At 43.4% G+C, this 72,089-nt stretch overlaps 3 protein-coding genes and 1 long non-coding RNA gene across 8 annotated transcripts in view; 3 read left to right on the top strand and 1 right to left on the bottom strand.

The window, feature by feature from the left end:
• The window catches only part of yjefn3 (YjeF N-terminal domain containing 3), a 21,045-nt gene extending 836 nt beyond the window's left edge, over positions 1-20,209 (top strand). The window contains exons 2-7 of one of the 5 annotated variants that reach the window (XM_061825221.1): positions 768-895; positions 4,938-5,046; positions 12,285-12,395; positions 17,099-17,212; positions 18,490-18,640; positions 19,687-20,209. In XM_061825221.1, the coding sequence (XP_061681205.1) occupies positions 4,972-5,046; positions 12,285-12,395; positions 17,099-17,212; positions 18,490-18,640; positions 19,687-19,883 (648 nt within the window). In that variant the 5' untranslated portion in view covers positions 768-895; positions 4,938-4,971 and the 3' untranslated portion in view covers positions 19,884-20,209. Of the gene's footprint in view, positions 1-767; positions 937-2,442; positions 2,542-4,700; positions 4,866-4,937; positions 5,047-12,284; positions 12,396-17,098; positions 17,213-18,489; positions 18,641-19,686 lie in introns of those variants that run through there. The other 4 variants (XM_061825220.1, XM_061825222.1, XM_061825217.1 and 1 more) reach the window with 4 other exon arrangements.
• An 8,163-nt stretch (positions 20,210-28,372) lies between these two features.
• Positions 28,373-49,315, top strand: cilp2 (cartilage intermediate layer protein 2). Its single transcript, XM_061825369.1, has 10 exons — positions 28,373-28,436; positions 36,618-36,692; positions 39,098-39,367; positions 39,976-40,158; positions 40,549-40,704; positions 40,781-41,098; positions 42,581-42,689; positions 44,399-44,556; positions 46,493-48,921; positions 48,998-49,315. Exons 1-9 carry the CDS (start codon positions 28,373-28,375, stop codon positions 48,907-48,909), a joined length of 3,750 nt encoding a protein of 1,249 aa, XP_061681353.1. The 3' UTR covers positions 48,910-48,921; positions 48,998-49,315.
• A 3,658-nt stretch (positions 49,316-52,973) lies between these two features.
• Positions 52,974-59,809, bottom strand: si:ch211-212d10.2 (uncharacterized protein LOC557710 homolog). Its single transcript, XM_061826253.1, has 3 exons — positions 57,893-59,809; positions 56,552-56,667; positions 52,974-54,332 (listed from the first exon to the last, which is right to left on the bottom strand). Exons 1-3 carry the CDS (start codon positions 58,080-58,082, stop codon positions 54,234-54,236), a joined length of 405 nt encoding a protein of 134 aa, XP_061682237.1. The 5' UTR covers positions 58,083-59,809; the 3' UTR covers positions 52,974-54,233.
• Positions 59,810-65,230: 5,421 nt separating this feature from the next.
• On the top strand, positions 65,231-65,775 carry LOC133503335 (uncharacterized). The gene is made up of 3 exons (XR_009795719.1): positions 65,231-65,370; positions 65,449-65,529; positions 65,639-65,775. It is a non-coding gene; the product is annotated as an uncharacterized LOC133503335 (long non-coding RNA).
• Positions 65,776-72,089: the final 6,314 nt, after the last annotated feature.

The following is a 72,089-nucleotide window of genomic DNA, read 5'->3' as shown; positions in this document are numbered from 1 at the left end:
TACATTCACAAAATATTAATGGTAGGTTGATTAAAGGGCCACATAAAATAACGTGGTGGGCCGGATCTGGCCCCTGCACTTCAAGTTTGAAAACTATGACATAGTGACTGAAATCTGATCCATCCATTTTCTTTGCCGCTTATCCTCACAAGGGTTATGGGAGTGCTGGAGGCTATGCCAGCTGTCAACGGGCAGGAGGCGGGGTACACCCTGAACTGGTCGCCAGCCAATCGCAGGGCACATGGAGACAGACAACAATCGCAATCACAATCACCCCCCAGGGGCAATTTTTAGTGTCCAATTAATGTTGCATGTTTTTGGGATGTGGGAGGAAACCGGAGCGCCCGGAGGAAACCCACGCAGGCACGGGAAGAACATGCAAACTCCACACAGGTGGGGTCGGGATTGAACCCAGATCCTCAGAATTGTGAGGCCAATACTTTACCAGCTGCCTGAAATCTGATATGGCAAAAAAATAATCATAATAAATTCAGCCTCCACATACTGTACAAGTAGTGGAAGCAGTACAAGCATGAGAAACAAATATTTGGAATGAGTTCTTACACTTCATGGAACAAATATTTGCGCTGTAAATGTAGTTCAGCGCTTCTGACCGTGTTTTGGCCCACCGGATCTCATTCGGTATCCCCAGTGATCCGATTTTGCCAGTAAAAGGCACCTTTAAATGTTCTCCGACCTTTTCCGTATTTTTATTTTATTTTATCTTTTTTTTTTTCCCCCTCCCCAAACGTTCCGACCCCCTCGAGGGGGGCCAAAGACAACAAGCGCCGGTGGCCTCGACGGTCCACGTGGTTTTGGTCTCCCTGGAGCCGGTGGGTTGAGGTGATCTTTGCAAAGATCAACTTGTCTCAGTCGCTCAGGAAACATCCCTGAGGTGAGCTGTGGGTGACAGCTGCCGCCGTTGCACTGGCACAGGTAAATGCCACGGGCCCCACTTGGATACACTAGCTTGCTTACACACAAACGCACACACTTGTGCCTTAAAGGAAACTAAAAGCAACACAAACAGGATTAGCACCGGCGGCACAGTCGCCAGGGAGTCACGAGTTACGCACGGCAACACACAAAATGAACCACCGCTCGACTCGTAACAACAACAACATTAGCAGACCGTCTTCAAGGTTAAAAGCGTGCAGCGTTATTACGCGAGGACATTTCAACAAAAGGGGAAAAGAAAGATTCAGATTGCCCCCGGGCGCCGACGTGGTAATTAGGTACGCTGAGCGATATCCAATTTTGAAAGCGTGTCAAAAATTCTGCCTATGGCGGAGAAAATTGTTATGCGTTGTGATTGACAAAGCTCAAAGGGGAATTCATTTAAAAATAAAGTGAAACATCTAACATGATGGAATACAAGTCATAAGGTCCCAAAGAAATTACAAAAACCAAAAAAAATCCCGTGGATTTTTTGCGATGCTATATTACACAGGTGTCAAACTCAAGGCCCGGGGGCCAGACCTGGCCCGCCACATGATTTTATCTGGCCCGCGAAGCCAAACCTACTGTCAATTTCCATGATTCTTGCAAAAAATCTGTATCAAAATTTCCAATTGTCATGTATCATAAATGAGAAAGTTGAGCTATTACAAGCATGTTTGTGTTACCAAATGTTGAAAAACACATTACCCTTGATTTCTGATTCCAAAACTAGTTTATAAATTCATGAAGTAAATATGATGAGATGATTAAATATTTTTGTTCCACAGTCACCGGAACAACAATGTGGCCCTTGAGAAAAATGAGATTGACAGCCCAGCCGTTTATGAATCTTTTATTCATCGTACTCCATGATAGTACCTGATGTTATTGTATTTATTTGTGCTTTTGTTTTGTTCAACCCTGGTCTTTACTGCTTGGTCAAAATTGCAAATGTTCTCAATTGATGTACCTGGATAAAGAAAGGTTAAAATAAATACATGTAAATACATAAATTGCGCAGTCTGTTTCCCCCCCCCCACGACGCGTTTTACTCTATACTACAAAAGCATACATTTTAAGCAAAACATAGATTTCTTTCTTAAATTATTTTATGATATAAAGTATTTAAGACAAGACAAGAAATAGGGTGTGTAACTGTAATTCTTAATACGTGGGGTACTTTATTCATCACCTGAAAAACCTATTTTATAAAATGTATACGATGTCTCCTTGAGTAGTTTATAGTGGTGAGAAAAATGAACATTAATAGCGCCGTGAAGGCAGAATATTTCATACGATTCTCATGATAATGCACAATATCATAACATCTTAATGAAGTGTCCAACCAGTGTAGAATGGAAAAGAAAAGCAATCTCAATGAGCTGCTGCGTTATTCCTTCTGTTTCCTCCCAACGGTCAGAAGGGATCAATTAAGGCCTCCAGCTGAGCGCGCGCGACTTATTTCATCAGCGACGAGATCAAGTGCGAACATCAACCACTAGATGGGTGTCGAAGGAAGGGAACGGCGTCCGCGGTGGGACTTCGGAGTCTGATGTCGAGGCCTGTGCCTCACCGACACAAAGAAAGAAAAGAGCATTGATGGTAAAAGCAGCGGCGTTAGTCATGCCGCCGCCACGCAGAGAGCAGCGCGGGGGCCCGTGTGAAGCGGATTACGCGTTCAGTCACCCGTACGGTGTAAAAAATGTTTTCTTTGTTCACTTCATTACTCACTCACATGGTCTTTTTTTTTTTTTTTTTTTTTTAAATCCACGACGACACTTGACTGAAGCTGCTGACCGGCAACAGACAGTCAAGAATGAACGCGCACTTTTTGGTTTTTGCCAATGACACTGCCATGCAATATTCATTTAATATTAGGGCCGAAGTAAGTGATGATACTGCGCCGTCTCACGTGTATATTTTTTGATTTCTTACCCTTTAATATGCTAAGGCATTTACAACAAAAATGACGGAGAAGCGGCAGTAAAACAGGTCAAAATTCATCTCAGGTGAAGACAACCGCCGTTTTTTTTTTGCTAGGCAACGGGATGACAACATTTCAATGAACCGTTTTAAAAAAAGATGGAAAGATTGCTACATTTACTCAGGAACAAATAATTTCTCATTACCTTGCTGAATCACGTGAGGGGGCTTTGAATTAGATCGAAACATCCCTCCATGCATTTTTGCGTCGCTTATCCTCATTTGTATTTTTGATTTCTTACCCTTTAACACGCGAAAGCGCATATTTTACAACAAAAATGTCCGGGAAGCGGCAGCAAAACGGGCCAAAATTCATCTCAGGTGAAGACAATTGCCATTTTTTTCACTAGGCAGGTGAGTGACGACAGTCATTATTTCCATGGAGCTTTTCAAAAAAAGATGGCAGCCTTGCTACTTTCACTATGTAATACATCATTTTTCATTACCCTCCTGAATCACGCAAGAGGGGTTTGAATTGGATTGAAACATCCCTCCATCCGACAGGTGGAGTGCAACCTGGACTGGACGCCACCTATTTGCAAGGCGCAAATAGTCAAACATTGACAAACAAGCATTTAGGCTCTATTAATTACCAAGCCGCCATCTTATAACAATAGAAAGAAATTCCATTTGTTTTTCGCAGGGTGTAAATTACTTGCGGATTTACATAATTAAAAATCCCATGACATCAACATGATGAATCTCTGGAATTACATGTCTGTACAGTGGTGCCTCGGTTCTCAAACACAATCTGTTCCAGAATGCCGGTTGAAAACCGAAGCGCGTTTTCCCATTACAGTGAATGGAAAATGAAATAATGCGTTCCAAGCCTAAAAAATTGTTTTCTTTAAAGTGTTTTTTAAAGCTTTTCCTGATTATAAACTGCATTGTAGAAATACATGTATAGTTTAAATATTTTATATAATCAAATAATTTCAGAAATATATTTATTTTTTTGCTTAAAATGTACACTTTTGAATTAGCATACACTAGGCTGGGAGTGGATTGCTGTATCTGTAGTGACTTTTATTAACAACAGTGCAGAATAAATTCAAACAAACAGGAATGAGGGGGGGAAAAAGGATTTATACAATTAATTAATTTAAGAAATATATTTCTTTAATTCTGTTACCAAGGCCAGTTTACTGGTACAGCGATGCCTCGGTTCTCGACCACAATCCGTTCCAGAAAACAGTTCTAAAAGTGAATTGTTCGAAAACCAAATTGATGTTTCCCATTGCAATGAATGGAAAAAGAAAAATGCATCCCAAACTTAAAAAATTAGGCAATTAAAGCATTTTTTTTACTTTTCCTGATAATAAACTGCACAGTAGAAATACATGTATAATTTAAATATCAAAATAATTTGGGAAATACATTTATTTTTTTGCTTAAAATGTATGCTTTAGCAGTAGAGCATACGAGGCTGGGAGTGCATTGCGCCTCTTCCTGCCTTCAGCCTCGTAGGACGACATCGCCTCCCTTCCTCGCCAACACTATCCCCAGCTAACTGCCGCTCGTTTGCGAAAATAAGAAGCAACTTTTCGACTTCCTCTAAGATCTGTGGCCTCTCCTTGGTCAACACGGTTGCTCCTTTAGCAACATCACTTGAGTTGAGGGCATCCTTGCGTTTCAGGATCATGCCGATCGTCAACTTCGCCATGCCATACTTCTTTGATAGCTCAGAAACACGCACACCAGATTTGTGCTGGACAATCAAAACCGTCTGGAAGTCGACAGTTTTACGCGCCACTTTCCTTTTTTCAGCACCAACAGTTCCACTGGACTTCTTTGGAGCCATGATCGGCGGTTAATATTGCTCAATTGGAGGAATTCGACGTCGTTTGCAGGTTTTTCGGGGGTGTGTTCGAAAACACAATGACAAATCGTCGTGGGTCCGCTGGTCGGGGTGTTCGAATACCGATTTTCGTTCGAAAACCGAGGTACCACTGTATTTCATTTCATTCAAAATGGCGTCTCGGGTGACAAACTGTGCCCTGTTCTGTGTTTTTTAGGAAAGGCGAGGCAAGCACCATCGAGACAGAACTCATGCGGGACTACAAGTTTGGACAACAGCAGCTCATCGAGATCTGGGGACACGCCTCCGCGCTCGCCGTCTCGAAGGTTTGCACTTTATCGTGTTTCAGCCGAGCACCAAAACGTCTCATCCATCCACTCCCACATATTTATGGAATAATATCTTGTTGAATTGTACCCAGAGTAACAAGATGAATGGAATATGTTTTTTTCATTTTTGAAATGATGACGGTATAGGTTATCATCCCTATATTCAACATGGCACAGAGATTTTCATTTTTTTTTAAATCATAAAATTGAAACCCTTGACAACTATAATGGTGCCTTGAGATACAACTGACTTAAGATGAGCAAATATTTGAAGTACAAGCACTTCAATGTGTTTATTGCCACTCCTTGTTGAAGTGTACTGTCAAACTAGAAGAACAAAAACAGTGATGCCTCGGTGAAAAAATAATGAAAATCATTTAAAACAGTGGTGCCTCTGTTCTCGACCACAATCCATTCCAGAAAACGGTTCGAAATGTGAATTGTTCGAAAACCGAATCAAAGTTTCCCATTACAATGCATGGAAAAAGAAATAATGCGTTCCGCCTAAAAAAATTAGTTTTTTTAAAAGCATTTTTTAAAAAGCTTTTCCTGTTAATAAACTGCATAGTAGAAATACATGTATAGTTTAAATATTTTATATAATAAAATCATTTCAGAAATGTTTTTTTGCTTAAAATGTACACTTTTGTATTAGCGTACGCTAGGCTGGGAGTGGATTGCCGTATCTGTAGTGACTTTTATTAACAAAAGCGCAGAATAAATTGAAACAGGAATGAGGGGGAAAAGGGGCTTTTATTTTTACAAAAAGTAACACACAAAAACATTCGTAAGTCGAGGTAAAACAAAAATGCAGAAATGCTTCAATAACTGTACGTATCAAATGTTTTCGGGGGGTGACTCGCCCCCTTTTAACAAAAAAAAAAACCCAAATCTAATGTCACTTGTTTCTGCCATCTCTTAAAAACATTTCTGAAGTGGCTCATCACGACGTCATTAAAATTTTGGAGTGCTCTGATACATTCCGATTTATTGGGGTGATGAAGTTCGACGAAATTCTGCATTTCGTTCCACTCGGCACTGATGGCTTTGATGTCAGCACTTGGGACAAACAACAGTCACTAGGGGACGTTCGAAAACCGAGGCTTTACTGTATATAGCTTTCCGCTAGCTTAAAGCTAACACAAAATGTGAAACACCATAGATGGGCTAATGGGCATCTATGTGGAGGTGTTATAACACGTCAAGCAACGGCTGTTTGAACACATATGTTGCATCGACACGTGTAGACAGAAAATGTAACAATTCTCAATGGTACATATTCTTTATCCTCTGCAAAAAATGAAAATGGATAATGTAGATTATTGAGTCAATTACAGCATCTGATGGAAACTCCTCTTCATCTGTCTGGATTAATTTATTATAGCGTTGCCAGGTGGCCAAGTAGCACACAATACATGAATTATGTTATTACAATATGTTTTCATGACATCATCGAGTCCAATTTAAAAATAGATAACAGAAATAATGTAGTTGCATAAGTGCGCACACCACCTTGAAACTAGGATGTGTTCAAAATGAATTCATATTCAAACTCATGTTGAATGAGCGTCACCATTTAAAGTGCTTCTGGTTGAGTGAAAAAAATACATTTGAAATGATTTTATTGGGTTTCTCCGGTCCTGACCGAACAAAATCTCCCAAACTCATGTGTGAAAATGTGACGTCATCCAATTTCTAGCCATAATTCCAAAACTCATCACCGTAAGAACAGCAAAGAATATGGTGGCGATCTGTTATCTATAAGACAGGCAGAGCGGCATCATCAGTCGCGAGGAGACAGGAAGCGTGCGAGTCAAACCGCCACATCCACTTCCCCTCTCAGTCCCGCTCCAGCGGCCAAGACGGCCATTTTCGCCCGAATGAACAAACACGGCGGCCGGACCGCAGCGCGCCACCGCTCGCATGACATCACCGCTGTTTGAAGACAATTACGGTCGCGGGAGACGCTCGACCGTCCGATTTGGCCCGTGTCGCCGTCGACCTCCTGCCGCTACTGTGTCCAGAAATACCGCGGCAATAACCCCCGCGCGCGTACACCTTCGCTTGCCAGACAGATTATAGGTTCTCCGTAAATCAATCCCTCCACCGCCGCCCGCGCTCAGCAGAACCAGACTGTGGGCTTCTGTACGGGTCCGAAGCCGCTCGTCACCCGAGTGGAGACGGCAGACGTTTTTGTTGCGCCGCAACAGTAAATCCTCACTTTACACAAGCTCACATGCTCCACTTTCTCATATAAAAACCCCTCCGGGACGGTCTTGAAGGATGACGGTACTTGTTGTCTTAAGGACCTGATAGTGTTTTCTCCAGACTCGATCGGAGGTGTAAACGCCTGCGTGCTATCCCCACGCCGGTCGTACAAACCTCGCTGGCGTTCCCTCTCTCGCTTTCGTGTTCTCATCGAGGGCTCGTTAACGTTGCGGTCGGACGCGCACTTTGACGGAACTAAATCTTTTTTGGGGTTTGAAGCGTGAATATGCGATCGCTAGGGTTCGGTTTTAAAAACTTTATCTGTTTGTCAGATGGCTGTGCTCGCTTCTACCTGGAATCTGTTTGGACATACGCTGAATAGGTGCCACAAGATGGCTTTGCTATTATAAAACCCTTGTAAATCTCTTCGCTTATGAACAACAGTCGAGTCACTGATCCACTTCTGATGTGTTCATATTTACATTAGAATCAAGTTTCCATATAAAAAAAATTATTTACAGTGAACCCCCATTTATCCTCCAGGATATATACCAGGCCCACTCGCAATATTTGAAAATCCTCAATTAAATGGGACCAAATGAATTGTTTCATAGTTTGTCCCGGCGCCACGGTGGATCAGCTGGTAAAGGGTCGCCATCGCAGTTCTGAGGCCCCGGGTTCGATCCCGGCCCAGTCTGTGCGGAGTTTGCATGTTCTCCCCGTGCCAGCGTGGGTTTTCTCCAGGCACTCCGGTTTCCTTCCACATCCCAAAAACATGCAACATTAATTGGACATTCTGAATTGCCCCTAGGTGTGATAGTGAGTGTGACTGTTTGGCGATTGGCTGGCAAGCAGTTCAGGGTGTACCCCGCCTCCTGCCCGTTGACAGCTGCGATAGGCTCCGGCACTCCCCCCGACCCTCGTGAGGATAAGCGGCAAAGAAAATGGATGGATGGATTTACAGTGACCCCCCCGTTTATCCTCCAGGATATGTACCAGGCCCACTCCCAATATTTGAAAATCCTCAATATAAAGGAACCAAATAAACTTACACATTACAATGAGAACATTTCTCATTTCAATGAGAAACCAGTTAGTTTTTTTAAATCCCCCCCCCCCCACTGTCCCTTTCGGGCCTCCGTATGTCCTCACTCTCTCTCTGTTAAGAAATGGGAGACCAATATATCACAGTTGTTCAATCTGTTGAAAAATTGGATTTCTGTGAAGCTGCGATTGATAAGAAAATGCCTGATTTTTACCATTCACGTAACATCTGCAAAACATCTACACATTTTCCACGATTGTTCTCAAGTGTTTAATAAAATGTGAAGCTTCATGTTGGAATTAATCACCAGTTCTGTTTATTAGTTTATGCCGAGCGTATTTTGTAATCGCGGTACGGCGCACGCATTAAATGCCAGCTACGCACTCGGCTCCCTTTATAGTGCTACACTCCTGACAATATTCAACCGATAATAGTTTCTCCAGTTCGTACGATACTTTTCAAACATCCTCCCGCTCGGATGAGCGGCTGACTTGAATAAGTGCCTGCGATAAAAGGAGGCGGTCGTCAAAAAGGGAAGACACAGACGTTCAAAAAGGAGCAAAGTGAGCGCCCAAACAAATGTAGTTGGATCATCCAAACACGCAACATTTGAAGCCGATATATTTTTTATGGCGGGGGGGGGGGAGACGAACTGTGCAAGCATGCGGCTTCACCAGCTGAACACACGACACGCGATACTTGTTTTTGTAAGTTTATTCAGCGCTACTGGGCTATTGACACATTCAAACACGGGCCTTGCATAAAAATAATAATATAATCTCTCTCTCTCTCTCTCTCTCTCTCTCTCTCCCCCCCCTTAACGTTACTTAATTTTGGTGTCTGCGCTCATCCCTCTCCAAATCTCCTGCTGGTTCCCCATAGCTGTGGAAAATTATTTGCCCTCCTCCTGATTTCAAATTATCAAAACAATTTTAATGTCACCCAGAGACAATCCAAGAGAAGTGATTGATTTCAGTTATTGGACCTGTTATTAGGTTTGGGGGTGGGGTGCAATTACCTTTTCACAGAGGGTCAGAAAGGTTTAGATTTTTTTTTGTGTGCCTTAATAAATTAAATTGTCATTTGAAAACTGCACTTTGGATTTCCTTGGGTTATCTCTGAATTATATTAAAATTGATTTGATGATTTGAAATCTTTGTGTGTGATGGATACGGATATGCAAAAAGAAATAATCAGGAAGGAGGTGAATACTTTTTCATGACACTGTATGTAAGGGCGAAGACAAAAGGCTTTAATCCAATAGCGTATTAATCATTGTAATAATTATTTATTATTTAGATTAATTTAAATAATTTTAGACTAATATTGCTTGAAAAATAAATATCATGGCTAAGATGTTGTAATAGTGTAAACGGTTTAGCACAATGCCAAAGGAATTAGTGGGTGGAAAGTACAAATAATGGAGACAACGGAAGTGTTATGAAAAGCCTGCCAATTCACAGGCAAACAACAACAAACGCCAATTTTCTCTGCTGAAAATTTTCACAACTAAAACGCTGTAAGTAACGCAAAACCATTTAGCATAGTGCATGATTTTGGCCGCTGGAACGGATTAATAGCGTTTAAATTTATTTCAGTGGGGGAAACTTACTTGAAATACAGTAAAGCCTCGGTTTGCGAATGTCCTCATTTTCGAACGAAAATGTCAAGATTTTTTTTTTTCTTCTGTTTTTGAACGGCAATCAGTGCTAACTACAACATAATGCGCAAACAGCTGACCCACCCACGACAGGCTTTGTTATTGTCTATTCGAACGCCCCCCCCCCCCGAAAAAAAACAGGAAATGACATAACACCCAGCGCAATCAGCGCACTTTAGTTATTTTGTACAACGCAGCCTCTGTACACAGACGTGTACCGGTGGTGACTGTTGTTCTTCTTCTTATCGAGGACTACCATATTAACCTCCCAATTGTGGCTCCAAATAAAGCAAGTTGCTTGTTTAAAGTCATTCTGCACTTTTGCGAATAAAAAAAAAAAGTTTACAAGGTTGGGTGCCAAGTCGCTACAGATACAGCAATGCACTCCCAGCCTAGTGTACTCTACTACCAAAGCATTCATTCTATATTTCTTTAATTGTTTCATTATATAAAGTATTTAAACTATACATGTATTTCTACTATGCAGTTTATTATCAGGAAAAGCAACAAAAAAAAAAAAACCCTTTAAAAAGTCACATTTTTTTTAGGCTTGGAACGCATTATTTCTTTTTCCATTCATTGCAATGGGAAACATCGATTCAGTTTTCGAACAAATCACTTCTCGAACTGTTTTCTGGAACGAATTGTGGTTGAGAAACGATCCACTTACGAGGGGGGGGTGTTAATGTACTTGTAACCCACATAAAGTATACAATGCAGCGTATCAATTCCTTCCTCCATGAGTTAAAAATGCTGTCAACGAAATTCACAAGTGGAGGTAGTAAGGCTGCCGGTACTGAAAAACAGAAAGCTCTGCGTAAAACTGTCGACTTCAAGAAAGAATTGATAGTCGAATACGAATCTGTTGTGCGTGGTTCTGAGTCGCTACAGATACGGCAATGCACTCCCAGCCTAGCATACTCTACTACTAAAGCATACATTTTAAGCAAAAAATAAATATATTTCTTAAATTATAACGGAGGCCCCGTAGCTCAGTGGTTAGAGCACTGGTTTGGTAAACCAGGGGTTGTGGGTTTGTATCCTACTGGGGCCTCCACTCCCTGAGAAGGGTTGCGTCAGGAAGGGCATCCAGCGTAAATATTGTGCCAATGCGTTCATCTGAGATGATACGCTGTGGTGACCCCGAAAGTGACAAGCCGAAAGGAAAATAACTGAAATTATTTTATTATATAAAGGATTTAAACTATACATGTATTTCTACTATGCAGTTTATTATCAGGAAAAGCGAAAAAAAAAAATGCTTTAAAAAGTCAACTTTTGTTTTAGGCTTGGAGCGCATTATTTCTTTTTCCATTCATTGCAATGGGAAACATCGATTCGGTTTTCAAACAATTTGCACCGGATCCTCAAACGGATTGCGTTCGCGAACCGAGTCATCGCTGTATCAGTAAATCAGGGTACCGCTATATTCTCACTTTACTGTCGGCCATTTGAGTATGTAAAACGATTGACCAGTAACTGATATACGTGAAAATAAACTGTGCCATTAGAGTTACGAGTATACTTGTCACTTGTAGTGTTATTTAGGTATGGGCTGACGAGTTATTGGAAATGAAGTGCATTTATTGGAGTTTTGCGGCGTAACACCATCTGCCCCCGCGGCTCCCGAGGGCCACGGGGGCCTGCTCTGTTTTTCCGTCGAGACCGTGCCATGATGGAGATAGCGGCTGCCGTCTCTTCTGCTCGGATTCTCCGCTCGTGTTAAATGGGATCCAGAGGGAGATGACCCATTTTTACCAAATGACCTTCTTATTATTAATAGGTGGAGAAGTAAAATTCTTTATTTGTAGCCCATTTACCGGTAGTGGTCAAAGCCAAAATGTGAAGCCAGACTTTTTTTTTTTTTTTTTTTTTAAAACCTGCACGAAATCTTTAGATGTTTTTTAAATGTCGTTGAAAGCACTACACGGGATTTTACCTCAGGTGAACTACAGATTATGCCGCAATTTTCTATTTTTTTTTTATTTTTATTTTTTTAGAGCGGGACAGGATTTGTTGGGGCCACACTGTTGCCACCCACAGCATATGGCTTGATTTAATAGCCGACGGTGGTTATTTTTGATTACAATATCACCATAGAAAAAGCGATATCTATAGAAGCATACCACTGTAAAGGCCTTTCCTCGAGATAACGAGCCAAGCACACCGACGGGCTGGCACGGGTGCGGATCACGATACAGCGCGGAAGAATCCTTTAAGCCTGATGGCTACAAACTGCATTCTTCTTTCTATTTTTCCTCCCCTCCGAGCCTTTTATCCTTGTTTCTAAGCGTCAACTTTCTATTTGTGATTTTCCTCCAGGCCTACCCTCTCAATTCTTTAGCGAAGAAGCAGCCGACCGTGCTGGTGATCTGCGGGCCAGAACAGAACGGCTCCATCGGGCTGGTGTGCGCGCGACACCTGCGCATGTTTGTGAGTATGAAGCGAAACTGTGCACACCCCAAAAGTTGAGCTGCGTGTGTAGGATTCAAGACGAGGAAAGTGATTGGTCAATGGCGAATTTGCGCTTGGGGCAAGTGGGTTCGTGCCCCACCAGATTTTTTTTTTTACATTTATGGCGGCACGGGGCTGTATCTGGTTAAATCGTTGGTCTCACAGTTCTGAGGACTGGGGTTCAAATCCCGGCGCTGCCTGTGTGGATTTTGCATGTTCTCTTCGTGCCTACGTGGGTTTTCGCTGAGCACTCCGGTTTCCTCAAACTTCTCAAAATCTTGCATTCATTAGAGACACTGAAGGATGTACCCTACCTCCTCCTCGATGATAGCTGGGATAGGCTCCAGCACTACCGCTACCCTTGTGAGGATAAGCGTCTAAGAAAATGGGTGGATGGAAAATAGTGGATATCGTATAGATTCTACGGGGTTATGTAAACCCAAGTACAACTGTACCTATTAATCTGACGATGACAGTGGTTCCCAAAGTCAACCCGGGCCCGGACCCCCAGTGAGTCGTTCAAAAAGCCCCCGGACCCCCAACCTCAACTTTCGCCAATAATGTAGTGTTGGACACAGCTATGGTACAAAGAAATACTAAATTTTAGTGGCTCACGTGCTCTTGCTTTTTATCTTTGCACAATAAATCAAAACGTGGTTCAACGCTGGAAAGGGCAATTCTCACATCATGATTGGGTTACAGATTTCGTTTTTTCGTCTTCACATCACGGACCCCCCTTGGAAAGACGTTTTTCACCCCCCTGGGGGTCCGTGGACCCCAATTTGGGAACCACTGGACTAAGGAATCCGACTACTACACCGCAAGCATCTTGGCCAGGATTGTGGTCAAAATCTACGAGGTTCTTTCTCTGATACAAAGCAATACCCACGACGAGTACGCTTGAGTGCAAATTGTCACCAGTAAGGAAGCGGCTCTTCGTGTCTACGTGGGTTTTCTCCGAGCACTCTGGTGTCCTCCAACTTCTCAAAAACATGCATTCATTAGAGACTCCAAAGGTATCCTACCTCCTGCCCCAATGATAGCTGAGATAGAACTGGAACCTATTCCAGAACTCCCGTGGCCCTTGTCAGGATAAGCGGCTCAGAAAATGGGCAAAAAGAAAAAGTTGGTGACGTGGGTTTTCAGAAGCCAGAACAATCAAAGGCCATACCTCATCCCAGTTCAAAAAAAATCACTGCAGACCTAACGCTTCAGTTCCAGAGACCACATTTGAGTAACCCGAAGAGGTTTATAAGCATAGCATAGTCTCAAAACCAAACCACATTTCTGACCCTTGTTATACAAAATGGAGTGTAATGGATGGACGCCGACATTCTGGATGTTAAGCATGCTAATGGATGCTGCTGACATCGCCAACTTCTGGCCTGGCATACACATTACAGCTTTTTCTCAGTTTTCGTTTCTGACAACGTTTGTCGTCTTGACATGAACAAAAGCCTGTGAATGTTTCGTGGTCACTGATGTGTAAGCGTATCCAAGGGGCAATTACTGTGGTTTTCCTGCTGCGTCGCTTAACCGCCATACCTGAGTAGTTGGCTATCCATATAAAAAAAACCCACACATGATCACTAATTTTCCTCCGAATCTTCTCGACGACGAAAAAAACCCCAACTCTTAACTTGCATCAGGTTTAACAGGCCGTCCCAGCATATAACGCGAGCCCCCCCCCAAACGTCTCCGAGTAGTTACCCCCGTTCCGCTCTCGGCGAGAGCGCTCAGACAGTCCTGACATCACGCCGTTGTTACTCTCGTTAATGCCGTCTGCACGTGAGCCTGACGTCGTCAGCGTCACGTCTGCCCGTCGGGCCTCGCGCTCCCTGAAATTTCAAAACAAATTATTATTTTTTTTGGGGGGGGGACGCCAGTCGGAGGATATCAAAAACAAAACCGAAAACAGAGATATGGATCTTTGCTTTTTTTTTTTTTTTTATTTACAGTTGAATTGAGGCGCGTACTTTTCCATATGGCTGGTCTGAAAGCCACAATTTATTGGTGGTTAAAACTGTAGCAGATTGGCTATACAAAATAAACTATATTACACAATCGTACCTCAAAAGTAAATACTTTAACTCATCGCTTATGTCGCCATCTTTTCTACATTTTCTTGAAAAGCATTTTTTACTGTTAGTGTTTATCCTTTCTCACATACGTTTTGCTCCTCTGGATCCGAACTCGTCGTAGTTTTCTCCAAGTGCAGGAACTTGAGCACTTTAGCCCTAGCAACACTGCCCTGCTGCCAGAGTGTGCGTTGATCGTAGCGGGTTGTGACTCATGTCAGCTGGAAGACACTTGGGCACACACGTGAGCATGGCCACTCATCTTTCATTTTTTCCCAATTTTAATTTACCCACTTTTGCTTGCTTTGTTGTTTGGTTTGTTACTGGGTTTCTGGACTAGATGCACAAATAATGGACAAGAAAACGTCTTTCTGATCAGGAGGACTTGAGAGACTGGCCCGTTACAGTCTCCAAACATGTTCTGAACCGGCCTCTCGTCTACTCTTTCTTAGTGATGAAGAATTTCAATTAAAACTCGGCCTGGTTGTTTTCATTTTTGAGACTATGTTAGCGCAGAACCTCGAAAGCTATTCCATCCTTGCAAGATTCTGGTGATTCAGAACCCTGGTTTAAAAAAACTGCGACACCGGTACTATACCAGATTTTTTTTGTGTGTAAAATGTATCTGCTTGTCTGTTCCGACAATCTGCAGATTAAAAGTACTCCCTCCGTGCATCCATTTTCGGAGCCGCCTATCCTCACAAGGGTCACGGGAGCGCTGCAGCCTGTCCCGGCTGTCGTCGGGCAGGAGGCGGGGTACACGCTGAGCTGGTTGCCAGCCAATCGCAGGGCACATGGGGACAGACAACAACCACGCTCACGAGGCAATTTAGAGTCTCCGAAGAATGCATGTTTTGGGGATGTGGGAGGAAACCGGAGTCTCCTTGTGATCAGTGCACATGTGCATATACTTTGGAACATCCCCATCCACGCTTCAACTTGTTGTCATTCGACAATTTGTCGCCGAGCATTCATGTTCGCTTTGGACGTCTCAGAAAGACGAACGCAGCAAACCTACATATATGTGTATATGTTTTTATCAACTTTTGTTTTAAGGTTAGGGTTAGGATATAACGTACATGAGCTCCCTCTATGTAGAAGAAGGGGAACTATGAAGACCGGGCGATTTCCCAGTAAGCGTCTGCTATGTACCCAGTGTTCCCATGACAGTAACGCATGCGCATTAATCACAAGGAGACTTTTCAGCACGGGGGAGCGCTCCCACCGTCACACCGGGATTCGAACCCCTGTTCTCAGAACTGTGAATGAGCGAATACATAAAATCTACAGCCATATGGCATTCCCACAAACAGCCATGTTGAAATCACACACATTACAGAGATTTAAGAAAATCAAATTTACGGTAGTCAAAAAAAATAAAATCAACAAAAAAAAAAAAACTGTGATATGCTTTGGGAAAGGTGGAGTTAACCAAGCTGTTGCATAGGAGTGAAACTATCAAAACAAATTATTCACTATGTAATGATAATGGGGTAGTGGTACACACGCCTGCCTTTGGTGCGGGCAGCGTGGGATCGATTCCCACTCAGTGATTGTGTTGATATCTTCCCTGTGACTGACTGACAACCAGTTCAGGGTGTCGTCTGCCTTTTTTTTCCCGAAGCTAGCTGGGATGGGCTCCAGCTTTCCTGCTACCCTTGTGAGGATAAGCGGCTTGGATAATGACATGACATGTCTGTCTATGCACAGCGGAGAGTTTCACATTATTGCAGGTAGTCTGGCGCAGCGATAAAGGGGAGCTTTCATTGTATATCATGTACGGTATGTCACTACTAGAACATCTTGTGCTTCTCTTTATTTTTTGGGTGGGGGTGCGGTGTGGCAACAATTTCTGATCCACCATGTTCCAATATTGCAATATTGACGTCTCATGACCGCAATAAACGCTGGGAAAGTGCAAGTGGCGTCTCATCGGTGGATTCTTGCACGAAGGAGGTCGTATAGAACAAACGCGCGGCGAGCAGCGTTCAAGGTCTTGTGAGTAATGTGGCAGCTGCTGCCACTCTTGTACTAAACTGCAGTAACTACAAACAGACAATTGTTTACAGTTATTTGGAACACGGAGTGCAAAAATATCCTTGGGCAAAGAGCCACGTGCTGCTTCACCGAGTCTCCGTATACGGCGGTATCCGATCACACGTACATTTCCATGACAGCAAAACTTGAACGTCTATCAGCAGACGTTTCAACGATCTGATTGAAACGACACCCGCGGCTTTTTTTGCACCGTGTGAATCCACTCGTCCAAGAGACGGGGGGTCACGTGCCTGTTTAAAGATTTGTACGAAGGTGAAAGATCACAGGTGCTTCCTGCCGAACATTCGAGACATTTGGTTTAGTGGGCGTCTGGATTTCTACTCTCGCTTCTATAAGGCAGACATTCGCTCAGGATCAGACAGCAGAAAACCGCAAGTGCCGAACGTTGGGTCGACGTACGTGTGTCTGGCTACCGACCCGATGTACAGTCCACCATTTGTCAAAAAATAATAATAATCACAGGCTGTTGGCTTGAGGGTAACAGAAAAAACCCACACTCCCCACCCCCTCCATGCTATTTCCCTCTGTTTGTTCTCTTCTACTCAGGAATACGAGCCCACCATCTACCACCCAAAGCGATCCCCCCACAGTCTGCATCAGGATTTCACGGTTCAGTGCGAGAAGATGGACATCCCGTTCCTCTCGTATCTCCCCACAGAGGTCAGCGCCGTCTTCGCTGCTTTCGTTTTTCCTGCTCTTGAACAACTTCAATCAGCATTCATCAAATCGTACTTTGCTCGTCGCATTCGGGAAACAAAAAGCAACTTTAACTCTGACAATCACTAAATTTCCATTGAGCACAAGAAAAATATTCATATTGTAGAAACAATCAACTTTCGTTCCCTTAACTGAGTTTTTCAGGCAGTTCAAGCAGTGAACAATTTCACTTATTTCTGTTTTGCTAAAAGGGTCGACCGGCAAAATTTTTGTGAAAGCATTTTTGCCGAGTCCTTGTATGCAACATTTCTGTTTTGATATTTCTTTAACTGTAAAACCAATTTCAAAAGCCAAACTTTAACTCCGCAGCGACAAGTATAATAACGTCTACTTTATGAACGGTACAATGTACAGTAAATTTAATTGTCACAAAAATTTGCCAGATCAAAACAAAAGTCAGTTCCATTGAAGTTTACCTCGTTATTAATTCAAATTAGGTACAATGAACCCCCACATATTAGTGGTTTTGGTGTTCTCAATTTTTTGGTCCGCCATCATTGACGGAAAAAAGTATTTGCTGTTTTTGCTCGGGCCCAAACCATCCATCCATCCATTTTCTACTGCTTCTCTGCATCATGTCACGGGGGAAGTAGCTTCACCAGGGATACCCAGACTTCCCTTTCCCCAGCCACTTCTTCCAGCTCTTCCGGAGGGATCCCGGGGTTTTCCCAGGCCAACCGAGAGACGTAGTCTCTCCAGCGTGTCCTGGGTCATCCCCGGGGTCTCTTTCTTGTGGGACACGCCACGAACACCTCACCAGGGAGGCATCCGGAGGCATCTGGATCAGATGCCCCGGCTACCTCATCTGCCTCCTCTCAATGCGGAGGAGCAGCGGCTCGACACTGAGCCCCTCCCTGATGACAGAGCTTCTCACTCTATCTCTAAGGGAGAACCCAGAGACCCTGCAGAGAAAACTCATTTCAGCCAAAACCATGTCAAATATAAAATATTGTTTTGGTGACACAACGCTATGTTTAAATAAGTGGAGAAGCTTCATTTAGTCAGGCCATAACCTTGTCTAAAAGGGGGGGGGGGAGTTCTTTGCAGCCATCATGTGGCATCCATAGGCAATATAAACCTTTTCAGGTGGGGGGGTCGGTTACGATCAGTCACTATACATCGTTCCGAACCCCTTTTCTAGTGAAACTATTTCCATTCCAGCCTTGGAACTGTTTCATATAAGGAATTAAGTCAGCCTTAGGAAGGTATGGTTTTCACAGGTCCAGCTCATAAACGACGCCTACAACCTAGTGATTGACGCCATGCTGGGCCCCGAAGACGACGCCCTCGACGTTAAGGAGCCTTACGCCGGGATTCTGGTGACCCTAAAGCAGATCAAGATCCCCATAGCCAGTGTGGACGTGCCCTCAGGTGAGTATTGACCAATGATAGAACAAAGAGGCTTCTGGCAGGTCTCTGGGGTTCTGGTTTTCCGAGTGTCAAGGCGCACGCCAAGGGTAAATCGGCTACAGTCAGCACAGTGTGAGCTCATCATACTTAACTAAACACAACTAGCTCTGCATCGGGTGCACAAAACCACTTGGCTCCAGAATGTAAACCTCTTAAATTAGGATAAAGTATGTCCCCGAACTCACAGACTGTGTGCACCCCTATATTCAGTATTTTGGTCCACAATGAGCCAATCACAGTTTTTTCTTACTAGATAACATTTGCCAGGTTTAGAGAAAGTTGACTGTGTTGGAAAGATGACTCAGACAACAGGCATTGTATAAATAAATGGAAGAACAAGTACTTTTTTCTGATTCTTCTGGAAGCAAGTGAGACCACGACTTTTGTGAAAAGCGGGAACATTAAGCGGAACGAATCCCTTGACAAAGCATATCCACTGAAGTCAGAGACAGAAGACGCGAGGTAAGCAAAGTGACAGCCCAGTACGGTATAAATATATGACAAACAGGCCAGCAAAGAGAAAATGAATGGTCTCTCCAGAGACGGTGGACTTTCGGAATAGACTGTCGGTCTTCAAGGGACCTTGACTCAATCTGGACCCTGGACGCGATCGACCATTTGAAGACATCCACTTTGGCGATTATGCTATTAGGCTAATGAAAGGGAACAGTTTTGAAATGAAACCCTCAAGACAATTTGCGGTCAAATTGGGTCGTTCCTCTGAAGGAAGCTTCCAGGAGTGAGCGGAGCACCAAGACTCCTTTCAGGCCAAGAGGCCCTACGCAGCGCAGTAACCGAGGGTATCCAATATCTCTAAGAGTGGCGAGAGGCTACATGAGTCAGTAAGCAGGAGTGCAATATATCATCTTTATGAAGGTTCCCCGTTTTCCAGGAAGGGAAGACCTAATTTTAGCCTTTACCGATCGTGGTCTGGGTGGGGAAAAGTGGGTAATCTAAGCCCCCTTCCAAATCCTCATGTGCTTATCCAACCTCCTCTTGTTCTTCAGGTTGGGATGTTGAAGAGGCAGGTCAGGACGGGATAAACCCGGAAGTGCTCATCTCTCTGACAGCACCCAAGAAGTGCGCTACGAGTTTCTCGGGGAAACATTTCTTGGCCGGACGCTTCCTGCCTTACGATATCCAGAAAAAATATGACCTGAACCTCCCAGAATACCCGGGAACAGACTCTGTTATTGAACTGTGAAGCTCGAGACGGAATTTGGGAGCAGCACTTGTTTCGCATTGTACTGATGAGAACAAATCATGTCTCGGTCGTGTTTTTAGGAGTAGGAGGATTTAGAACCTGTGATCTGGTGTCTTTTTAGGGGTATGCTTGAGGTGTTTCTGTATCAGTCTCCGCATATGAACTGTAGCATAATATATGTTGGATTTATTTAACAAAAGAGTTTTATTTCACCAAACCTATTCTTGTTTGATACTGAAAAGTACAACTTTTTTTTTTTTTTGTCATAATAGCAATATTTTTTTGTTCTGTTTGCTTTTACAAAACCGGTTCTTGTTGTCTGATAATAAAATGTGAATTTAAAAACAGATTTGCGTTTTTGTCATTGACCTTGATATGATCAGTGGAAAGCTTCGGTTCAAAAGCAAATATTTTCACGGCAGCAGTTTTAACCCAACGTGATTCCCAGGTGGCCCCTTTGCGATGTCTGTCATGCCAGTGGAATCCGAACAAAATGTGGATTTGGAGATTCAAAATAGATGCATGTGATCATATCAACGATATCATTGAGAAATATACTGGCAGTAAAGTATTGAACTCGTGACAAGGACTAAATCTCTTGAATGACTGTGAGAAAATTAATTGGTTAATTGCTAATTTTTGGGGTAATATAACAGGGTTGGGGTTAGATGTGACGTGATTTCTCTTGTGGATAATTGTGGATTAACATTTGTGCATTGTAAAAAAAAAAGGAAAAAAATATAATGACAATGACCCTGTTGTCTGGTTTTATACTGTCCAGACTGTACCCTGTAAATGAAAACACAGGATAGGACAGGAAGAGAACAGGACAGTGGTAGTGAACCTGGCGGTGCATTTGGGAAATTGGTAGGAGTGGCTACGCTGTCGTACACCACATGTGGAATAATGTCATTTTCAAAACGGGAAAATACCAAGCTATATTTCACCAATGCGCCAGACTATGCAAAGAGCCCATTGCTTCAGGATCTAATTTATCATGAATATGATAATAATAAAACTGAAAATAATTAAAAATGTGTTATTTAGAACAAAAAAAAATGTCTACCCAAACAATCAAACAACCAAAATCATAACGAATTATCAAATCAATAATCAAGTAAACAATAAAAATAAATAAACAAACAAATAAATAAATAAACAATCAAATAATCATAATAATAATAATAATAGAGCTCATGCACGTGACATCACCATTTTCACGGCGCATTATTGCTGCTCAAAAAGAGCTGCTCGACATTGCGGGAGACATTGAACCGGAGCAGAATATTCACAATGCCCGAGACTTGTGTTGTTGGTTGTTACAGCAGACAAGACAGATATTCAAAGAGGTCATTCTGTGGAATATCAGCTGAAAAGATCTGAAAAGATCAATGGATTTTGGACGTGATGGATGGTGCCCAACCAAATGCACATGACTGTGTAGCGATCATTTAATTTCAGGTAGGAATTATTCTTCTCAAACTCAAATTCCCAAAAAGTATTTATCATGCCAAGTTGGCTCATTTGAGAACAATGTATATTTAAAAAAAAAAAAAAAAGACAGGGAGTCCTCTCCAACGTACACGGAAGCGTGTTGCAGCCACACGTTAAACTTCGGTAAACATCTCCCCGACAGAAGGTTTTTGTTTTCAATTTAGTGCAATGCATATTTAAAAAAAAGAAAATAAACCGTCGGTCACAGTGATGTTTACGTAGGTTGATGTGTGGCCGCAACACGCTTCCGTGTACAGGGGCTGAAGCCTATCCCAGCGGTTTATTTTCTTTTTTTAAATACGCATTGGAATCACTTGAGAACAATGCACATTTTAAAAGAAACATTTACCAAAGTTTAACATGTGGCCGCAACGGGCTTCCGTGTACGAGGAGCCGACTCGCTGTCTTTTTTTTTCCCCAGTTATAGTTCATGAATGTGAGTTTGTGTAAAACCAGGGGTCATTTATTTAAATATTGGTATTTGTATTTGAAAAATCTGATTGGCTCCATCACTATGTGGGATTTTTCTTGATTGAGAAGAGATCCAGCACCAAAGTATTTGTATGCGTCCAGACTTTTCTACACTTTCAAGCTCTTCCGTATAATTCTCGATGACTTACTCACCAGATCCATGTGTAGATCCAGTTGTCCGAGACAACCGGAAGGGGCTTAACAGTCCAATTTCTTATCGGCGAAAACATCGACTTCGCAATGAAATATGGTCCTCTATGCCAAGTGTCTCTCCTTTTTCCACGTACCTTCGTTTATTATCACCATCTAAATGTTTAACGGTATCAGACAACACTCTGGGCGTATTTTCATGTTGTCTCCAACCGACTTAGCATTGAGCAATGCTTTGCTTGACCGGAAGTGTGACCAGTCACGTGACTTCAGTAAAGTAGGTGCACGAGCTCTATAGAATGTACATATGAATCCATTTTTTAGGTTAGGCCACATTGTTTAGTTGATTGATCCATAACTGGGATTGATTTGGTTGTAAACTGGTAATATCCAGCTATAGACAAAGAAAGGTCTGTAATTATGAAGCTGAAAACTTCTGGTTTTAATAAGAATGACCAAGGGAAGCGCCATAATGAATGAGATCATCGGTGTTTATTGTACCAACAGGAGCTTAATTCGAACACTAAAGCACTAAAACTAAATGGATGTTATTGTGTACAATTCCATATGACTGAACGTCATTCGCCTTTTTTTCCTTGCTACTCGTAGGCATTATTAAACTGTCAGGTGACGAGCTTTTTAGAAATATGTGTGAATGTCCTCCGTGGCTGTCAGGGAAAAAAAGGCCTTTTCACCACTTTGACATTTGCGATTTTTTTTTTTTTTTTTTTTTGAAGCACACTAAACTAAGAGGTTTTGGCTCTCAGCTGCCCGAGGAAGTGAAGCGTCAGGAGTTCTCGAGAAATGTGGAAAGCGAAGACGGGATGGGCGTAATAAACGCTACCAACAGTCAGCTTCATTTATGGTCAAAAGAACAACATGACGTTCGATGCGGGAAGTTGAGCTTGCATCCACGCAATGGTAAAACACCGCCGATCAACATGATTGTGCGCAATACGACGCTAGCGTGAAATTAATAGCACGGAACATTAAGACCGACTCAAAATATTTAAAAATAACTTCCACTAAAACGAAAAAAATCTCAATAACCGATCGAGGCAGTGTACTGAAATGTCCATTCATAGAACAAAAACAAAAAATGGGTTTTTTCCAAATAAATTTTTTTATTTTAGCGTTAAAATCAAGAGAAAATGACCCCTTTGGAACATTGGAGTACCTCAACTCATTTCAATATAGTTCCTTTTCGCCAAGATGCAGCACTGCTTTTGTCTGAATGAATCCGTAAGCAAAACGTCGAACCTTAATATCACAATTACAGAATTCATACAATACAACAAGCAAGCATCCATGTCAAAAACATCATCTGGAGAAGTCCAGAATCAACATTCATTCAATAACGTGACAAAAACTTTCATTCATTCATCTTTTTCCGCTTATCGAGGGGAGACCGTAAAATCGCGACAACCCTACCCCCCAACCACTTCATCCAGCTCTTCCAAGGATAGCCACAGGCGCTCCCTGGTCAGATGAGGGGACAGAGTTCCTTAACCAGGTCCTGGGTCTTCCCTTTTGCCACCCCGCCCCGAAACACTTCACTTAACCGTCTTGCACCTCTCGCTGAAAGAAATATATCAACATTAATTACCACATCACAGATGCGCGGTATTAAATACTTCAAGTTATATCAGCCAGAACTACTGATTCTGAAGGTCTTGCGTTGATTTCCGTCATTTCCCGCCAACAATCCGCAACTTTTTTCACACGCTTTCAGCCCTGCAGCTTATCCGGTCATGCGGCTAATTTTTTGCATTTTTTCTAACGGCTGCAAGGGGGCACTTGAGCTGAAAAGGTAAGGATGAGACCAGTGGAATATATGTGCCGAGGAAGTGATATTTACCGGCCCTGTTAGCGTAGTGCTAGCGTGTTGCTGCTGTTTTACTGTCATGCCTCAGTGATATTTGCCAGTAAGTTTTATTTGAACTGGCCCTGTTAGTGTTTTCGCGGCGCTAGCGTTAGAGCTAGCATCAGTGCTGTGCTAGCTGTAAAATCTTTAGCGCTAGCGTATTACTGCTGTGTCCCAGTGATTTTTACCAGTATGGGTGTTTTTTAACCGGCCCTATTAATGCTAGCATTAGCGCAGTGCTAGCGTTAGCATTAAACTCTTTGTGTACCGTCTTTTTTTTGTAAATATTTTCGTGTTTCAATGTGGGTACTTGCAGCTTTTACACAGCTGCGGCGTATGTATGTACCAAATGGTATTTCCTTGACAAATGTACTCGGTGAGGTTTGTAACCAGGTGCACTCTGTGAGCCGGGAATTACAGTCGAATGAGATGGCAGCACCGAAAGTCTGAAATTTGATTGAATACAAAATCCAACATTCACAAACACTGTAAACATACTGGAAGCAATCCAGTTTCGAGAAACGCAACAAAATGAAGCCAACAGGCTGTTGGGGAGAAATTATTACAATTCAAAAATAAAATTACAGTGCTTCTGAATGAGTTCATGCCAAAAGAGAAGACTCCTCTTACCTTTGACCTAAACTACTGTGGCCATTTTAGGCCAGATTGCCTTTTAAAAAAATAAAATATGACGACAAAAGATCGCTATCAAGACACAGACATGTTCGATTAAGGACATGTAATGATTCCTATTTCCAATACCAGAGAATTTTGTTTGTTCCTGTGCTTTTAGATCCGAAAACGTCCCACTTGTGCTACATCATGTTTTAAACTAAACATGAATTAACAAGAAGAGCAAGATGATGCCGATGATGATGTTTCTAAACATTTCCTTCAACTTTCAGGCTTCGTGTAACTCTTGACCGTCCATGTCTATTGTCAACAAGGCCGGATTAGCATAAGACTCTGATTGGTCGCTATAAACATGACCAGACGTTGCATAAACAACATACACATGTACACACATCGCTGGAGGGCACCGGGATAAGCTCTTTTATTTACAGAATTCTGGTTCTGGATGGTAAAAGGCTTCATCATAGCTCGGCTCTGCTTACACAGATGGACTTCGGCGCGTCAAGAGTCATCACGCGCGATGTGAACAACGTAAGTGGAGAAAGACCGTCAATATTGCGTTACGCAAAGATAACTTGGCGGACGTTGTCTGAACAAATTGTTGATTGTTCCTTGGATGTTTGTTGGGAGGATTTAGCTAAATTCATCTTTCTTTCCTTCCAGGAGTTATTACCGTAATTTCCAGCCGATAAGACGCGACTTTTTTCACACGCTTTCAACTGTGCGGTGATTAACTGTGCAGCTAATTTCTGCATTTTTTTCTAACGGACGCAAGGGGGCACTTGAGCGGAAAAGGTAAAAGTGAGACCGGTGGAATATGTGTGCCGAGGAAGTGGCTTTTGCCGGTCTGGCCCTGTTAGCGATGCGCAAGCGTGTTACTGTTGTGTCTCAGTGATTTTTACCGGTATGTTTTTTTTTTTAACCAGCCTTGTTAGCGCGGCGCAGCATTAGTGTTAGCACGGTGATAGCGTTCGCATTAGCGTGATGCTAGCAATAGCATTAAACTCTCTGTGCACTGTTTTTCTTTGTAAATATCTCGGGTTTTAATGTGGGTTTCAATGTGGCCACTTGCGGCTTTTATACGGCTGCGGCCTATGTATGTACCAAATGGTATTTCCTTTACAAATGTAGTGGGTGAGGCTTATTACCAGGTGCGCTCTGTAGGCCAGGAAATACGGTATGTCTATGGCCTCTGATTTTGTGACGGCGCGTCTGTGTAAGTGTGCGCGGCAGAAACTGAGCGTGCCTTCGTGTATTTTTAAGTATTTTAACGGCAATGTGCTAACTAGCGCATTGCGTGCCATACATGGCAATAAAACGACATATACAAATAACGACAAATACGTTCGTAAAATACATATACAGTAAATAAAAATGAGCAAGGGGGCACTCGGGCGGAAAAGGTAATAGTGAGACCGGTGGAATATATGTGCCGAGGAAGTGACTTTTACCAGTCCGGCCCTGTTCGCGCTACGCCAGCGAGTTACTGCCGTGTCTCAGTCAGTGTTTTTTTTTGTTTGTTTTTTTTAACCGGCCCTGTTAGCGTGGCATTAATGTGAGCGTGGTGCTAGAGTTAGCATTATTGTGGCGCTAGCGTTAGAGTTAAACTCTCTGTGTACCGTCTTTCTTTGTAAATATCTCGTGTTTCAATGTGGGCACTTGTGGCTTTTAAACACCTGCAGCGTATGTGTGTACCAAATGGTGTTTCCCTTACAAATGTACTGGCTGAGGCCTATAACCAGTTGCGCTCTGAACGCCGGGAAATACGGTAAATCTATGGCCTCTGTTTCTGTGATGGCGCATCTGCGTAAGTAAGCGCGGCAGAAACTGTGCGTGCCTTCGTGTATTTTTAAGTATTTTAACGGCACCGTGCTAACTAGCGCATTGCGTGCCATTCACGGCAATAAAACGACATATATCGCAAATACGTACGTAAAATACATTTACAGTAAATAAAAATTAGCATGTTGTATAACCGAGTTCCAATCCCCGAGGGTGCGTAAAACCGATGTAATGCGTGCTGCAACCGCGACTTTAACAAGCAACGTATCATTAGGTGCGCTTCACGTGCCGCAAACGAGCCCATTATTACGCCTCATAAGCACATGTGGAGTCTTCGCCTTCGCCGGACTTTTTCCTGACTGGCGTGACATATGACGCCACTTCCATTCTTTTGGCAGCACGCAGCTGTGCAATCAGCGACTGTTAAAAACGTTACAAACGTGAACCGCAAGTGGAAGCAGAGGCCCGAGCGCAGACAGAAAATGTCAAAGAAGAAATCAACTGTTGGAATACAGCAGATGTGTTGCTTGGGGGGAGGAAAAAAAACATGCAGATTAGCAGATATCTTTTTAAAGGATTCAGATTTTGATACTTTAGAAATAGGGTTCCTTACTTTAAACCAGAGGTGGGAAATATATGGCCTGTGTGCCATGTTTGGACAGTGAGAGCTTTTTATCCGGCCCATAATACAAATCTAAAAACAAATAGATGTTCAAAGAAATTGTGTAAAAGATTTTTGACTAATTGTTTTTTCACGTTCTACAAATATATCCTTGATATTTTAATATTTGCTTTTGAGTTTTGGAACGTTGAGAATACTTTATGAAATATAACAAAAACTTGTAATTCCCCGTTTTCTAAAAAAAATCGGTTTTCGAACGAAAATTTTGAGATTTATTTGCTTGCTTTTTTTGCCAACCCTAACCCCAATCATGGCTCCAAAAAAGGCAGGTTGCTTGTTTAAAGTTATTCTGCACTTTTGTTAATTAAACAAAAAAAATTCACAAAAAATAAATAAATTTCTTAAATTATTTTATTATATAAAGTATTTAAACTGTACATGTATTATACATGTATTTCTACTATGCAGGTTATTATCAGGAAAAGCTAAAAAAAACAACAACAATGCTTTAAAAAGCCAATTTTTTTTAGGCTTGGAACGCATTATTTCTTTTTCCATTCATTGTAATGGGAAACATCGATTTGGTTTTCAAAGAAATCACTTCTCGGACTGTATTCTGGAACAGATTTTGGATTCTGGAACTGAGGCATATATATATATATATTATATATATATATATATATATATGTGGGTGTGTGTGTGTTCAGGGTGTCGTCCGCCTTTTGCCCGAAGCTAGCTGGGATAGGCTCTGGCTTTTCCGCGGTCCTTGTGAGGATAAGGAACTTGGACAACGACATATATATATATATATATATATATATATATATATATATATATATATATATATATATATATATATATCCTGGCACCGCCTGTGTGTTTGCATGTTCTTCTCGTCCCGACGTGGATTTTTTCCGGCACTCCAGTTTCCTCCCGTATTCCAAAACTTGCATTAATTGGACACTCTAAATTGCCCCTAAGTGTGATTGTGAATCCGGCTGTTTGTCTCCATGTGCCCTGCGATTGGCTGGCAACCAATTCAGGGTGTACCCTGCCTCCTGCCAGTTGACAGCTGGGATAGGCTCCAGCACTCCTGTGACCCTTGTGAGGATAAGCGGTGACAAAAATGGATGGATTTAGTATGACATGGGCAATGAAATATAGTTAACTTAAAAACAACTATTTTTAGCATCCACCCCCCCCCCCCCTCCAACCCCTCCTTATACCTTAACGTGGAAGATGATACACGGGACCCAGATGTTTCCTCGGGCTGACCAATGGCGAGCAGAGAGGGGCCGGATTGGCGAGGGCCCACCGTTGCTCCATCTTTTTAAAAACCACCGGCCTCCCTCCTCCAACCGGACAACTGCTGCCTTGCTGCCAAGCGACGACGCCTCCTCATCATCTCGCACACCTGACCGGCCGCCGGTGACCGATCCAGCCCGCCGCGCTTTTGAGTGACAGCGCGCCGCCATGTCGGGATTAAAAACTGCGGCCTTCCTGCTCGCTTTCCTGGCTTCCGTTGCTCTCGGTCAAGGTGAGTAGCGACTGCCGTGGAGGAATAAAAATTGAAGCTCATGACAATGATGTGATGAGATGATAGATTTGGGGGTGGGGGGCGCAATTTGGTGGTTAGCTTACAGGATACAAGGGCGAGAACGCACGTGTATGCGAGTGGTACTTTTAGGACCACCACTGCGGATGTGCGCTCCAATATTATGTCACGAGCAGGCTCAGCCGACAGGCTAATCCGCAACATGTGGTGGTACCAGAGGAGCCCCCCCCCCCAACACCCACAACAACTTGGTGTGTCTTCACTTTTCAAAATTCCAAGTCATTATTACTTCATAATGCTGTACAAGTACCTTTTCCACCATCATTGATTAATTATAAATGGCCAAATATAAATAAGCAGAGAAGATTACAAAGAGCATTGAAGAAAATGCTGCTTGTTATCAGCATTTAAATTAAAATAAAAATTTAAATTACGTTTAAAAGCTTTTTTTAATTCAAATGATAGATTTTAAATTTTTATTAAATTTTTAATTTATTTACGGTTGCTCGGCATTTACCATTATCAGGTTAAAAAAATGTATACGACATTGGAAAATGTAAAATTTTTACATCTATTACTTACCTTAAAAACATTGTTTTATGTTTCTTTTTAATTCAATTTAAAACTTACTGTAAACTAATGTATTGCAGTACAGTTGGGCATCCCTTTGTGCCCAATATTTGATTTTTGCACCCGACAGCTTGCTTGCAGATTATTTATTATTTACAGTTGATAAATTTACAAATTATTTACAAAGTGAGATAAATAATAAATATGTCCCCAAAAAATAATAATGACGCTCTTGATAATGTAAATGCTTGTTAGGCTACTGCGGAGCTCATTTGACGTCTGTTGCTAACCAAAACAGCAGTCTCTCAGTCCTGAATATGAAATATGGAGACATTGTATAAACATAAAAAGAATGTCACAATTTGGGTTTTAGTTTGTTCTAAAATCCAGTTTCACTTGACATATTCGATACATACCAGCAACGTTGTTCGATATGTCGTGAAAATGGAAATAAAAGCCTGCCCAAAATTGGACGCTTCATGGTTAGTTGTAGTCGCGAGGCGTTTTAATGATTCATTAATCATTTGTGATGTCTGTCAATTTGCAGTTAAAGAACAATAATAATAATAAAAAGAAAAAAGTTTCATAAATAACCGGGAACGTAAATTTAGCTTTTTGGGTAGAAAAATCCCACTGATGTGAGTCCAGCTTGGCCGCAGTGTGTCTCTTTGGACTGGACGACCTCAAACGTATTGCAGAAGCCATCAATGGAAAAAAAAACCAAACTAGTTCTGCAGAGGAACTTTGTCCTGAAATCGTGATATCCTTCCAATTCATAATTCCATTGGCACCTTCAGGAGGAACTCCACATTACAGTCGCAGTCAAATTAGCTTCATTCGTCCTTCAGTTGCCCCTGGCGACGGCGTCCAGTAGCGCCAACTCAAATCATAAACTAAGTCGCTCATTTTCCCACCTGTTGGCTTGGAGTCCAGCTAAATGAGAGACTGCAATAATAATAATAATAATAATAATTTTTTTGAAAAGGGCAGGTCATGCGGAGGAGTTTAACGATCCGTACGGTCACTAGCGCCTATTTTGATGGCCTTTTTCACTCGCCATTCAAACGTGGCGGACGGCTACTTGTGCCGCAGATCCAAAAAGAGGGTCACTTTTTTTTTTTTTTTTTTGTGGCGGTCGCCCCGTTTGATGCTCCTGTAAACGACGACAAGGATTTCGTATCCAGATGTTGACCAGCGTCGGTTCCGAGCCGTTTGGCCGCATGACTTTAATGGGGGGAAAAAAGAGAGCTGGCACTTTTGCTAAAGCCATAACAAATCATTTTTTTTTTTTGATTCAGTGTTTATTATGTTTTCACTCATGCGGCTTTGTCCGTTTGTTTGTTTGTACGTGCGCAACTTCCCGTTTTTCACATGACCAGTTTATTGCCGTGCGTTGGTCCAATTATACGATTAAGGGTTAGTGTATTGACTTTTATTCAGGGTGCAGATGTTGAAGGTTGTACCGAAAAGGCAGCCTGAGCAAACGACTAAAAATTATGAATATAGTGATACCAGAGGGCCAACAATTAATCAATGAAGCAACTCTTTTGATCATTGCTTAATCTTGTAATCTTGCGTACGATTTTCCAAATTCTTGTAATTTCATCTTCTCCACAGGAAATCTTCTCCGATTTCTGTAATCCTCCGTGAAAACAGGCTGTTTATCTTCGTGTTTGATCAAAATAAGACATTTGCGAACATCTGCATTTACTTTGGAAAACAATGATCCAAAACAATGCCTGGTGCCGATTTTCCGACACGCCGCGGCCCGAACCAATAAATTTATGTCCGTGCATTTCCTGCACTGTCAGCTTGAAATAAAATCCAGTTTTGAATAATAGGACGGAAATTTACAAAAAGGTTTTTTCTTAAAAATCCGTTTCATTGATTACTAAAAAAATGTAATCAACAAATGAATTGATTATTAAAATGATTGATGCCTTGAGTTACACGCTAAATTTATCTGTGACCAAGCTTTACTTGTTTACTTCACTTGCAAAACAGAAAGCCAAAAATTAAACCGGTATTGTAAAGTGGAATGATGTGTATATTGTAGTACCGTAATTTCCGGCCTACAAGCCGTGACCTTTTTCACGTGCTCTCAACCCTGCAGTTTATGCGGTGATGCGGCGCTAGCGTTAGCGGGCCTGGTTATAAGCCTCAGTACACAGAAAGAGTTTAACGCTAGCACGGTGCTACGGCTACGGCAATGCTCTCCCAGCCTAGCGTACTCTACTACTAAAGCAGTGATTTCCAACCTTGATAGAGCCAAGAAGCATATTTTAAAATTAAAAAATCCCGCGGCACACCAACAAAAGTAAATGTATCCAAAAATGGAGCGATCCATTACTGTATGTACTTCCTGCCATCTAATAGAAGAGGATTTTTTTGTTCTGTCTGTCATTGTGCCTCACTGGCATACATAGATGAATAAAGATATATTATTTCTTGGAATTGTTTTTTGTTTAGCAATTACATAAAATTGGATAACTCACGGCACACTAATGTACACCGGCACACTGTTTGGGAATAACTGTACTAAAGCATACATTCTGAGCAAAAAATAAATATATTTCTTCAATTATTTTATCATATAAAGTATTTAAAGTATACATGCATTTCTACTATGCAGTTTATTATAAGGAAGAGCTAAAAAAAAAAACTGCTTTAAAAAGGCCAATTTTTTAGGCTCGGAACGCATTATTTCCTTTTCCATTCATTGTAATGGGAAACATTGATTCGGTTTTCGAACAAATCACTTCTCAAACCATTTTTCGCAATGGATTGTGGTTGAGAACCGAGGCATCACTGTATTTTCATTATAACGTGGGGGCCACAAATATATTTCTGAAATTATTTTATTATCAAAGGCTTAGCTTGCAATAATCAATAATTGCTTTACAGTGGGGAGTTTTCCAAGCTACCAAGAATGAACAAAAATCCAAACTTTTATTTTTCAGTCAAAATATCTTTCCTCATTTAACGTCATTTCTATGGCCGGTGTGGGCTTGTGTGCTCGGTCGTAAAATTAGCCCCACCTGCTGAGTGTAAATTAATATTGAAAAGCGTTCATGGTAGCCCCGTGCCCCCCCCCCTTCCCCCCCACAGTTTGACAACGACTGGATTATGGCATGTTCCAATTTAAGTACAAATTGGGGGAATACGGTATTCACTCAGCCACAGGACTTGAGAGCGTTAACTGCAGGATAGAACTTTTTTCTAGTACTTGGGATTTTTTTTTTTTTTAGGTATGATTTTCTACTGAGTGGACATATGTGGGAGTAATTTTTTTCTAATCAGATCCTCCACACTGAGGGCAATTTTTTGGCTGCTGTGGATCAGTTCAAACAAGGACAACGAGAATCTGCCCAATGGTGCGTGAACGCTATCAGGGATGAAAGCATGGCAAATACTTTATCTTACAGTATAAGACCCCCCCCCCCCCAAAAAAAAAAAATCTTGAAATCACGCAGATGACGTGCAACATTAGCTAATGTCAGGAGCAAAATTACGCGTCTTAATGGGGCGCAGATGCTTTAGGAATCCAAATTTGGACATTTGAGGGAGAGGAAAAAGACTCCTCGCACCTCGGTGAAGACGCCAGGCAAATGCATAAAAGGCTTCCATACGGCATGGCAAAAAGATCAACCCCCCCCACCACCACCCCCTCACCACCACCACCACCACCACCGGACCCCGCCCCATTATGTGCCAGAGTTGCCCGCACGCTTAAAGACTGGCAGACAACCAGTCAGTCTAAGTCCACTTATCCTCCAACTTTTGCAGTTTCAGGAGTCGAATCCAACAAGTTACGTAACATAGGAAGGGGGAGGTCGATGTCTTCTCTTGGATTATGAATGTCATAAACAAGCGCCAGACTTCTGTACGGTATACATCTGGAACTGTCATACCTGCTGTGACACCGAGGCCTTTTGTGCGTGTTCCCCTTTTTATTTATTGGCGCACCGGCTTCGGGTTATGATGTCACAAAGGGCCGCTGTGTCCCGAACGCGAGCGGTAAAACCTCTAAAATAAGAGTCGAGGTTGTCGTCAAAAGAATCGTAATCCGGTAGCTCGCGCGGCACACAGGTGGCGCTATAAGCAGAAGCGGGTCGCTAACTGGGCCCAAAGGTCCACATCGTCCCCCTCCGGGCTTTGATGTTTCTTTAGCGTGTCTTTTCCCTTCCTGGTTTACGAGGGGTTGGTCAACGTTCTGTCAAGTTGGTGGAAACGTCCGGATTCAAATTTAAACTTCACGAGCGTTGAAAAGCGTAGAAGCGGACAGGGAATAGCACACGTGAGAAGAAAGGCGACAAGGAATTCTATCCCCTCCTGGATCGCATTAAAGCCCCCGGTGAGGCAAACTCACGTGATGCAGCACGTTGCGAAAAATGACATAACGTGACGACATATTATTTCACGACGCAATAAAGGGAAGTCTTTCCCGGTTGAGGTCACAAGCGCAAAACAAAAGGCCGCGGCCCATCTGAATTTCCTCTTCGCAAATTGATGAAAACCGTTTGGCGCCTTGTAAAACTCGAAGCGATTTCCTATCTTACAGCCTCTGTCAGCAAACATCTTGAAATGATGAGAATCTGCTGAAATCCACACCAACGAAAAGTAGAAGTTTGGACCACAACGGAGAGCTTGACTGTGATTAACTGCAATCGTCTTCTTCTTTTCCTTTCGGCTTGTCCCGTCAGCATCTTTTTCCATGCAAGCCTATCTCGTGCATCTTCCTCTCTAACCCCAACTGTCCTCATGTCCTCCCTCACCACATCCATCAACCTTTTCTTTGGTCTTTCGCTCCTTTGCTTTGCAGCTCCATCCTCAGCACCCTTCCACCAATATACTCACTCTGTTGCCTCTGAACATGTCCAAACCATCGAAGTCTGCTCTCTCGAATCTTGTCTCCAAAACGTCCAACTTTGGCTGTCCCTCTAATGAGCTCATTTCTAATCCTATGCAACCTGCTCATTCCGAGCGAGAACCTCAACATCTTCATTTCTGCTCCATCCATTTCTGCTTTCTGTTGTTTCTTCAGTGCCGCCGTCTTTAATCCATCCACCATGGCCAGCCTCAACGCTGTTTTGTAAACTTTGCCCTTCGTCCTAGCGGAGACTCTACTGTCACATAGAACACCAGACACCTTCAGCCAAGTGCTCCACCCGCTTGGACCTGTTTCTTTACTTCCTTACCACACTCTCCATTGCTCTGTATTGTTAACCCCAAGTATTTGAAGTCGCCCACCCTCGCTATCTCTATCGGGACCAACTGTCACGACCCATCGAGATGGAGGTAGGACCCAAATGCAGGAGTTGGGAGACGCAGGCGTAACTCGGGAAAAACGTTTATTATTCCAAGGTCGGGGATCGGGCAGGCAGTCAGGTGCAGCAGCGGTAGTCAGGACGTCGGGTGTGGAGAGCAGGTCCGTGGGGAGGCAGGAGTCGGTTCACGGGAGATCGATCAAAGCAGGCAGGAATATCAAAGGAGTCAGGCTTACGGGGTCAGTCAGACAACAGGCGGAGGTCGGTACAGACGGGAAAACGATCAGAGATACGGGAGTGCTGGAATGGGGCATGAACCGCAACGATCTGGCGCCGGACCAGTCGTCTCCATGGTCCAATATACACCGGGGCCAATCAGCCAGCATGAGGCGCAGGTGTGCGCCTCCCAATCAGCGTGGTAACCCGCACAGCCAGGGCTGGACCGGCAGTACCATGACACCAACTGCCTTTCCATTTTTCATTCTTTGTAGTGCCTTTCAAACTTCCCACTAGCTAATCATTGCCACTTCCTGGTTCTTCACACTTGCCTCTTCTACCCTTCCTTCTCTCTCATTTTCTTCATTCATCAACATCTCAAAGTATTCTTTCCATCTATCCAGCACACTACCGGCACCAGTCAACACATTTCCATCTCGATCCTTAATCGCCCTTACCTGCTCCACCTCTTACGCGGTTCTGTTGAATTGCACACGGTAAACGGGAGCTCGTAGGAGACCAAATAACGGTTACCTAAACTTTACGTCGCATACCGCAGAACTGACTGGGATGCCACTCTGTTGCAGATTATCCATAGTCAGGGTTTTATGGGAATAAAAGTGCAACGTTCACAAGCCAAGAAATTTAAATAGGACACACATTCAATGAACTAGCATAAATACACATGAGAATTTCTTTCAGCTTGTCCCATTAGGGGTCACCGCAGCGTAACATCTCAGATGAACACTGATTAATGTTAAGTAGGCCTTATTGTTCATGATCATTAACATCTTTATTATGGCAACAGTTCAATGTTTGATGGCGCAATGTATTCTGGGAACACACGGCTTTACAATTGTGCTGCATGCAAAATAATGTACAGTAACTCTGTCGAGCAAAAATTTGACACGATATGCAGCTGTACAGGCGGCACGGTGGATCAGCTGGTAAAGCGTTGGCCTCACAGTTCTAAGGACCTGGGTTCAATCCTGGCTCTGCCTGTGCCTGCGTGGGTTTCCTCCGGGCACTCCGGTTTCCTCTCACAACCCAAAAACATGCAACAATTATTGGACATACTAAATTGGCCCGAGATGTGATTGTGGGTGCGGCTGTTTGTCTCTATGTTCCCTGTGATTGGAGGGCGACCAGTTCAGGGTGTACCCTGCCTCCTGCCCGTTGACAGCTGGGATAGGCTCCAGCACTCCCTGCGACCCCGGCAAAAGAAAATGGATGGATGCAGTTGTACAGGTGAGGCAAAGCCACCTCTGAAGAAAAGCATCTTGGAAAGCGCCTATTTCGGGTCAAATTTTTTCAACATGAACATAAGTTTCCGATTACTTGTAATCTATTCTTTCCTACTGTGGTGACATCGCCCGGTTTTGTATGCCGGAATATGAGATTGTGTATTACCGACCTACGCCCGCGAAGTATTAAACCCATAATTACAGTATTTCTATGAAAACGCTTGTAGACCACAAATATTCCGAACATGAAATAGAGAAGAGGACGTACGGCAGTAACTGAGCCATCCTTCTTCTACCATATGACGACACTTTCTTCTTAGTAAACCGAAAACGGCTTAAACCGAGGACCCCCCTTATTGTTGCAGCTGCTACTGTTCCGATCAAAAAGCAGATATCAGTAGAAAGCATTTGTTTTTCTGTAGATTACTCGTGTACGTGACGCTAATGACCTGTGAATGATTGCGTTTGTTGTTCTGGGTCGCGACAGGAACGGAATCCGGTCTTTAGTCGGTAGCAGCATTTTGACTCGCTGAGGTCAGAATGCTCTTTGATTGGTGGCGCTGACATCTCACTTTCTTCAGTCCATTGAGTAAATGCGCTGCTGGAATTATAATAAAGACTCCAAGCGAAGCCGTAATGACCATTTGACACGGGGAGTGATCCCCACCTATGGAAGTGCACAAACACACAGATGTACACACGCATACAGCACATCTTTTTTGTTTTAGCTCTGGGTCGTTTACATTTAAGTTTGCTCCCCGGTCCAAATGAAAGCCACAGATGCAAACTTTTCTTGAACTTGAGGCCTGTTCACAATAATATTGTTGTTTGCATCGTTAATAAAAATACTTTCTTTCTGTTTGCAGAATTGAGAAGAGCGAGTGCATCAGTCAGGAACAGAAGAGCGACACCAAAGAGTTTTACAGACACTCGCATGACAGGTATGGAGCCACTGGAAGCCAACAAAATAAAAATATGTGCAATTCCGGAATTGTCAGGTGGCAATATTGTTTCCACTGCCAATTTGCGACTGACAGAATAAGTACAAATATTCTGTGTTGGGAAGATAATACTGGAAATGTGTTTGGTTACTAATGGTTAATTACTCTTTTGAAAATGTAATAGTCATGTACTTATTTCAGTTCATTTCCGAAAGTACTATAATGACATTTGATTACATAACAAAACAGGATTAAATGACAATACACAATAAAATGTGTTTGTTGCGTTATACGAAAGATTTATAAGTACGTCACGTGGAAAACATGAGAGCATGTTGACCTAATGAGAAATGTGCATAATTTAGACAATATCGCTTCATATGACAAACCAGATGAGTGGATGTTTCATAAAAAAAGTCCAACATTATCTAAAAAAAAATATGTTGAAAAGTCAATCTTATTTTAATGTGTTCAAAAGTGTCACTGTGAATCAAACCTTTTCAAAATAAGAAAACCTACTAGATAAAATATGTTGTATTAGACGGCACGGTGCAGTAGCTGGTAAAGCGTTGGCCTCACAGTTCTGAGGTCCCGGGTTCGATCCCTGTGTGGAGATTGCATGTTCTCCCCGTGCCTGCGTGGATTGCTTCCCACATCCCAAAAACACGCAACATTAATTGGACACTCTAAATTGCCCCTAGGTGTGATTGTGAGTGTGGCTGTTTGTGTTGATGTGCCCAGTGATTGGCTGGCATCCAGTTCATGGTGTACCCCACCCCCTGCCCGACAATAGCTGGGATAGGCTCCAACACTCCTGCGACCCTCGTGAGGATAAGCGGCAAATAAAATGGGTGGATGGGTGTTGTGTCTGTAGAATGTCACATGACCAGAGTCAATCGGAATTGTCAGCTTTTGAACGAATTGACATGCAAAAAGAAAGGAGGGTGGGGAATCAAACCTGAAAATGCTTTTATGAGGTTTATCCTTGCTTATTTGAGATTTTGGGGGGGGGGGATTAATAAATAAATTACTTAGTACACACACACACACACACACACCACACACACACACACACACATATATATATATATATATATATATATATATATATATTATATATATATATACATAAATGCATTATTTGAATGACATCAAAACTTGTCTTAAAGACGAGGGGCTAGACATGAATGCAGTGCGTTGTTGTTGAGCGATCCAACTCGGCTGCGACTTCTACAATATTTCCCAGTGACCCAGAACTACAAACGAGATGGAAAGATTTTATTCACCGAGACAAATTTACCCTCGCCACTAACACGAGAGTTGGCAGGGGTCAGTCAATGATCCGTCTCCCTTTCTGCCCCGCTTGGCTCCGGCTGGCCGGCCGAGCCAGCCGGCCTCTATGTCACGGAACTCAAGTCGAAGGGATCAAAAAACTCTCCAGCCGTGAGCACACTGATCCTGCCAAGGCTATATGATTGTTATTATTATGTTACTATTCATTGCATTCATCCGGCTTCTGTCTGTTGTGTGGGGGTAATTTGTCAGTCACATTACGCACCATGAACTCACCAATACGCTGTTTAAAATGGTTAATTGTTGTCATGTTGGTCTCATCCAGGATCCCTTGAAACTTTAAGATTGAAAAAAATTCCAAGATACTGTAAATATATATAGATATATTTTTTTTTATGTAACAAGCGGCTCTGCCATGCAGGTGGGTGAGACATGCCCAGACAGAGCCAAGCAATACCACAACCAATAAGAACCAAATATGATTGAGTTATTCTGATTGGCAGATAACGCAACATATGCATGGGTATGATTATCTGGGATAAAATAAAAACAGTATTTGAATTATACTTGTAGTATATGTAGTGTATTTTTTTCTACTATTAATTTGTGTGGTAAAGTGGTTAAAAAACAATGGTTTTGCTAATTGATATCATTGGAGGGAAATTCAGTGTATTCCATTTTGACATCTTGAGCAATGCAATGTCATTTTTATCAGGTTATAATTTGAGTTTACAACATTTTCCCATCTGGGATCCAGAAGCCCTCATTTTAATGAAACTGGAGCTCCTCTGAGCGATTAAGCTCGTACTCTCTAGTCATCCCCTCATCGATTTCACAGGCGACAAATGTTTTAGGCCTTGAGCGAAGGCCCTCGCTGTTTTCTGTGAAGAAGCTGCATTCCATGAATGGGCTGCCAGTGAGAGTCAAGAACGCTCATTTTCCTCCGTGAATGCTCTGCAGGCCTCGTCTGCTTCATAATGACTCCCTGAGGGGTTTTGGGCTTGAACGAGATGAGCAGAACTGTTCTGATATGAACTCCAAGATCCATTGATTGAAGTCTGCATTAATGGTCAACCTCGTTTCTTATAGCAACCCTATCAAATTTCCTGCAGGTCTGACAGAGTGGACATCTTGGTTTAACATTGACCACCCCGGGGGAAACGGGGACTACGAGCGCCTCGAGGCCATCCGCTTCTACTACCGGGAAAGGGTTTGCTCGAGGCCCACGGCGATGGAGGTTCGCACCACGGACTGGGTGGCGGCGGCAGACACGGGAGAAGTGGTCCACTCCAGTCTGGAGAAGGGCTTCTGGTGCATCAACAAGGAGCAACCCTACGGGCGAACCTGCTCCAACTACCACGTCCGATTTCAGTGCCCACCAGGTATTCAGGCCTTAGGAGTAGGACATGTACTTGCAAATACAGTTATCCGTTGTTTACCACAGGGGTTTGGTTCCCGGACCACCCTCGCAGTAGGTGAAATCTGCAAAGTAGAGCCTTCATAGTCTTTTGATTATTTAACACATTTTAAAGCTGGATGAACCCCCCCCCCCAGACTCTTCTTCGTTTTCAACCTCTAGCATACTCTTATAAACACTTTCTATACATTTAAACACATTTTAGATTCTAGTAGTACTGTATATTGTAGAAATCTTATACCTTGTAAGAGGCGCGCTAAAGAATTTTTACAACTTTTTTTCTGGGAGTGGGGTGGCTTTGTGTTGCGAGTAAGCTTTAGATACTTGCAAGGTGTTTGTAGTAGATCAAAACACATGCCCAGGTGCTCCAAGTCAGGTTGGGCCGACCCGATTTCACATCCTGATCTCATTCACTAGGCCACACACAGCAACCCACAAAATAGAGTGCTATTTTTCTTTATTAAAAACACACCGAAAAATGTTTTCTGGGGTTCTGGAACAGCACAAAATTTCATTCGGAAAATCACAAACAAGTTGAGTTGTGACTGCACTCTTCTTCTTCTTTGTCCTCAGAGCAAAGTTTCTGGAGCGAATGGGGCGAGTGGGGTCCGTGCTCGACAACCGTTTGCAACGACGTCGGCATCCAGGTCCGGCAGAGGAAGTGCATGAGCTCGCAGCCGATGCCTTTGGTCTTGGTTCCTGCCTGCCAGGGCCACCATTCAGAGAGGAAGGAGTGCTCCAACCCTCCATGCACGGGTGATTGCGACCTTTATTTTAGTCAAACGAGGGCGAGCTATCTGTGGCACTAACAAGCTTAGCTAGTCTATGTTATGTGCTACGGTTTCAAGTGCTATCTTCTTTGAAATTGCACATGAGGAATGCAGTACTCAAGGTGACACTTATACAGAACATAGACCACCTTATGATAACAAACACAATTGTTTAGCATAGCTTGCCACAGAATGTCGACATAACCTTGAGCAATGACCCGCACACTGCTTCACCAAAACATTATTATTAGAGATTTTTTTTTAAAGGTACTGTTTTATACTAATCAGAATCCCACAAGTTTATATAATCACGTCTTGCAGCATGATGTGGTAAATTTCCTTTACAGTATTTCAGTTTCCAATTGTGTTTGGGCAGCCAAGTGGAGTCCGTGGGGCCCTTGGGCGTCTTGTTCCGTGACATGCGGCGGGGGTCGGAGGATCCGAAGGAGGACTTGCATGAGGACCTCGGAGACGGTCGAGTGCACCGGACGTCCTGCTGAAACTCAGAAATGTGGCAAGAATCCATGTCCAGGTATGATGTAGGATCCTGATGCAGTTCATCTTCAAGGTCACTCCGCCTCTTTGACCTGGCCTCGTGATCTCGACAGCCAAATGTCAACGCGTGTGCGCCGAGGGTCGCCCTGACGACGACTGCAGCCGCTGCGTGTGCGACGGCCACGTTCTTCACGGCGACGTCCACAGTGTGACGGGGGTCCCTGTGGCGGGGGCTTTGGTCGCATTCGCTAGCCGTCCCAAAGTCATTCGTGCTCGGACGGATCCGAAAGGCCACTTCAGGCTGAAGGGAATCTGCTCGTCCAATGTCACTTCGCTCATTGTCAGGAAGGACAAGTTTGCCCCCGTCACCGTCTCCTCCACCAGTAACAGCACAGGCCTGTCTTGGGTGTCGGCTGTCCTCAGATCTGCTGGTGAGTAGCTATAATATACATCCATCCATCCATCCATCCATCCATCCATCCATCCATCCATCCATCCATCCATCCATCCATCCATCCATCCATCCATCTATTATCTACCGCTTTTCTGGGTCGGGTCGTGGGGGAAAGTAGTTTCAGCAGGGATACCCAATTTTCCCTTTCCCCAGCCACTACTTCCAGCTCTTCCGGAGGGATCCTGAGGTGTTCCCTAGCCAGCCAAGAGGCATAGTCTCTCCAGGGTGTCCTGGGTTTTCCTCGTGGTCTCTTTCTGGCGGGACATGGCCGGAAACCCTCAAAGGGAGGCGTCCGAATCAGATGCCCCAGCCACCTTATCTGGCTCCTCTCAATGCGGAGGAGGAGCGGCTGGACACTGAGCCCCTCCCGGATGACCGAGCTTCTCACCCTATCTCTAAGGGAGAGCAGGAAACTCATTTCGGCCGCTTGTATCGGGGGTCTTGTTCTTTCGGTCATGACCCACAGCTCGTGTCCATAGGTGAGGATAGGAAAGGTAGATCAACTGGTAAATTGAGAGCTTTGCTTTTCGTCTTAGCTCCCTCTTTACCACAACGAACCGATACAAAGTCCACATCACTGCAGACGCTGCACCGACCCATCTGTCGATCTTCCGCTCCATTCTTCCCTCACTCGTGAACAAGACTCCAAGATACTTGAACTCCTCCACTTGGGGAAGGATCTCATCCCCAACCTGGAGAGGGCACGCCACCCTTTTTCGACTGAGAACCATAGTCTCGGATTTGGAGGTGCTGATTCTCATCCCAGCCACATCACACTCAGTGAGCTCCACTATGTATCCATCAGTCTCTACGACGCTTATCCACACGAGGGTCGAAGGTGAGCTGCAGCCTATGCCAGCTCACCGAAAAATGTTGGGAAAATTCCAAATCCGAGTATAGGCACAAATTCTACCTCACAACAAGCACGACCAGAAAATAGAATCTCTTCAACAGTTTCTTTTAGCCAACCTTGTAGTTTTACAATGGATCACATAGACTAATTAATGTAGTTGTGTTGTAGTTATGTATGGTGCATTGCTCTCGGAATAAATATTGATATTAAAACAAACAAACAAAAAGATTAGTGCTAATACTGTGCTTTTCCGACAGTAGACACTTCAACTTTCTTACTGCATGTGGATGCTCTGCAATTTTCTTTTTAAATGAAATCCATTTGGTTTCTCCACAACATTTCAAGGGCTCTCATCAGGGAAACTGAAAAAGGCATCAAGTACAAGTTCTCGACTCATACGACCGCGCAACAGCATTTATTTGGTTCCATGGAAACTACTAAAAAGCAAAATAAAAGCAAAACCCCGTTGCGCCTCTTTAAAAAGCCCAAATTCCCCTGAACAGCCATTCTCCAAAAGCACGCGGGCCAAAAGCGTGAATCACGCGTAATATAAGTGAATGTTACGAGCTCTCAAAGCCGGCTCTGCCGCTTCCTGCTTCCCCGCAGAGAAGCCCTACATGGTGAAGCACCCCGAGGACAAGGTGCGTTACGAGGGCGGCCGCGCGCTGCTCTGTTGCAAGGCAACGGGATCGCCACCGCCTGACAAATACTACTGGTGAGTTGAATACTAGTACTCGCTCGGGTGTTAAAACCTTATCACCTCAAACGGTGACCTGCGGATGATTTGGCAACACTTCTAGTTTATATGTTAATAATACATGTTTTGTTCCAGGCATTTAAGGAATATTTTTATTAAATATTTTTTTATTTTGTAAATGCAGCCCTATGGAGGCACAAACCAGTGCAATATGTAGGCCGGTCCCAAACCCGGATAAATGCAGAGGGTTGGGTCAGGCATCCGGCGTAAAAACTGTGCCAAACAAAGAATCGCATACCGGATCGGTCGTGGCCCGGGTTAACAACGCCCGCCCCCGGCACTGCTAACCTGCAGGGCGTCGGTGGAAATTCAGCTACTGTGGGTCGAAGTTCAGAGCTGTGGGAACTATAGAGGAATAAAGTTGATGAGCCACACAATGAAGTTATGGGAAAGAGTAGTAGAGGCTAGACTCAGGACAGAAGTAAGTATCTGCGAGCAACAGTATGGTTTCATGCCTAGAAAGAGTACCACAGATGCATTATTTGCCTTGAGGATGCTAGTGGAAAAGTACAGAGAAGGTCAGAAGGAGCTACATTGTGTCTTTGTGGATCTAGAGAAAGCCTATGACAGAGTACCAAGAGAGGAACTGTGGTACTGCATGCGCAAGTCTGGTGTGGCAGAAAAATATGCTAGAATAGTACAGGACATGTATGATGGCAGCAGAACAATGGTGAGGTGTGCCTTAGGTGTGACAGAGGAATTTAAGGTGGAGGTGGGACTGCATCAGGGATCAGCTCTGAGCCCTTTCCTGTTTGCAGTGGTAATGGATAGGCTGACAGATGAGGTTAGACTGGAATCCCCTTGGACCATGATGTTCGCAGATGATATTGTGATCTGCAATGAAAGCAGGGAGCATGCAGAGGAACAATTGGAAAGATGGAGACATGCACTGGAAAGGAGAGGAATGAAGATTAGCCGAAGTAAAACAGAATATATGTGCGTGAATGAGAAAAGTTGAGGGGGTAAAGTGAGGCTACAGGGAGAAGAGATAGCGAGGGTGGACGACTTCAAATACTTGGGGTCAACAATACAGAGCAATGGAGAGTGTGGTCAGGAAGTGAAGAAACGGGTCCAAGCAGGTTGGAACAGCTGGCGAAAGGTGTCTGGTGTGTTATGTGACAGAAGAGTGTCTGCTAGGATGAAGGGCAAAGTTTACAAAACAGTGGTGAGGCCGGCCATGATGTACGGATTAGAGACGGTGGCCCTGAAGAGACAAAAGGAAGCAGAACTGGAGGTGGCAGAAATGAAGATGTTGAGGTTCTCGCTCAGAGTGACCAGGTTGGACAGGATTAGAAATGAGCTCATTAGAGGGACAGCCAAAGTTGGATGTTTTGCTGACAAGGTTCGAGAGAGCAGAGTTCGATGGTTTGGACATGTTCAGAGGCGAGAGAGTGAGTATATTGGTGGTAGGGTGCTGAGGATGGAGCTGCCAGGCAAAAGGGCGAGAGGAAGACCAAAGAGAAGGTTTATGGATGTGGTGAGGGAAGACATGAGGGCAGTTGGGGTTAGAGAGGAAGATGCAGGAGATAGGCTAAGATGGCAAAAGATGACACGCTGTGGCGACCCCTAATGGGACAAGCCGAAAGGAAAAAAAAGATTTAAGGAATATTTTGTGATGTATTCATTTGTGTTTGAATGTATTAATATTGCAATTTTGTACGGTATAGGTACCACAATGGTACTCTGCTGGACAGAAAGGTGTACAAGTACCAAGAGGAGCTTGTACTGAAGGACCTGAAACCAGAGCAGGCTGGACAGTATTATTGCAAAACCAGCAGCTCTGCAGGCAGTATTAAGTCTTCCCCAGCATCCCTCACTGTCATTGGTAAGTCTTGAATATCCATCACGGCCCAGCTACCGAGTGTTTCTTTTCCCAACACATAAAAGCCAGCCAAAACCAGCATTCAACTGATAGTACTCCCTTTATTTTTTCAATGCGCAGCGGTACAATAAATTTGACGATCTGTCCAACTCCACAAATTTACTCTAAATCCTTCATGGGATCAAGCAAGTCTAGGTCTTTAGAGATGGAATATTACAGTTAAAGATGAAGTGCTCGAGCTTTCGACCTCATCTGTGTGTCGTGTCCATGCATTAGGGGAAAAAAATAAAAAGTAAAAAGAAAAACACACCTGAGAGAGCGGTAAAAACATTTAAGGGGCTATTTCAATGGGGGAGTTACGTGGAAAATAATCGCACAATCTGACTGCAGTACAAGACTATTTGTTTCATTATCGTTACAGTGAAGAAAATAAGTATTTGAACACCCGAGAAAACCAATGTTAATATTAAGTACAGTCTCCAGTTACAGAGGTCAAACGTTTCCTGTAGTTGTTCACCAGGTTTGCACACACTGCAGGAGGGATTTTGGCCCACTCCTCCACACAGATCTTCTCTACATCAGACAGGTCGCTGAGAAATACGGAGTTTCAGCTCCTTCCAAAGATTTTCTATTGGGTTTGGGTCTGGAGACTGGCTAGGCCACAGCAGAACCTTGATATCCTTCTTATGGAGCCGCTCCTTGGTTTTCCTGGCTGTGTGCTTCTGGTCATTGTCATGTTGAAAGACCCAGCCACGACCCATCTTCAATGCTCTGACTGAGGGAAAGAGGTTGTTCCCCAAAATCTCACAATACATGGCCGGCGTCATCCTCTCCTTAATACAGTGCAGTCGTCCTGTCCCATGTGCAGAAAAAGCCCCCCAAAGCATGATGCTACCACCTCCATGCTTCACAGTAGGGACGGTGTTCTTGGGATGGAACTCATCATTCGTCTTCTGCCAGACACGATTAGAGGAATTATGACCATTGTGATTTCTGGATTTTCTTTTTCGATTATCTCTCTCACAGTGGACATGCACCTACGATGAAAATTTCAGACAACTCCATGATTTGTAAGTGGGAGAACTTGCAATATAGCAGGGTATTCAAATACTTATTTTCTTCACTCTACTTCCTTTGAAAATGTGATGCAGTTGAACATAAACAAAGCTCATAAAGCGGGTGAGGAGAAAGCAAAATGCAAGCTTGTCAAAAAATTCCCTTTTCTGTTGAGAATCACACTAGTGTGCATTGAAATGCAATACTGTGTTCTTAGTTTAGAGCAGCAATTCCCAACATTAGTGCGCCGTAAGAGATCAGGTGTGCTCTGGGAAATAATCCGATCACATGCAGTACTGCAGTTGGTCTGAAATTATTTTTTATTAGGTCTCAGTGGTTGTCTGCTTTATGCTCAGCTAAACAGGCCTACATTTCCTACGTCGTAAGTACATGTACGAATAATGTTGAAGAGATTATCATTGTTTTAGTACACAATAATGTACTTTTCTAATGTAAAATATGTGCCTTTGCTGAGTAAACTTTGCGAAACACTGGTTTAGAATTATCCAATAGTATTAAATCACAAGACAGTTATTATGGCTTGAGGCTCATTGAGTGTGCAGGGCCATTTCTTTTTATATTGTGCATTTTGCTGAATTTAATCACCCATGCTGAAAGCTAATTTTTAAGAATGATGGCACTTTTGACTAGAGTGCATATGTTATTTTCCTCTCTTGAAGTGTTCCGCCCCTCAAAACTTTGTTGACCATGCTAGTCCACAGCATAGCAGATGCAAATAAGACACCGTTTCAGATGGTTGTTTTTGTGCGCGGATTTTTTGTCCGTGTGCTGAGAACAAGTAGTAATGTTTTATGTGTCTCCGATGTATCATTTTTATGTACCGTATCAACACAACTTGCTCTGGTTTATCGCAAATTCACAGAAAAAGGAGCTCCGGCGTGCAATTCCACTCCTGAGGCACATCTGATCAGACTGCCGCTGGATTGCGTACAACCTGGGACGAACTCCAAGTTTTACAACGCCGGCCGCTGCCCTCATAACAAATGCGCTGGCTCTCTAGACTTCGATATGCGCTGCAGAGATGGAGCCGGGTTCTGTTGCGGTGTCCAAGCGATGGAAAGTCGGGCAATTGACTGTGGCAGCTACAGCCTCCCAATCCGGTCTGTGTCTGAGTGCAGCTGTCAGAAATGTGTGCAGCCAACTGTGCTGGTGCGTGGACGGGTGGTCACGGCTGACAACGGCGAGCCACTGCGATTTGGTCACATCTACATCGGCAAAGAGAGGGTGGGCACCACCGGATACCAAGGAGGTTTCACCATACAAGTTACTCCCGACACGCAGAGATTGGTGGTGAATTTTGTTGACCCCACTGAGAAATTCATTGACACTCCGAAGGTGTTCATTTTGGACAAGAAGGGCGGATCCATTTACCACGAGGTGAAGGTGATGAGGAAGCAGGCTCCGATTGATATCGAAGCAGGCGAGACCAATGCTATAAACCTGGGGGAAATAGAAGGGGAAGACCCGATTGGGCAGTTAGTCATTCCAGCCAATTCCTTTCACAAAGACAGTGGCGAAATCTATGAGGGAACTGTAAAAGCCAGTGTCACTTTCATAGACCCAAGAAATATCACCACGGCTTCTGCAACCCCCGGCGACCTCAACTTTGTGGATACCGAGGGGGACATGCTCCCTTTGAGGACCTACGGCATGTTCTCGGTCGACTTCCGTGACGAGAGCAACAAGGAGGTGCTTGGAGCCGGAGCGGTCCAAGTCCTTCTCGACACGCAGCATGTCAAAATGCAAGAGCACATTCCTAAAATGAAACTGTGGTCTTTGAATCCCGACACAGGAGTTTGGGAGGAGGAAGGCGACTTCTCTACCACGACGACTACAAGTGGGCACGGGCGGAGCAAGCGTGAGGAGCGCACCTTCCTCATAGGCAACATGGAGATCAGAGAACGTAGACTCTTCAATTTGGATGTGCCTGAAAACAGACGGTGCTATGTGAAAGTCCGTGCCTACATGAGTGACAAGTTCCTGCCTGTTGAACAGCTGGAAGGGGTTGTGATCAGCTTGATAAACCTTGAACCCAAGCCTGGATATTCCTCAAATCCGAGGGCATGGGGTCGGTTTGACAGCGTCATAACCGGTCCCAACGGGGCCTGTTTACCGGCGTTCTGCGATGCCCAGAGGCCTGATGCCTATACAGCATATGTAACAGCGATGATGGGTGGTGAGGAACTGGAGGCTGCTCCCTCCTCCCCAAAGATGAATCCAAATATTATCGGGGTGTCTCAGCCTTATCTGGATAAAATAGACTACCAGCGCTCAGACCATGAAGATCCAGCTCTGAAGAAAACCGCCTTCAGAATCAATCTAGCAAAGCCTAACCAAAATAATCTCGATGAGACTAATGGACCCATATATCCATATCAGAATTTAATAGCATGTGAAAATGCTCCAGTCGATGCAAATCATTTCAGATTCTTTAGGGTGGAAAAAGACAAATATGAATACAACGTTGTACCCTTTGAAGAGACTGATCTGACAACCTGGACAGGGGACTACTTATCATGGTGGCCTAACCCTCAGGAGTTCAGAGCATGCTTCATCAAGGTTAAGGTGCACGGACCAAAGGAAGTGATGGTCAGGTCGAGAAACTTGGGAGGATCACACCCACAGACGAAAGGCCAACTTTATGGCATCCGAGATATACGCAGCACTCGGGATATGCGAGAGGCCAACACTTCCGCAGCTTGTGTTGAGTTCAAATGCAGCGGTATGTTGTTTGATCAAGCTGAGGTGGATAGATCCCTCATCTCGATCATTCCACAAGGGAACTGTCGCAAGATCGCTACCAACAACCTTCTACAGGAGTACCTCATCAAACACCCGCCAGTTGCACAAAACAACGACTCCCATGCTTTCACCATGTTGGCTCCTGTGGATCCTCTGGGACACAATTATGGCATATACACAGTCACAGACCAGAATCCGAGGGTTGCTAAAGAAATCGCCATCGGCCGCTGCTTTGATGGGACCTCGGACGGTTTCTCCAGAGAGATGAAGACGGACTCGGGAGTCGCTTTGACCTTCAGCTGTCCAGAGAGGAAAATCAACAGAGAGAGCCTCTTCCAGCGACTGCAGACCAACCCAGGACAGACACTGTCACAGATGGCGAGGGACATGAGGGAGATGGAAGGCATGCAGGTGCAGAGGTCATCCACTCGAGTGGTGGCCTATCCCTCCGAGCAACAGGGCTGGACCCAGGGTCGTAGGGTTGTCACTACAACAAGCAGGAGGAGAACGGCTGTGCGCACACAGCAACGCCAATGATGGAGTCTAGAGGTAAGTTTGAAAGAAAAACTATCCTATTGGGTGTAACACCAGAGGAACTTGTCACCTTTTTTTATGTATTTTCTAGACCTTCACTTGAGGCTACTCACGTTGTGGAAGTAAAACCTGACATTCTGCTGAAGGAACTTCCTCTCCACTGTGGAAATTACCAAACTCAGACAAACAGCAAAATGGTTGAGCCTGGCAGAAGATATCCAATAATCGTATACTGACTTGAAAGGTTTGCTATATTATTTTTTTTCCCCCCATCCCTTCTGAAAGACTTCCATCTATATGAAAAGTAATAACTGGCGTGTATCTACAGGTTCTGGTCACATTTTATGTCTGTAAGTTGTATTTGACTTTTGAGAATGTACATTTTATAGGTTTCATTTGTGGTATTCGGTGGTGGCTTTTTTGTTTTGTTTTGTTTTGTTTTTTTGCAGCCATTGACTCAAAAGCATAATGCTTATGGCGGTGGTACCCAATCTTGTAAAAATTGCTTTCCAAAGAACGTTTCCCAAAGTTACAGACAACGACCCCTTTCTCTTCAAACAGAGAGAAACAAAAAAGACCATCTGTCCAGTCCACCAAGTCACAGAGAACATTTTTAGACATTTTTCTCAAGGTTGCACCGGCTGAGGTTCAGCTATACATCTTTCCATACCGAAGCAAAAGGACATCCGTACCGAAAAACCTCACTCAGGTCACGGGCGGGTTGGAGGCTATCCTAGCTGACCATGGACGAGAGGCACGGCACACCATGAACGGGTCAGCGGCTCATTGCAGGGCACATACAAACAAAGGTTCTCAGAACCGTGAAGCAGACGTCCACCGTGCCACCCAAAAAAATCTCAGTTGAAGCGGCAATTCTGTCGTATGGCGGGTGGTCCGGTGAGCCGGATTCCACCACAAATTTGCACGTTTTAGGCTTTAATTTATTTGACAGCATCTAGTGTGTGAGATGGAGGGTCTTCTATTAGGGAGGGGTACACTAATTGGAACAATATTCAACAAGACTCGTGGCTCCCCAGTCCAAACGTGGATACACACAACATTGAAGAGAATCAGTCACATGTTAAAGAGTCTGACTGGACTCTGTTTCTACATAATGTAACTTTCAGGTTTCAACCACAATTAAGACAACCCTCAGCATGATTTTTTTTTTTTTTTTTTTTTTTTACAAGCAGCAGCAATTGTTTTACGTTTACATAATTCGGTAGATAGTCTATTAAAACATCACAACTTCACACTTTCGAACTTGTCTGCAAAAGGAACATTTGCAGATCCAATAATAAGATTACCTCCCCAATCTGAACTATCCTGAAAGCCCCGCAACAGTTATGAGGGTCCACTGGGAAACCAGGATAAGATGAGACCTAAACACGCTTGTGCATTTAATTAAAAAATAAACTGTGCTTTCCCTCCGGGGGGCCATTAGAGCAGTATTACCCAGACATTCATTAACAGGCAAACAAGCTCAATTTTAGGAGACAAAAAAGTAATTAAAGCAAGGAGATAAGTCACTTCGTCACCGTCGCGATGACACCAGGCTTCTAACAGGTAGTGTTCACCTCGATATTGTAGACTGTTTACAAAAGATTTATGTGGGGTATAAACAGTGTCACATTGCTGAGGTTAATAATTTAATTGGAATTTGGAACTGGTCTAATTGTCACACTAGTTAGGCTCCAGTTACCCGTGACACTAACAAAGACAACCACAATAGAACATGAACGGATGGTTGGATGCTAGCCACTCTCTGGCAACATTGGTACATTTTTGCAAAATAACAGATAACAGTGCACACTCCGACCAAAACCGCAGTCTGGACTGAAAACAAACATGGCCCTGAAGCAGATGTAGCATCCAACCTGTGAGGCAGATAATAATTGAATCCAGGAGCTCGAGCCACAGTCTGTCAGGTCACGATGACGTCAAACATCTGCACGGCAACTGGAGGGAAAAGCTAGACTCGCAGAGACATCCGTAGGAAGAAGAAGAGCCAGTGATGGATGACATGTTTGGTCAAGGAGGAAAAAATGAAGTAATTGGGGTCTTCGTTGTCCTTCGTAAGAGGCTTGACAACAAGCGGTTGCACATGCTCGCTGGAAGGATGCTTTGACAGCAGCGGCGGCTTATTCACGAGAACTTATCGGGGGGAGGGGGTGGGTTTGAGCGACGACGTAACAATAACAATAGCCCGGCCAAGGCCTCGCATGGAAAGCAAATTCGTGCTGTTCAAACTTTTGCTTAGAACATCAAAGGACACTTAAGAGGCAAAACATTTGCAGCATTCTGAGCATGAAATGATGCGAGTTTAAGGCCCGTTCCAACAGACGAAGCGCACAAAAGCAAGATTGATCCTGTGTGGAAAGAAAACGTTGATCTCAGTGGGATGGGTATTCGTCGTAATAACATTTTCACTTGGGGGAGAGTCATAAAGTGTTAGCCTGACAAATCATTAGTTGGAGATTTACTGTCTGAACCTCTTGGACCGTTGTAGAAATATTAGCTTTGAGAATGGGAATCTAAGAAAACTTTCTGGAACTCTCCACAGCCTGACTGGATGGATAACTAGTCCATATTACCGTAAACACAAAGAAAAAGACATTTTGTTTCAAAGCCTATTTATAATAAACATGCTATCTTTTTGGAGGTTTTACACAAAATGGTCAATGTAGTTTCAGGTTTTTGTACAAGTACTTTTTTTTCCTGGCAATTTTCCACCGTAGGAAGTACCAGAGCTGTAAAATTGCTTAATGCTTCACATGATTATGAACCCAATTTTTTTTTTTTTTTTTTTAAATGAATCCGATCCAATATGCTTGAAGTAACCGGGGCGATATATGTACACAATGCAAATGATTTAAAAGCAAAATTAACATTCACCAGATATATATTAAAAAAAAAAAAAACAATCTTTTGCAGAGTCAAGCTGGTCTCAGAGAGAACATAATTTATTTCGGAGGTTATTCTTGAACATTTTCCCACTACTTTGAAGTGAACATTTTGCACATGCCACTCTTGCTTATTGGAAGCCACCGTGAATCGCAGCTTTGATAATAGCATTAACATTTTGCATGGTGACACCGGTCACTTTTCACGTGTAAATGGTGTATTGTATAAACGTTGTATGATCAAGAGATTGTAAATAAATGGTTTTGATTAAGCGCTTTTGGTTGGACTTTGTGACGTTCAATAAATAATAGAAATGATCGTCTGCCATTGTTTTGCTTACGTGCCGTGGAGACTGAATACTTTGCTGTTCACATTCCAAATTAAATTCAATTTATAATCCATGCAAGACAAATAAACAACCAAAGGTTAAAACATATTCTTGCTAACAGTTAGCTGTCTTTGGGGGGAAAAAAAGGAATATGTTTAGGAAGAAAAAACTTTAACATGCTGCATATGTTAAAGATTGCCATATTCTTGCGCCTTACGTAAGCGACTATCAGTGACGAGGGGTGTGGATAAAGTAAGGGGTGCTTGGTTTACAAATATGTTTGGGAACGACTATTTATGAAATACATTTAAGAAAGAGGAGTTGTGCACCTACACACACACACACACAATTTAACACCATGCCAGTTGTGTGTACCCATCGGGGATGATTCATAAAGCCCAAGGCAAGACCTGAAATGCTCACTCAAGCGAGGTTTAGCCAATGAAATTATGATTGTAATAAAACTTCCCTTCGGGGAACGACGGCACCAACAAAATATAGCAACTGGATTCGGTGCTAAATTTTCAACACACACATACACTGCAGAGTTTTTAATTATTTTTTTCTGTCACTGACTCATTAGCGGTTGAAACCCTTCCCATGGTGCCTTTCAAACCGGCATCCAATCCCACTACGTCAGTAAAATGGTTTAAAAAAAGAAGTTGTTATGAATTTCAAAGACAGAGAACCTTATTCAAGTAGTTTTGAAGGGGACACGTTGGATTGTGACGCCAGTGGATGACCACAGGACTCAGTAAATCATAGTAGAGGGCAGGAAGTCAATAGTCAGGGCACTTGAAGGTACAGAGACAGTCAGAGTTAAAGCGAACGTCCATTCATCTATCACATACTTTATTTCATCAGAGAGATTTAGAAAAATATACACAAAATGTTTGGCATTACAATAAGAATTTCATATATTATTTAATAATCAAGAAAATAATCTGCTCTAGAACAATTTACCTACATCAGTCACTCACATTTGAAAAATGCACAGGTGTGGTCCGTCATGCTCGCAGATATAAAGTTACGGGTGTGTGTACTGTTTGTAGATGAGTGTAGCCCTTTAAGAGCGGAGGGGGGCGGTGTCAGGTAAACTAGGTAGTAGCATTAGGCTGAGCAGCAGCTCGTTGTTAGAGACCATGCGCTTCCGTTAAAAACAAACCAAAAAAAAAAGACAGGCTGTGGGTCACTGCGCTGGATCGGTTTTCATGTGTGCTGAGTGTGCAACAAGTGCGCAATTACGCAGTGGCGCAGCTTAGACGAAACATTGGTCAAGACTACACAAAATAAGTGAAGTCTTTTAATATCTATTTTTTCTATTCCTAACAAATTTTACGCGTGTGATTTTTCGTGCTTGACTGTGCAGGTTTGGTTGTGCGATGGCGCACGGGCATGAACGCACCTGTCAAATGTGAGTGACTGACTACGCTCATCTTCAATTCAACGTGAATGCAGAAAAAGCATACATAATTGGGTCATCAAAGAGTTACAAAATTGCCTATAAGTGTGAATGATGGCATGTGTACGTACCCTGCATTTGGCGACCAGTCCAGGGCGGAGCTCACCTCGCTCCCAAAGTCAGCTGGAATTGGTTCTAGCTCACCTTAATGCCGATATGTACAAAAGAACGTGGCTGGATGGATTCACACTCACCCAGAATGCACTCTAACCTCAGGTTACTGATGTAGCTGTGGCAATTGTGCTCCAGATATGAGGTAAAAACACAAATCATAAAGTGGAAAGTCAATTTGGAATCCATCGTAGTCTGTGGCAGTTCAGAACAGGACATTTTTTCTTCTGCACAGCGTTCAAGTGTTTTATTTTTGAAGTTTAGCAAAACATTTTTCTGTCTCTATGAAGCAATGTCTTGATGTTTCCTTCAGACAATTGCCTGATATCATCGTAGTTTGATTTCACTTTGCAATCAAAGTACAAAGTCTGGGTAACTGACAGATAAGGCTCAGGAATGCTTTCAGACGGCTGGACTTTGCGGGGAAAAGTCTTATAAATAGTCCCGAATGTGCTCACTACCGGCAGGACGTCCCGTAATCAGCGACTTGGCCTCCTGGCCAGGAGGACGGAAGGTTGGAGATCAGTTCTTGTGATGGACAGGAAACGGCTGCAAGGAGAGACAGCTTGCATGCTTCACGTACACGTCACCGTCCTCCAGCTTGACTTCGTGCACTTGTTGCTGAACCGGTGGAAACATCAAAACATCGCAGTTACAGATGCCCTCAGGTGCTGCAACTGTGTACCAAAGTCTCAAATTGCTACGTATCATGATTTCTGACTCTCAATTGGATTCACAATTGGATTTGTTTATGAGTTAGGTTAAAAAAAAAAAGAACGAAAAAAATGACTATTTATTTAGAACACTGAGGTAACAGACTTTCAGTCTGTGCTGTATTTACTGAGAAAATATGTAAAAACAATAACACTTTTCACTAACAAAAGAACTATTGTTTAAAAAAAAAAAAAAAGCAATCCAAAAGTACATGGTGGCGTTGAGGAAACAAACTTGCTGACTGTGCCCTAAACTGCTACAATGTAAACTGAGGTTGACAAACATACTGCACAGCCACCAATGTTAGCAGTATGTGCTAAGCATCTCCCATCCAGAAACTTCTACCGCATAACCAATGTTTTTAGTATTGTCCGTGGTCACGAACAAACACGAACGTCTGACTTGCCCATTTTCCACTCTCCCACAGCCGCTTCCACCATTTCTGTATTGAGCTCGTGCACGTGACGTCACCGTTTTCACGGCGCCATAATGCCTGTCAAAAAGAGCTGCTCGACATTGAACCGGAGCGGAATATTCACAACGCCCGAGACTCGTTGTGCTGTTGGTTGTTACAACTGACGAGACAGATATTCAAAGAGGTCATTCTATGGAATACCAGCTGAAAAGACCGGAAAAGATTGATGGATTTTGCCAATTAAACGTGATGGAAGGTGCCCAACTAAATACACACGACTGTCACTTCATTTCGGGTCGGATTTATTCTTTTCAAATTCCCAAGAAGTATTTACAATGCCAAGTTGGCTCATTTGAGAACAATGCGTTAAAAAAAAAAAAAAAAGAAAAAAAAAGAAAAACAACAGGGAGATGTCTCCAACGTACACGGAAGCGTGTTGCAGCCACACATTAAAATTCTATAAACCTCACCCCAACAGATGTTCTTTTTTTATTTTTTTTTCTTTCAATATGCATTTTTGTCAATTGAGTCCCATGCGTATTTAAAAAAAGAAACCGTCGGTCACAGTGATGTTTACGTAGGTTAACATGTGGCTGCAACACGCTTCGTGTATGGAGGAGCCGGGTCGCTATCTTTTTTGTTTTTTTCCAATCATAGTTAATGAATGAGACTTTGTGTAAAACCAGGGGTCATTTATTTAAATATTGGTATTTATATTGAATAAATCTGAGTGGCTCGATCACTACGTGGGATTTATTTATGATTGAGAACAGATCCAGCAACAAAGTATTTGTATGCGTCCAGACTTTTCTACGCTTTCAAACTCTTCTGTGTAAATCTCGACGACTTACTCACCAGATCCATGTGTAGATCCAGTTGTCCGAGCCAAGCAGAAGCGTGTCAACAGTCCACTTTCTTATCGGCGAAAACATCGACTTCGGCATTAAATATGGGTCCTCTGTGCCGAGTGTTTCTCATTTTTGGTTTATTATCACCTTCTAAATGTTTAACGGTATCGGACAAAACTCTGGGCGCCGTGCTATAAGGCATATTTTCGCGTCGTCACCAACCGACTTAGCATTGAAGAATGGTTTGTTTGACCGGCACTTCCGGCCAGTGACGTGATTTGACGACGTAGGTGCACAAGCTCTATAGTTCCAGAAAACCGTGCATGTTTGGAGGACGGGGTTCGCTATTCCCCAATTTCTTGTGACAAAGTGCAAAGTTACAATCCCGTCGCTCCGTGCGGCACCGAAAGTCCAAAAAAATCAACTGTGATTGCAACTCGGTCACACTTTACATTGCCGCACATCTGCAGTGTTTCTTCCTCTCTTCTGCTTTTTCTTCATGAGTAGTTGAATTAGCGTTAGCTGCCTAGCGAGTAGCCAGGTTTCATCGCTGCGCTCACCGGAAAAAGAAGTCCCACGGCTTGATGAGGAGATGTATTATCAATAAAGGGTACCGCTTTATTAAATCGAGTTAAAAAATAGTAGTATTTAAAATCATTAAGTTTGGGAGCACTGTGAGAGCATCCAGCTGTAGTGCAGCGGGGGGACAGAAAAAAAGGGCCTGCTGCGTTTCTGCCATTTCCAGGACGACAGAATTGTTAATTTCAAAACGGCGATTTTCCTTTTCCTACCATATCCAACATATTGGGATTCATACCTTGAGTGGAAATTTTCTCGGGTTGTATCTTGCTTTCATCACTGACCTTCAATGAGGTCCCCGACCTGCCAGTCCTGAGGTCAAAGTCGTAGTCATGCCAGGGACAGAAGACCCTCAAGATTCCATCGGCCTCCTCGATGTCCCCCTCACACAAAGGACCTCCTGGGAAAGACAGGACACGTTTATTAGGCAAACCATATTGCTTTATTAAAGGTCCCATATTTTGGCTTCTCTACTTAGCCCTGAATACAGTATCTTTCCGAAATATACTTCCTGGAGTATAAAAGTGTCAATTTCATTTTTAAAAGACACTATGAGTTGAAGCCGGAAAAAGCTCCCCTGGCGGCTAGTTCTGTTTGACCCAGTTTCGAATCAACTTTGGCCATATGCTCAGTTTTATAGTAGCTACGGTCGTCAAGCAGCTGATCTTAGAGCACGAATGTTACAGTCTCCCCCGAGACGCTCTACATGGACCTGCACGGATGTTTATATCTGTGACTGTAGCTGAATTAATCGGAAAACGTTGTGCAAGAGTAATTTTTCATATTGATTGCTAGCAGCTAGCTAGCATCTGATGTTCTCAGCCAGCGCGTATTTATGCATTCCGCAGCACAGAGACTGGTGCAAAACAGACCACGGCCATGATACAGCGAGGGATCCTGGTTAAAGTAAGCCATTTTACATTAAAAATACGTGATTTTCCAACTTAAAAAAAAAAAAAAAAAAAACGGATTCCAAATGCACCAGCGTACCCTCTTTCTAGTGCTGTGACAAAATATGCAACCCCTCCATAAAAGTTGCCAGGATGTAACCACGGGGCTATACATTGTTACAATTATAGGATTTTTAATATTTGACAATGACATTGTAATTTTTGTAGTAGTACAAGGTAGATTCAATTCTGATGCACTAGTCATCATTTGTCACAGTCAAAGCGAATGCGGATTTAAGACAATGTCTATGTATCTATCGCTGTTCTCGCTTTAACATTTGGGGAATGGAATGCCGTGCGTAGTGTCTAGTTTTCGTTTTAAAGACTTTTGGATATTTATTCGAATTTACTGTTATCCATAAAGGCAGAGGATTTAAAGAGAGTTTTACTTTGAAATATCCCATCAGAATGAACTAATACCCCGGTGGTTGAAATCATAATGTGGTCTGGCGTCTGTCAGAGTGGAGCTAAAATATGTACGTGCGTTTCAAGTAACTATTATAGATGTCAATGAGCGTTTAATAAATGACGACGTCCGGCAAAATATCAAACCCATACGTCAGCTTTTATTTTGAAATCCGTTTTGGCAACGAGGAGGGGAAGCCACAGCCCGCTGTAACGCGACCTGCCTTTTAAAGACGAGCTTTTTCATTTGGTTTTAAAATTGTATTTTACCGGAGTGTGCACAGCGGGCATCCATAGCGAAGAACTCTCCCTTGACGAAGAAGAGGCACACGTCCGACTGGCGGCCGAGAGAGGAGTGCACCAGGCGGCATCTCCTGCCGGAAAGCTCCGAGGCTGAGCCGATGTGTCTCCACGCGACGCCCCCCGCGTTTCTTTCTCCCCCTCCGGGGGATGAAGCCATTAATTTTTTTTTTTAATCGTCGCTCGCCCACTGAATGCTAGAACGTCGCACTAATCTGCACTTCCACCTCCATTGGTCGTGTTTCGTCGGGTTTTTATTTGGGCCGAGTGAATCTTCGCAAGATTTCGCATTCTCACGCGTGCACGCGCACGGTGGTCGCGGTGGTCATATCCGGTCCATTTGGTACTGTAAAACGTATTACTATGAATAAGTATTCAAAATACTTAAAAAAACATGGATTTTCATTTCTAATTGCTGCATCAGATAATAAATCCTGTTTGGAGTTGAACAAAGAAACAAACTGATGAGGGAAAATGTTGTAGTTGGTGAGAATCATGACAACCAAGTCGACTAGTACAGTAAAGCTTCGGTTCTCGAAAGTCCCCGTTTTCGAACGAAAATTTCGATTTTTTTTTTTTGTTCCTATTTTGGTATCCGAACGTCCCCGACAAAATCCGTAAATAATTTACTGCGCACGGCCAGAGCAGCTGACCCACGACGCGCTTTGTTGTGAATTCCCATGCCGCCGGAAAAAAAACGTGATATAACATAATGCGCGCGACATTTCGAACGCCCCTCGAAAAAAACATAATGCGCCCGTCGCAAGCAGCTGACCCCCCCACGACGCGTTTTGTTATTGTTTATTTGAACGACTCCCCCCCCCCCAAAAAAAAAAAAAAAAAAAAAAAAAACGGAAATGACATACTCGCGCTGGGTGCAGCCAGCTCACTTTTGTGTTTCTGTATAACAAAGCCTCTGTCCACAAATGTGTCCCGGTAGTGGCTGTTGTTTTTCTTCTTATTGAGGACTGCCGTATCAATCCCCAATCATGAATCAAGAAGGCAAGTTGCTTGTTTAAAGTTACTCTGCACTTTTGTTAATAAAAAAAAAGTTTACAAGCCCGGGCGCCGAGTCGCTACAGACACCGCAATGCGCTCCCAGCCTAGCGTACTCTATTACTAAAGTATACGTTTTAAGCAAAAAATAAATATATTTCTTAAATTCTTTTATTGTATAAAATATTTAAACTATACATTTATTTCTCATATGCAGTTTATTATCAGAGAAAGCTAAAAAACAGCTTTAAATTGCCCAATTTTTTAGGCTTGGAACTCATTATTTCTTTTTCCATTCATTGTAATGAGAAACATCGATGTGATTTGCGAGCAAATCACTTCTTGAACCGTTTTCTGGAACGGCTATTGGTAGAGAACTGAGGCATTACTGTAATTCAATAACGTTATTTTTTTCTGTTGATTTCTTATGGTTTTTTTTGTACCACTGAGTCAATTCATGAGACAGATTTTGATGGGCCGGTAAAGAAAAAAAAAACATTTAATTGGATGATTAAAATATAACTCCCTTTTTTAATGTCGTGAGAGTGCATTTTTCGTCAGTATTAATTCTATCACAGTTGTGAGCATGGCAAACAATCCACGATATCACTGCCTTGCTCAAGGACACTACAGCATTGGGGGATGTCAGCGGTGGATCGTCCTTAGGTGCGTCGTCTCAAGTTCTGTCCATACTTGATGGGATTGACATATTTTTTCCCTCACACTAACACATCGTCGTTTTTAGTTGATAAAATTCAATATATTTTTCTTGGAAGGAACAGAAAATGTGTCACATTGCTTTGAATTATAAATAAATTTGTTTGGAGAGTACAAACAAAAACAAGTACAAACATTTGGATGTATCACAGACGAGTGCGTCAAACGTGTATATGCATGTCTGTACATACAATCAGCGAATGAGGCCTAGTATTCTTTTAGGTGTTCAAAAGTGTAACTATGAGTAATAATAATCTTGTTACGTGTAGTAAATATCTCCCCACACAGTGTGAGAAAATTGTCTTGACTTGTTGTTCATCCATTTTTCCACTCCACAGAATTTGGCAGAATCTCTTTCGTCAGCAAGCGATCGAGTCAAAAGCCTTCTGAACACTGTAATGGACGATTGGATTGGAGATGCCCAAAGCAGGGGATTTGGGTTTAGTCCACTCCAAACTTTAAACATTCAGGTGGACGTGAAAAGTCAACTCGTCAACGATTTGACTATTCCATCCTAGTCATTACAACTTCCCCATAGTCTCGAGGTTTTCGGTACGAATCTTTGAAAATTGATTAACGGATGGCTCGACACTTCGCCCAAACTTATCTGGTCTCGGTTCCGTCTTTACCAGAACCCATAATGAGGGTGAGCGTGTGAGTGATGAACAAAGCAATTTTTATTTGTGCTCAACCACGCGTGAGGTCTCAAGTTTGGATTGTTTGAATTGGCACAGTAAGCATCCATCAGCATGGTATGGTCCAATCAGTCTCAACTATAAAGAACTTTCGTGAAAGACTTCACAGATTAAAAAAATAAACAAACTATAAAGGCATTCGGTAGAGCACAGACAAAACCAAAATTATTTTTGACCTTTTTGCGTGTGTCTGAATTTTGTCATTACCATTCATACAGTGAAAAATCAAAGTAAGGTGGCCAGACTAGACCTCCTTGATGATGATCAAAAGATACAAAATCCCTGACTGGAAAGACTACTTTGGGAAGCAGCTGGTGCGCAAATCAAAGCAGACATCAGCCAAAACAAACGCTCGTGCGGAACTTCGCCCGCCCGCCGCCGGTCACAACCCAAATGTTGAGCCCGCTGCCGCCGATCAGAAGCGCACGTGATGCGTTATTACAACGCACGCGGACCCGTTCCTGTTCCTCGGCGGAGGTCGGTCTGTGACACGGAAAGGCTTTCCCGGTGGCCCGCTCAGATAAACCGGCCCGTGTGCCAAAGAGTGAGGTAAACGTGGAAACATTAGTTATTCGAAATGTAATTGTGGATATGCAAACATAAAGCCCGTTTTTGTTCTGTTGATGGCAGGCTCGCATTTGAGGGGGTTGAACTTTCCACAGTGCGGCTTAACATCACAGTTGTTTTGGAGCGCCGCGTCTCTGCCGGTACTTCTGCTGAGCCTCACTGTCAAATATATTTTTTTTTTTAACTGGGAAAGCATCCCCCCCCCCTCCAAATAATACTTGACCCAATAGATCAAAACTAACCTCAGTAAGATGCAGCCTGTTAAAGTAAATGAGCCGTGTGAGACAAAATCAGCCACTTTAATCTCCCAGTGACGGCAATAAATCCTTCGTCGTGCATTCAAAGTAAAACTAAATCGCTTTGAATCCATTTTTACTCGTTTCCCCCACCGCAAATGCGTTTGGTGTCGGTGGCCAGCGTGCGGGCCCGACCGCGGTTGCCGAGGCGGCTGTCAGTAGGATGATGCATCGCAGGGACGACTTGTTTGGACTGCGAGAAGGCAACCTGTGCAGCTGGACTGCAGTCAAATTCTAAATGCTGCTTCAATGAGGATCGTGTTTACGGGGTCCAACAGACATCGATATACAGGACTTACAGAATGTGACCCGCTCATATTGTATTTACATAATCGTGTTGTCTTTTGCCACTTCGGGGAAGAGGAGTGGTCATGCACCAGTCACGGACAGATCGCTCTCCCGCACAGAGACGTCGCCATGTGGCTCATTTAAAGGGAATGTGAGAAGCCGCTTTGATTGGCGGCGAAAGAATTCACCCGTCTTCATCCCTGCGTCGGCCGCACAGTTCTGTAAAATTGCAACAGCCCTGGTGTAACCTCCCTCCGTCCACTTATACCGCCTGTCACATTGGATTTACCCTGGTCAGTATAATAGACCCCCTGGACCTTGATCGACCCGATTTCTTTGGATCTGGAAACATTTTTCTTGGTTCTCGACCACAATCCGTTCCAGAAAACGGTTCGAAAACTGAATTGTTCGAAAAACGAATCAATGTTTCCCATTACAATGAATGGGAAAAGAAATAATGCGTCACAAGCTAAAAAAAAATGTAGCTTTTTAAAAGATTTTTTTTTTTTAGCTTTTCCTGAGAATAAACTGCATAGTAGAAATACATGTATAGTTTAAATATACGGCACGTGCGACGTTATTTCCGGGTTTTTTCAGCTGCGTTCGAGTACCGATTTTTGTTCAAAAATGGAAGCAAAAAAATTTTCGTTCGAAAACCGAGGCTTTACTGTAATATGTTCAAGCCACAAACTGTCGTAACACGTTTATTAACTGAAAAGACAACATTTAAATGTAAATGCAAATACAAGTGTAAGAATAACTCATAGGATGCTGCAATATAGAAAAAGAAAAGTGATTAAACTGCTCAACCTTTGATAAACACAATATATTCCACATTTAAAAAAATAAACTCTATTGTATTCCCACATGTAGGTTGAATTTCTCTTATTTTATAATCTCATAAAGTTCCTAATAAAGTTGACTTTAGTTTGTTTAAATCTGACGGCGCCATCTTGGCGTTCCGCTGAGGTGGAGTGAAATATCCCCGAGTCATTTAGTGAAGAGTGAGACACAAATCACCGTGACACACCGCATTTCTGTAAAAAAAAAAAAAAAAGACTCGGAAAAAAATAAATAAATAAAATGTCAAGCAAACAATAAAAAACATCTGCATCGGTTGGTTTCAATGGCGCAGATTAGACACAACTCACAATCCTGCTCAGTTTGGAATCGCACCAGATGTCTTTATTTTTTTCATAAATGCGGGTAAGTATTACATTTTGGATGTGATCAAGCTGCTTGAAGAAAGCTGAGAAAAGAAAATAAACCCTGCATCGTTGTTGTTGGCAATTAGCAAACATGCTGGGGGATAAATTAAATGAGCGTTCGGACAGAAAACAAAAACAACGATTCTGAAATAAAAAATCTGAGACGTGTTGTAGCGGCGGAAAAACTGAATCAACGCATTGCTTGATGGTAATAATAAAACAACACGCTATTAAGGACATCCCGGAATGATCACTGGAACGCTCCGCAAGTACTTGCGGTAATACAAGCTGTAGACAAGCCATTTACTTTGCAATGATAACCGATCAGACAGCAAATTGCGCCTGATCGCATTCATTCGTTGACAACAACCCAGCAACCACTCCAAGGAGTCTCCTAAACTCATTCACCACGGGCCATTTGAAGACCGACAGAAATTCAAGAACAAAAACTCAAGCTAGTTGCTGAACTCCAATGGACCTTTCCGATGGCGATCTTAAGCTCCGCCTCCTTAGCCATGTTCCACAAGCTTACAAAATGGCGACTGAACAGAACGAGTTTGAAGACGATTCTCTGTGGCGTATTCCAGATAATATTGGGGTGTGTTTTTTGCCAAATGGATCAGACTTTTCCAAGAGAGTTCTACAGAGGTTTCTCGACTATTTCATGCAAGGATATGTACACAGAATTAAGATTTTGGACGGAGCGGGACTCAATGTCAGAGCTACAGCGAAACGTTGGAGATCGATGCTAAAAATATTTGATGCCTCACAAACTTCATATTGAAATCCAACATGATGAAATAGCGTACGAAAAGCAGGGTGAGTACTTTTTTACTTGGAAAGATCATGTGTAATATCATTGTAGTCTTTAGAAGTGAGTGGGTGTATTCATTTGACTTGGCTCGTAATCGAACATGCATCGACATCCAGCCTTGTTTTTGTTGATACTGTCCACATGTAATTGTACGTGTGCTCTTCTGCAAGCCTTAATCTATCGTAGACACTTCGTCAACTGTGTTTTAGGCTTTGGAAAATGAATCAATCGGGCCCCGTGTAATCTAGCAAAACATCTTTCATCAGAATTGTACGTTCCCCAAGCGCACCTGAGGACCATTTTCTTCGGAACATTAACTTTTCCAAGCGCACGCTACTGACAACCAGCATTGCTTGTGGGACCATCCGGCGAGGGGGGCGTGTCAAGCCAGGGGTTAAGACAATGCGCCGATCTGATTGGCTATTATTGTACGAGTGATTGACACGTCGGAAAGGTCCATTGAGTAACTGTCGTCCCAGTCCTCTTTGAGGGATGTCAGATACCAAAAGAAGAACTACATCCACTCCTGCGCCTTTTTAGTACACAGTATCTTGTTAACAGGAAGGACTCAGGTGTCTTCTGTTCCATGGTATTTACACATCGGGGGGTCAGAAAGCGATATTACATGGTGGGAATTGCGTTTTGACCTTTCCTGCACTCATTTTCTGGCGACGAAAAGACCACAAGCAACAGCCTTTAGAAATTCTGATACACTGAGACAGCTCACAACACCGCACGGCGCAAAATAAAAGTGTTGGCAGAGCGAACGGTTTAGAGAGAAGGGAAAATCAGCGATACATGACATCATCGTTCGCCACTCCAAATTGTATCTTGGGTTTCGGAAAGTTGGACTGAACAGGACAATGGCCAGGTCTTTTACTGCTAATTGGCTTTCAATTAAGGTATCGGTTTTATGATTGATTTGGTTCTATTAAAGGGAACGTATGATGCAGTTTTTCCACAAATTCCCAGGTGTCTTAATTTGTTTTTTCCCTGACAATTCACTCTGCTCAAAATACCCTAAGGGTCATGAACTGGTCGTTCTCACACCTACTCTGCTTCATATGTGGCTTGCAAAAGGGACAACGTAGCCTAATAAACTGTGTTCCGTGTTCAGAACATTTTATCACTGGAGAAATTCGAAGCCGAGTGTGAAGCGGCTTGGATGAGAATCAGCACCTCCAAATCCGAGACTGTGGTCCTCAGTCGAAAAAAGGTGGCGTGGCCTCTCCAGGTCGGGTATGAGATCCTTCCCCAAGTGAAGGAGTTCAAGTATCTTGGGGTTTCGTTCACGAGTGAGGGAAGAATGGAGCGGGAGATCGACAGACAGATCGTTGCAGCGTCTGCAGTGATGTGGATTTTGTATCGGTCCGTTGTGCTAAAGCGGGAGCTAATTCAAAAGGTGAAGCTCTCAATTTACCAGTCGATCTATGTTCCTACCCTCACCTATGAGCACGAGCTGTGGGTCGTGACCGAAAGAACAAGATCCCCGATACAAGCGGCCGAAATGAGTTTCCTGCTCTCCCTTAGAGATAGGGTGAGAAGCTCGGTCATCCGGGAGGGGCTCAGTGTCCAGCCGCTCCTCCTCCGCATTGAGAGGAGCCAGATAAGGTGGCTGGGGCATCTGATCCGGATGCCTCCCGCACGCCTCCCTGGTGAGGTGATCCGGGCATGTCCCACTGGGAAGAGAGGATGACCCAGGACACGCTGGAGTGACTATGTCTCTCGGCTGGTTTGGGAACGCCTCGGGATCCCTCCGGAAGAGGTGGAAGAAGTGGCTTGGGAAAGGGAAGTCTGGGTATCCCTGCAGGGAAGTCTGCGTATCCCTGCTGAAGCTCCTTCCCCTGTGACCAGACCTGGAAGAGCGGTAGATAATGGATGGATGGATTGTCTGTGATGTAAAATAAGATGGGGACTGCTATATAGTGTATCTTTCTGTTATCAGAAGCTGACGGTAGTAGCTAACGCTAATCTCTGCATCCAACAAGATGATCACGATCATGTAAACTGACAGATCTTTGCCCAGGTACCTGCATATTGCAGTAGATTACAATAGCAGCAAAATCCTCCTTTCTGACATCCTCAGCTACCAAAAAATGTACTAGCTTGTGTAATTTTACCCCTGATGATTGCAGGCACTCTGGAGACTCAAACAAGTCAGCCGGGAGCGAGGTGAAGATGGTGTTGATGACTCCTTTGAAAAGTTCCTGTTGTGCAAGTCAGCCCAATCAACCTGTCGGCATATGTTTGTCTTTTTCTCTTCCTTTTAAACAATCCTTCCCACTTCAGATCTGCACAGGTTCGTGTTGAAATGTCACAACATTCTGGAAATGTCACACAACTGGGAGTTTTACAGTGTAGCTCAATTTGTGGGTATTTTGGTACTTATACTACTAGTAAAAGAGATTTTCTGTCGACTGAACACAAAAAGAGTTGACTGAAACTGTTTTTTTTTCTCCTTCAATCCTCATTTCATCGCAAATCTTATTTTTGCTCTCATGGATAACTCAAACCTCAATAATCTGAATTAGTCCCACAGCAACGCACTTAACTGTACTTCCTGAACTCCGGAAACAGAGCAAGGCTACGATATGAGAGAATATTTCAGTCTAAGGCACGGGAGATCCGAGGCTTTCTGAAAAGGTAAACAAGAATTTCATCTGGGCATGTCTTTTTATTATTATTATTATTATTATTATTAGATGCTGGTAATAAAACCGACTGTGATTGGAGATACGTTCTAGGCTATAGGCTTATGCGACATTTCCGGTCTTGCTTAGACTGAGGGGACCGTTGCGTTTCAGCTTTAAATCATTTTTCAGCGCCATTATCCGTTATATCATTTGCTTGAGCCTGTCCCGTTTAATTTAAGGACTCGGGCGAAGAGAGGCCAGGTCTATAAAGGAGCACTCGATACATTATGAAAGCAGAGACGGAATCCGTGCTGGCCCGCCATCGTCCGACCACATCACAGCCCTCTCCAGCCAGGCCGTCTCAGTGTGGGACTTAATGGGAATGTGGGGATCCGTCCGTCTGGGAAACGGAATATTCAGACACAAAAAGGTTGTTGGCTGTTTTTTTTTTTTTTGTGTGTGTGTGCCATTTCCCCGGGGAACTATTGGGGGTTCACACGGGTCTGACACACGTTTTGCAGCTATTTTTCTGCCTCTGTCAGGTATCACTCGGAGCGTTATCACTGCTGTCAATCATGGGTGTCAATTTGTCTGCTTCAACGCAACCAATGGGAATCGCGGGCTGTGTTGTGACAATCTTTTTACCGGGCTAAGTACATACAAACATTCCAAATCACCGCCAAGTTTTATTGTGGAAAGAATGAGCGCAGCTGCCCTTCTCGCTTTCTCTTTCCACTCTGTATTTTTCATCGGTACCAGCCACCTCCATCATCTACGGAGCATGTGTGCGCAGCCATTTGGCCACTTCATCAGCTCAGCCGATCCGGCGCTTTGTCCCGTTTTCGCTGGAATAAAACACATTATCAGCGCAACTTGGCGGAGTCCAAAGGTGACGAGTGCGCACGCAGCCTCGGCTCCGTCTTGGTTTTCAGGCCAAACGTTGGGTTCAAAAGCGGGGAGAGAGCTTGTTTTTGAAGAGCTTCCTCCACTTTGGTGTAGTGCGAAGGTTAGCGATCAAAGAAATGACACGATGACATCAGAGTTTGTGTTAACCAAAAGCAAATCTTGCAGAGTCTGAATAGAACAAGTCTGTGGCCGCAGATCAATTCTAAGGCAATACAGTCATCTGCTGTAGTCTTCTACCTGTTCCATCTGGGAAAGTTCTGCCTGCGACTTCCAATTCTGATAAATCGCACTCGGAAGAAGTGGGTCAGGGCACCAGCTACCTGGCATGAAGTACGTGCACGTGGCACAGGGTACCCTCAGCAGCATTCCTGACTTTCCTTGGACCGGTGAGGTAAGCCCCGTTGGTACTGCGGCTCGACACCTAACGAGGTGCCGAACGTCTTTCCGGGCTCAGGCCGGAGGAGGGAGAGGCTCCGGTAATTGTCCAGAAAAGTCGGAAAAGTGAAGGGAAGGCGATCCCGGCGAGTCTGGCTCGTGAACGTTTATCCTCCATGACGATTCCAGAAAGAATTATGTGATTTTCCTAGAATTCCAACCGAGAGGTCACACTTGGTTTGTTAACAGGTTCCAGTGGTTGCAACTCCTTGTACACGTCCTCATCTGGATATTGGGAGTAAATCCATTTACTCAAATGTCAACCAACCCATCCATCCATCCATCCATCCATCCATGATCTGCTTATCCTGTTCAAGGTCACAGGCGGCCGGTCCCTATCCCAGCTGACATCAGACCTAAAGTAAGTCGGACTACAGCCTAGATTGGTCATCAGTCAATTTTTAATATATCATATATTGCTTTCACATTCCACAACAGTGCAAAAGCTCACTTAACCCAGAACAAATGAGACTGATAATAATCTGGACTGCTTGCCAGCCAATCTCAGGGTATGTATAGACAAATATGTAGAGAGTCCTGTGACGGCACCACAACCTCAAGTGTCATATTGCTTTTACAGGGAGTCCTCGGGTTAAGACGGTCTCAACCTAAGACATGTCGACTTTACAACGCCCGTCCCCCGTCCGCCATATTTGATACTGGTCAAGATGGAGAGGATTGAGGACCAGGTTCCTTCGCAATAACCAAGCACAGCCTCCCCTTCTTCTTCTCCAGCCACCTCTCAGCAGTCATGCTAAGTACATCATCTCGTTTATTTCAATGTATTTGTTTTGTATACAAAGTATTTTGATGTGAATTCTAACTTTAATGTTGGAATTTGACTAAGTCGAAATGCGAGTCAAGTCTCTACTGTAGGAACGGCTCTCAGTCGTAGACCGAGGATTACCTGTATACAACAATTCTACAAGCGTCAGCAATAAGAAAAGATTGCTTTGTTTGTTTATTTAATCAATTATTCCCCATTGCCAAAACAAATATTTCTGCAACTACTTCCCTTACTAGTATAACAAGTGAAAGACAACACCGTTAACAGTCGCTTTTGAGGCCTGTGTAGTTCTGATGTAGTTTTGTAGCAGATGGTTAACAACAAACTGTTAGCTCAATTGTCTCACCAGTGATGTACTGCAGTATTTGCAATCGCTACCTCGACTTGAGGATAACGGCGTGTTCTCATGCATATTTTTTTATTTACACCTCACATTTTCATATATTTGCCATGCTCTACACTGCGTAGTGTTTCAAAATTAAGTGCCTCTACCAAGTGTCGTGTGAGAAAAATTGAATGAAATAACTTGAGGTACAATTAACAACGGGCGGAACAGTGAATCAGCTGGTTGGCCTCAAAGTTCTGAGATCCCGGGTTCGATCCCAGACACGCCTGTGTGGAGTTTGCATGTTCTCCTCGTGCATGCGTGGGTTTTCTCCGGGCACTCCAGTTTCCTCCCACATCCCAAAAACAGGCAACATTGATTTGACTCTCTAAATTGCCCCTAGGTATGATTGTGAGTGCGACTGTTGTCTGTCTCCATGTGCCCTGCGATTGGCTGGCAACCAGTTCAGGGTGTACACCGCCTCCTGCCCGTTGACAGCTGGGAAAGGCCCCAGCATTTCCATGACCCTCATGAGGATAAGCAGCCAAGAAAATGGATGGATGGATGGATGGATGGACAATTAACATTGAGAAGGTTTATTTACCACGTTGTTTATATTTTACGCCTTGTTTATTGCCATCCAGCAAACCACAGTTGCAATCAAATGCAGTATTATACCAAACTGATGAAAAATATACGGTACATTTTATTGCATTTTAGAGGTGACTTCCGTCACCATTTCATTTACATTATTATAATTGGTCAATACTTCAAGATAATCGAAAAGTAGCTGAAATGACTTCAACAAATATGCATGATCGGAAATTGTGTGATATGCGCTTCAGATGTCTTAGATTACTAAAAGGTACTTTAATTTTAAGAGCCGAATTTTAACACTCTGTTTTTGTCCCCCCGTTCTCCCACCCGACTGAATATTCTCTTTTTCCACAGGTAATTCACATTATGCGCTAAGGCCATATAATATTTTACAATGATACTTTATCCCTTTCCCCCGTGCAGCATGCCAAAAAGTTATAACAGCACTATAACGTTGCATTTATAAGACAGGGAACACAATCACAGTGATAAATATGGATAACAAGGAATCATTTCATGGTTATGTATGTTTTTTTTTAACAGCAAGGCTCGGGCATTTTGACCCCAGGGCTTCATTTCACAATCCGATAATACGATGATGACCGTGTGACCTTCAGAAGAATGTCAAGGGCAGCCTGCTTGAGTCATTTGAGGCAGGAAACACTGCGGTGAGAATAGAGCATGTTGCGGCGTATGTTTGTTTTTTTATTCATTTATCCCCCCCCCCCCACACACACACACACCCACCCCCCCCACCCTTCCGCCTTCCCACCCCACGCAAACCTGTGAGAGCACTCGAGTCTGGTCAAGTTGCACCCAATAATGCACGCTTACAGTGTGGTGTGCATTACCTTCATGAGCGACGGTGCATTAAAATCATTCGGTGAGTCACGTCTTTAAAATTCGAACGGGTAAGCAGAATATAAGCTTGAGTGCGATAATTTAACATCATCAGTGCTGGGATGAAGTCCCGCAATTACACCAACTATTAAGTTTGCTGTCATGCAGGACTGCGCCATTGAAACATTTTTCCGGCGAGTTTTGATCACGTTGTGTCCGCAAAAAAGCATCACGGTGTGCGATTTGCGTATCATCTGTGATTCCGTTCGCTCCGTCGGCATGTATTATTCCTCTCGTTTTGACTTTTGGCTTCCACTTAAGTCCCTTTCACTCGTTACCCGGTTTTCATGTGACTGTTGCTACGTCACTGGGCAAAATAGACATCCATCCGTCCATTCATTTTGTTAGCTGCTTATCCTCACAAGGGTTGGGGGGGGGAGTGCTGGAGCCTATCCCAGCTGTCAATGGGCAGGAGGTGGGGTACACCCTGAACTGGTTGCCAGCCAATCGCAGCACTCATCAAGACAAACAGCCGCAACTGTTGTCTGGCTCTACCTTTGTGAGGATAAGCGGTGAAGAAAATGGACAGATGGATATATGTATATAGGTGGCACGGTGGATCAGCGTTGGCCTCACAGTTCTGAGGGCCCAGGTACAATAGCCCCGCCTGTGTGGAGTTTGCATGTTCTCCCCGTGGGTGCGTGGGTTTTCTCCGGGCACTCCGGTTTCCTCCCACAACCCCCCGCCCCGAAAAAAAAAACTGCAACATTAATTGGACACTCCAAATTGCCCCTAGGTGTGATTGTGAGTGCGAATGGTTGTTTGTCTCGATGTGCCCTGCGATTGGCTGGCAACCAGTTCAGGGTGTATCCTGCCTCCTGCCCGTTGAAAACTGGGGTAGGCTCCAGCACTTCCCGCCACCCTTGTGAGGATAGGTGCCAAAAAAATGGATGGATGGATGGATATATATGTTTCTATGGGTTCACAGTCACAATGCCTCTCAGAAGGAACTCAGTACTACAATGTGGCCTGTGACAAGAATGAGTTTGACACCCCTGCGTCTAGTGTCCACACCTTGGCCACCTGGAGGAAGTCTAATACAGACATACAGATAAAAACCAGGGACAGTCGAATCTTTACTCAGTAAGATGCAGTTATATATGTATTTTGGGTGAAGGTTAAAAAAAATAATGCTTGTGAGTATTATTATGTCTGTCTAGTTGTGTTCCTCCACCGTTTGTGTTGACGTTTCTGTCGCTTAAATTGTTGGAACATCTGTGGCATTTTGCATTGGGTCACTATATGTATACATGTGAATCACAAAACAAATAAATGTGAATCATTATTATTGAAGTTAGTTACTGACCGAAAAAGTATCGATGAAATCAAAACGCAAATGTCAACGATTGAATAAATGGAAAAAGTAAAAAAGTCATTAAGATTGATCCCGTGATATATATATATATATATTTTTTTGTCACTGTTCTCAATGTCATCATAAAGTTAAAACTGCAGAAAGCACCTTCTTGTCCTCCAGCGCTTGAACTTCAATAGCCACCATTGATGCCCAAGCAGTGTTGATTTTCTCTTCTGTGTATAACGTGTTTGGTTTTTGCACACCGGGGGGCTGATGGGAATGCCATCTCCAACATCTATTTTCTCGCGCTCAAGGCTACACTTCATTGCCTTCTCACGCTCCCTCTCGGCGAGTCCCCCATTTTTCCTCGTGTGCTTCCAACAAAATAGCCTTGATGGGTTTTTTTTTTTTTTTTTTGGTTTTGTTTTGGTTTAAGCAGCCAGATGGAGTCAGGGCCAGGTCAGTCAACAGTGGGGGGTGGAAATGAAAAATTGGTCCAGGCCGGGACAAAGCCTTGCACAGGCTTGCAGTACCTCTACTTACGAACGTCTCTAGCAATGAAAAATTCAAGTTACAAAAAGCCTCCCTGGAAAAATATTGTCTCTAGTTACAAAGGAAAATTCAGGATATGAAAGGAAAAAAATGGGCGCTGGATTCGCGGCCCTCAAAATCCACCAAATATCAACATCCTGTATCTTGGTTTCTG

Source organism: Syngnathoides biaculeatus, chromosome 7 (assembly GCF_019802595.1).
Source record: "Syngnathoides biaculeatus isolate LvHL_M chromosome 7, ASM1980259v1, whole genome shotgun sequence".
NCBI lineage: Eukaryota > Metazoa > Chordata > Actinopteri > Syngnathiformes > Syngnathidae > Syngnathoides > Syngnathoides biaculeatus.
This window is presented reverse-complemented; position numbering and strand designations above follow the sequence as displayed.

Bases quoted from the DNA above. Each gene is read 5' to 3' on its own strand.
- cilp2 (XM_061825369.1), top strand. From the start codon at position 28,373: ATGTCGGGATTAAAAACTGCGGCCTTCCTGCTCGCTTTCCTGGCTTCC. The intron at 28,437-36,617 runs GTGAGTAGCGAC...TTCTGTTTGCAG, and splicing joins TTCCGTTGCTCTCGGTCAAG to AATTGAGAAGAGCGAGTGCA. The intron at 40,159-40,548 runs GTGATTGCGACC...GTGTTTGGGCAG, and splicing joins CTCCAACCCTCCATGCACGG to CCAAGTGGAGTCCGTGGGGC.
- si:ch211-212d10.2 (XM_061826253.1), bottom strand. From the start codon at position 58,082: ATGGCTTCATCCCCCGGAGGGGGAGAAAGAAACGCGGGGGGCGTCGCG. The intron at 56,668-57,892 runs GTAAAATACAAT...TGTCTTTCCCAG, and splicing joins TGCCCGCTGTGCACACTCCG to GAGGTCCTTTGTGTGAGGGG. The intron at 54,333-56,551 runs GTCAGTGATGAA...CCACCGGTTCAG, and splicing joins GGTCGGGGACCTCATTGAAG to CAACAAGTGCACGAAGTCAA.